Source organism: Nanorana parkeri, unplaced genomic scaffold (genome assembly GCF_000935625.1).
Source record: "Nanorana parkeri isolate BGI_ZX_2015 unplaced genomic scaffold, ASM93562v1 scaffold130, whole genome shotgun sequence".
Lineage (NCBI taxonomy): Eukaryota > Metazoa > Chordata > Amphibia > Anura > Dicroglossidae > Nanorana > Nanorana parkeri.
The window spans coordinates 763,985-820,554 of record NW_017306398.1 but is presented as its reverse complement, the minus strand read 5'-3'; the positions used below and the strand labels follow the sequence as shown (position 1 = coordinate 820,554).

At 42.1% G+C, this 56,570-nt stretch overlaps 3 protein-coding genes across 3 annotated transcripts; all 3 read left to right on the top strand.

Moving 5' to 3' along the window:
* The first annotated feature begins 16,801 nt into the window (after positions 1–16,801).
* On the top strand, positions 16,802–23,432 carry LOC108784879 (trypsin-like). Its single transcript, XM_018553814.1, has 5 exons — positions 16,802–16,841; positions 18,749–18,902; positions 20,102–20,355; positions 21,725–21,861; positions 23,283–23,432. The coding sequence occupies exons 1-5, from the start codon at positions 16,802–16,804 to the stop codon at positions 23,430–23,432; spliced, it is 735 nt and encodes a 244-aa protein (XP_018409316.1).
* Positions 23,433–34,387: 10,955 nt separating this feature from the next.
* Positions 34,388–39,932, top strand: LOC108784888 (trypsin-like). Its single transcript, XM_018553822.1, has 5 exons — positions 34,388–34,433; positions 35,964–36,117; positions 37,266–37,519; positions 38,664–38,800; positions 39,783–39,932. Exons 1-5 carry the CDS (start codon positions 34,394–34,396, stop codon positions 39,930–39,932), a joined length of 735 nt encoding a protein of 244 aa, XP_018409324.1. The 5' UTR covers positions 34,388–34,393.
* Positions 39,933–49,905: 9,973 nt separating this feature from the next.
* Positions 49,906–55,337, top strand: LOC108784887 (trypsin-like). Its single transcript, XM_018553821.1, has 5 exons — positions 49,906–49,951; positions 51,524–51,677; positions 52,868–53,121; positions 53,381–53,517; positions 55,188–55,337. The coding sequence occupies exons 1-5, from the start codon at positions 49,912–49,914 to the stop codon at positions 55,335–55,337; spliced, it is 735 nt and encodes a 244-aa protein (XP_018409323.1). The 5' UTR covers positions 49,906–49,911.
* Positions 55,338–56,570: the final 1,233 nt, after the last annotated feature.

The following is a 56,570-nucleotide window of genomic DNA, read 5'->3' as shown; positions in this document are numbered from 1 at the left end:
CCAAAATCGAGGACATATTTTTTTCTGGTGGCTTGATGCACATAAAAAAAATCATGGTTGCTGGTGCACACTATAAATTTTTGTTAGCAACTAAATGTATTTAGTTGCTAATACAATTCTATATTTACATCTGGCTGCCAGCCGGTGGCTAGATTCAGCTGTTGGCAGCAAACTCTAAACAATGGGGATAAAAAGCCAGCCTGCTTTTGGCTATTTCAAATTGCAATAGCCAATAGCAGACTGGCTACTGTTCCTGCCCACTAAACAGAGGGGCGGACCTGAGAGAGAACTTTCTCTCTTAGTGCTGCACCACTGCTTGGTGGGTGGGGGCTTTAATGGCCAGCCTGCTATTGGCTATTGCAATTTGAAATAGCCAAAAGCATGCTGGCTATTGCTCTAGGCTGCTTACATTCACCTACCAGCTCTGGAAGCTAGCTGGCAGGTGAATGGGGCTGGGGAGGCCTGGGTGCCCTGGGTGGGGGTGTTTGCTTGAGAGGGTGACCCAGGGTGCCCTGGGTGGGGGTGTTTGCTTGAGAGTTCCTATTAACTCTCAAGTAATCAGAAACGACAGTTATCCGGCACCTACCAATCCCTGTGGATGCCGGATAACTTGGAGTTTACTGTACTTAAATTATGCCAAGCTGGACCAATGGAAGTTTATATACATCTTTAAAGCTAGATTTGAGCTTTCAAGAAAATGATTTTTGTAGGATAGAAAATGTATTTTGCAATGTAAAACCTTGAGAGATAATGAAAAACAAAAACAAAAAAACACTTATGCAGAAAAATGGTTAAGGACGCAGCTCACTCCCCAAGTTGCACTTTAGAGCTGTCTGAACATTTTAATCATCAATGAAGAAGGCAAAAATAAAGTTCTAGCCCCCACATGGGTTATTTGAGGACAATATTCATTTACCAACCACCTGGAAATTAACTCCACAGTTCTGTCTGTTGCAGACCCAGCTGCTCCCTACTGGACTGGGTATCTTAGCCTGTGGCCCAGGTCCTAAGTCTTATCATTTGCAGAATATCTCTGTCTCTATAAAATCACACAGACAATGGTCTGATATAGCATCCTGTCCATTCTGCTACATACAGGCCATCTAATGGCTCTTCCTTCCTCTAATGTGGTTCGCTCCCAGACCCCAGGGAGACAGGAAACTATTTTATCAGCACGGCAAAGGACTTTAGGAGAGAGTGGGGAGCAGACTGGAGAACGTTTCTTCTCTGACATGCTCTGTGTGATCAATGAGACAGGGACGCTGCACTCACAGCGCTTCCTGTCTCAGCTTTCACAAGTCGGGCCGCACAGGTCATTAAGCACAATTCTGTGCTCCATTTCCTGAATTGGAGGGCAGGGGAGACATTCTATCATTTTCCTATAGAATATTTTTTTTCTTAGGGGGGTAACACCATGAGTTACCTCACCCGTTGACACCAACCCTAGTAAAGGCTCTGTTCCTCAACCTGTTGTTTCAGCAGTAATGGCGGTGAACATTGCCTTGTGGGACACTTGGCGGGCGAATAGCGCGAACGCCCTGACAGTTCATGAGTTGCCGAACACTGGAACGGCTGATGTTCAAGTCGAACTCATGCTCGACTCGAACATGGAGCCCATCTCTAGTGGTCAACCTCTCTCTCAAGTTCAAGCAAAATAGCGACCTCATTAATTTCTGACACCTTTTCAGAACTGGCTATATCTGCCCCTCCACTACAGTTCCCAAAACAAAAGAAAGTCAAAGCCCAGTATTATACTGTGTTGCAAATTTTTAACCACACCCATGACATGCTTTACAGTTCCATATGTGTCTACACTGAGATCACCGCAGTTGGGTAGTCTTTAGCATGACCATCTATACAAAGAACTCCCATTTGGTCTGAGCCAAGCTTAGCAGGGTCCATTGGACTTGCATGTACCAATATGATGAGACTTCCAGAGTCTAATGCTTTCACCAAATGTCCTACTATGATAAAAGAGCATATCTGTCTTCCATTTCAGCTTGTAGGTGTGGTGCATGAACAGAGTTGGCAAGTAGTGACATAGATCTTCCTGAGTGACATAGGCTCTTGTATTATGGGGCTAGTAAAAGCCACATGCCCCAGTCCTTGAAACTGCCAGCACCTAATATCTGTGTCTTTCTCAAAGAGGAGACTGTTCTTGGGCTAGGAGGCCATTGGTAGCTGACACTCACTGGTGTCTTACCCATCTCCTTAAAAACCTGTTTACCTCAAGATTAAAAAAGGAACAGCCTCACCGGAGGTAATGTTTCCTGTTTCCAGGTGTTACAAGCTTAGAAGGCCATAGAAATATAAAGTTGGAGATCCATTAGGATGCACTTGATGACCCGTCTATGTGAATACCAATGTATGGTGTATGTTATTTGCTTTGCAAAATAACATTTCAAGGAAGGTCACTGATATACTGTTTCCTCTACAACTCCAATTTTACACACACTTTATCTAAAGTATACAGTTTTATCCTACTTGGAGAGCATATGGCATGTGGACAGAGTGTGACCCACTGAGGATAGATGCCAGCAGCCTCTTCTGTAAAGTCCACCTTCAGACCAGTTCTCAGGATACCGGAAGCAGCTAACCAGTAAACAAGTGTAACCAAATATCTTGACTGCACCACAGACACTGGACCTAGAGTAAAGTGAAAAAAACAAGGTTTTATTGAGACAAAACAACCCAAAAAACACATGTGCAGTGCAAACCCCTAACTAATAAGCTAACTCTTTGTAATATATACAGTCAAAGAAGGCAGGTAATAGTGAAAACAGAACCAGGCAGCAAAAGGAAGAAATGCCAGGGAAGGCCAGATCAGGAAGGATACAGGAATCAGAGTCAGAAGCCAGATCAGAAGGGTCCCTAGAATCAAAATCGGGAGCCAGGTCAGAAGGGTCCCTAGAATCAGAATCAGGCCAGGCCAGGTCAGAAGGGTCCCTAGAATCAGAATCAGGAGCCAGGTCAGAAGGGTCCCCAGAATCAGAATCAGGAGCCAGGTCAGAAGGGTCACCGGAATCAGGATCAGGGTAGCAGTTTATTGGACAGCAGGCAAGGAAACAGGGTACACAGGAACAATGCAGAGACCAAGTAAGGTTAGCTATCAGGAAGGATACAGGAATCAGAGTCAGAAGCCAGATCAGAAGGGTCCCTAGAATCAAAATCGGGAGCCAGGTCAGAAGGGTCCCTAGAATCAGAATCAGGCCAGGCCAGGTCAGAAGGGTCCCCAGAATCAGAATCAGGAGCCAGGTCAGAAGGGTCACCGGAATCAGGATCAGGGTAGCAGTTTATTGGACAGCAGGCAAGGAAACAGGGTACACAGGAACAATGCAGAGACCAAGTAAGCTTAGTGAGGAGGGACTAAATACCCTCCCAGCAGCCAGCATCAGGTGGTGATTAGTTACTGAGGGCTGCTGGCTGCCGAGAGATACCTGCTGGAAGGCATTGGAATAACAGCTTCGGATTAAAGCGCCACAATGCTGCCAAGAGGTGCTCTGGTTCCTGACATCAGCATCCACCATGAAGCTTCTCCTGATCTGCGTGCTTCTTGGAGCTGCTGGACAGTATGGGGTTTCTACTATCTAATGCAGGGGCGCCCACTATTTTTCGTCTGGAGATATACTGCATTAGTTAGTGACAGCGGCTCTGTCCTCCGCCCTCCCCCGCCGCCGGTTCCTTCACTGTTTCTCGGATCCCCGCTGGGGAGAGCAGTGGGGATCCAGAGAAGCGGCGGGAGGAGAGGACATGGCGATCTACCAGTGATCGCTACGCGATCGACTGGTAGATCGCGATCGACCTTGTGGGCACCCCTGATCTAATGCTTGGGGACCTAGACAATTTTATTGGCAACGTGTGTAACATTATCACATTTCTTTTTCCTTTTTAAAAATGTGTTTGCTGCAATTTTGCATTTTGAAAAAAGTAGAATTAAACGCTTGTTTTTTTTTTGCATATATCTACTGCTAGCAAGCAGTCTAAACTGTATATGCAAAAACAATACATTTAAAAAAAAAAAAGTTACCAAACAGGTTATTACTTACCTGTGTCTCCGCCATTCGCTCCCGTCTGAAGATCTGAAGATTCAATGGGATGCACCAGTCCCATGTTGATGAGGACAAGGGCCTCTTTCTCACAACCCTGGCCCGGTGGTTGTGGGGATCTGCCGGCAGGGGGGCTCATCTGCATCTGATGCCCCCTTTCACAAAGGGGGCACCCAGATCCTGCCCCCTCCCCTTGTGAACGAGTAAGGGGTAGTTGTTACCCCTACTCATTTACCAAAAAGTAAATAAATAGCAAATAAACACACCACACCTTAAAAAAGTACTTTATTTAAACAAACGCACAAGACAGTTTTTGACAATTCCTTTATTAGTGACAAAATAAAAAACTGTCCATCGATGCAATCCACTGGTCAATTACCTCGTCCAGCAATGTCGATTCTCATCAATCTTGATAAACAACGCCCACCGACTCCCCAAAATAAAAAAAAATCCCGCTATCCACCGTCCCATCTGATGCCGCCCAACTCCTGCAGCAAAATGACGGCTCTGGTCCGAATATAAACAAATGGGCAGAGCGAAACCTGATGTCACTCCTCGCTCTGTCAATTTGTTTTCATTCCATGTCAGCTCTCTGGTCTCAAATGGCATGTAAACAATTGGGTGGAGTGAGTTGTGATGTCACGGGACTTACTCCGCCTATTTGTTTACATTCGTTTTGAAGACAGAGAGCTGGCATGGAATGAAAACAAATGAGCGGAGCAAGTCATGTGACATCACAACTCGCTCCTCCCATTTGTTTACATGCGGGCCAGATCTATCATTTTGCGGCTGGAGTTCAGTGGTATTGGATGGGTCAGCGGGTGACAGTAATCTTTTTCTTTTAGCGAGTTGGCAGCCATTTTACCTATTAAAAGAATTGTCAAAAACTGTCTTGTGTTTTTTTGTTAAAATAAAGCACTTTTTCACAGTGTTGTGTATCGATATATTATTTTCTTTCTTATATTGTGAATGAGTAGGGGTAACAACTACCCCTTACTCATTAACAGGAGGGGGAGTGCATCTGGTGCACCCTGCTCGCAGATCCCACAACCACCGGACCAGGGTTGTGGGGAATAGGCCCTTGTCCTCATCGACATAGGGAAGGTGCTTTTCCAGGGAGGGGTCCACATGCTCGTCCTTCCTTTCCTTTGCTGCCAGGCCCCTGCTCGCATTAAGGGTCTGGTATGGAATTTTAGAGGAGACCCCACTTTTGTTTTGGTGTTAGGGTCCCCTTTAAAATTCCTACCAGACCTAAAGGTCTGCTACGACTTTGCAGGGAAACCACAAGTTTTGGCATTGTGGGTCCCCCCTAACATTCCTACCACACCTAAAGGGTCCAATGAGCTGGCGGCTCTGTTTATTTGAAGATTTTCTGACCGACTCTTTCAATCACATGATTGTGGGATGCCGGCCAAAAGGATGCCGAAAGCAGCATCCACTGTGCAAATTTTGGCCAATTCCTGAAGAACCGGCCAAAATTTGAATAGTCTATGGCCAGCTTAAGAACCCCTGTACAAGAGTTATTCATAATTTTAGAGTGACACTCTAAGGGCTGTTATTTTAAGGTTACTGGACTCCTTAATAGTTAAACAGGGACACCTACAGGACTGCTCTTGTATTGCTTTCGTAGGTTGCAGCACTATTTTAGAAAGAACCTGATATGGTTGAGATCTTTTGAAGGGATCTAGAACTAAAGTTGAAAAGTTGAAGTGCGAGACTGAATGAATTGTCAGAATGCTGTCCAATCAGCATTTAGCACTTTTTTTTCCAGAAATCCTCCTACCTTGATCTAGAGGAGAAATGATCTACCACCTTATCAGCTGCCTTCTCATGGCCCTTGATGCCAGAGCTCTTAAAGCCCCATTTTGGGATCCCCCCTCCCATTCTCTAGTATTTCCTCCTTTCTCCTGCTGGGAAGACTGAATGCAGTTTATGCTTTATTTATGCTTTTCTCAGAGGTCTCCAAGCTGGTGACTTGATGATCAGGGTACCCTTTCTCTTTGGATATTCGTTAGTGGTGGGTGGTCCTTTATGATGCAGAAAGCTCTCTGGATCATTGTAATTCAGTGTAGAGCAGCACAGTGATGCCCTCCCAGGGGGCAGGTCCATTACATTCTGCACTTACAGTATGTTCTGAGTCTTCTGCTTTGAATGAAGCTGGGCATCATTCAAACTGGAAGACTTAGGACATCTAGTAGGGAGAAATGACTACATATGTAACCCTGCAAAAAAATTGTTTTATTTGGGATCGAGTCGGATTTTTATTTCTTTAATTTTTCGGATTTTGGATCCAAAATTTCGATTCTGTTTGTTATTCATACATTTTTATTTCAGAAAGAGATACAACAGGAGGTCACATGACTGTAATGCAAAGTGCAGGTGACAGGTTCTCTTTAAATAAACATCAGGGGTCTATTAGACTCTAGCGTCTCCTATGCACTCTGTTAAAACTGATCAAGCTCAGATCATGCTCTGTCAGCTTCTTCCCTGGCCAGAAAGGCCAGCGTTTGACAGCTCTGAACCCTGAAGTGGTCAGAACTGAGCACTTTTGGGTTCATCCTTTCCTTGAAAGTTTAGTGAACTTCTGTTTACTGATCTCTTGCCACTCTCTATCCTGCCCCCCACAATAGAGGTCCTGGGCACCCAGAAAGGACAGGTGCACCTGGGACACATGGTAGCGAGGGGGGGCGGAGGGTCAGGTGGGGAGGACTGCACTGTTATCAGCATGCAAAGGTGATGGGAAATATTTGCAGCCCTCTGAATCACTTCTACAAGAAAGCATAGCAGCTGGGAGTCTGTTTAGATGCCAGTGCTGCCACCAAAGTATAAGAGTTACGTCAGCAGCAGTGTAAAGGATCTTCTCAACTTATATACTGTACCCTCACACTATACAGTTGTTGGTTAGTTTTGTTATTCTGACAATTCAAATATGAATATATCTGAGGTCAGCATTAATGGTTTGTGGCCAAGTTAAAACACTTTAACAAGATTAATAAAGTTAAGTCCAATAGAGCATAAAGTGGGCCGCCAGGGATGAAGGGATGGGAAGCAGAAAGGCCAAATGCCATTAGATGGTGACCTTAAAATAGGAAGTTGCACCAAAATAACATAAAGATAGTTTGTTGTGGAAAAATGTAGTTGCCTAGAGTATCTACTAGTATGGAGTAAATCACCCCAGATGACAGCACTGGGCCATTCAGCGCTATCACATGGGGAGTCAATACTCTGTGTAAACCAGGATTCAGGTGATTGTTAACAGGGCTTACCTTTGCTGTGTGCAGCTGAACAGAGCAGCTGCACAGCAATATAAACCTGAGTAAAGGCTGCTAGGGAGAGAGGGATTCAATTGAACCTGATCCTTTGCCTTGAGTAGGCAAAACATGGGTTGACTTTAAGTGTATGGGGAGTCACCCACTGCTCCAAGGAGCATGCTGGAGCAGCTTTATTGTAGAGGCCGGTTTCACATAAGAATTGATCAAAGTAGAGAGGAAACTAACAAAAAAACAGATATGATATTTTATAGGCTTATATATGCTAAGCGAGGTTTTAAGGCACAAGGAGGGTTATCAGTGACCTTGTTTGCAATCTCTTTCCATAACACAAATGTACAGAGCTTTGTGAGAACTATACCATGAGGCAGCACAGCGTACATTAACATTGCAAAATAAGAAAGCACAAAAAAATAAATGTTTTGTGTACATTCTGGACAGTTGGCATCAATGAATATTTCCCTGTCAGCTCCATGTCAGCACACAACGGGTTAATCCCATCCCCCTCCTCTCTAACAGGATAGTAACTCATAAATTTGGGCTTCCCAGAATCCCCACTGTTCCTCTTTTTTCCTCTTTCTACAGGATGGAGCCGTTTGCCTACCTGCGGGAGTAAAACTCTTGCTGTCCATCCCATCTGTGCCCTGGGGTGTTGTTGCGCTGTGCCCATTCCAAAGGCTTAGGGCTGCGTAATCCCGCTGCTGGTATCCGGGACGACCGCGCCTGTGACAGGTACAGGGTCTGGGGTATGTTGCCGTTTTAGCCTTTAGACTGTTTCGTCTGCAAGGCAGGTCGACGGTGTATCACGGCGGTGTGTGTGGAACGCACAGGAGACGCTGTGCGCTCCACGGCTGGGCGGAAGTGCCGGCGTCTGGCCGGCGCATGCGCATTAGCGGCGGTTTGCCGCGGAGTGGGCGGAGCTTCCACTCTGGCGGGGATTTTAAAAAAGTCTATCCCCTGCAAGTCGGCTGCTGCTGCTGCTGCTGCTACTTGGAGCTTCCACTCTGTGTGCGCCTGCCTTGCCCAGCTGTCTCTTCATACTGCACTACAGGTATGTTCTGTCCCTGAAGTGGGATCCTTCTGGTTTTAAGCATTTGTGGTTCCTAAATGGTACTCGTATGTGTTTTCAGCATGCCGTTTGAAAAGTCAACCCCTCAAGAAGACCAGCATTCTAAAAGAAGGTAGGCGGCGGCTCCCAACTTTTAGTTTTTGAAAAAAAAAAAAATTCTTTTAAATTTTGGGCCTTTTTCTGAGTTTTTTCTTTTACTGTCTCAGTCCATCCAGATCTTCCCGTGAACTCTCCCGCTCATCGCGGCGTGCTCGGAGGTCTTCGTCTTCGTCAAGGCACAGATCCCCATCTGGAGAGGGATCACGTTCCAGGCATAGGGCCGAACCGGCTGACTCTGCCAGAGACCACCGACGTCCTTCCGGATCGTCTACCCGTCGGCATCACCCTCAACCGCCTCCAACTGGATGTTGGGCTTGTCCCAACACAGCGCTGCCAGGAAAGACGGCATGTGAATCTTGTTTCTTGGATGCAACCAGGGACAAGCAGACCGACAGCTTGCAAGTAATCTCTTTGATGAAAAAGATCTTTGATGATTCCCTGAAGGAGTTTGCCCTCAAGTCTCAGGCTCCACAAAGCTCACGGCCACAGGCTGACCCTACGCCTGGGCCCTCTGGGGTGCGTTCTATACGGCCGGAAGGGGCCTCCAGTGTAAGATCTCCCGTGGGGTCTGAGGGAGCCTCTTCGTCTGAGGATGAAGCGGACCACTTGGTCATTCCGGATTGGCCCAGGAGGCCGTGGTATCCCTTGCTTCGGCAACTGGCGCAGGGGCCGCCTCTCCCCCTGCCTGTGGTGGAAGACCTGCTCTCCCAGGGCCCGCTCCTTCATCCCGCTCCCGGCAGACTGTGTCTGATGGCATGGCAGTTGAGAGGAGCCGCCTACTGCGTCTAGGGTGCCTTGAGTCACACATGTCTTGGAGTTTCTACAAAGGGGCTTGGATATGGGCCTCAGCCTGAGCACCCTAAAGGGTCAGGTGTCGGCCATTTCAGCCTTTACTGGGGTCCAGTGGTCTTCAGCCCCGCTTCTTTCCCAATTCTTCAAGGCTGTTATACGGCTGAAACCCCCTAGGAAACTTCTCTTTCCCAAATGGGACCTACCGTTGGTTTTAGATTACCTTGCCTCGGACTCCGTTGCGGTTGATACCTCTCTCTGGTTACTCACCCTGAAGACTGCCTTCTTGGTTGCAGTGACTTCTGCTAAGCGGGTCTCGGAACTTGCCGCGCTAGGCTGTAAAGAACCCTTTACCACATTCATGACTGATCGTGTGGTTCTGGTACCCATGTTTGGGTTTGTCCCGAAAGTGGCATCCCAATTTCACTGTCAGCAGGAGATTGTGCTCCCGACGCTTTGCTCGGGCGATTGTGACCGTCTCGATCGGCTGGATGTGGGTGGTACGTTGCGGGCGTATATTGATGCTACGTCCCCTATCAGATCCACGGATCATCTCTTCATTGTGCCAGCAGGGGTGAAGAAGGGATCAAAAGCTTCAAGTCGCCTCATTGCTTCATGGATGGTGAAGACCATTGATCTGGCCTATAAAGCTAAGGGGTTGACTACGCCGAGTGCTGTTACGGCTCATTCTACAAGGAGTATATCTACGTCCTGGGCCGCAGCCAGTCGGGTCTCTTTGGAGACGATTTGCAAGGCGGCCACTTGGTCCTCGGTTCACACGTTTGTCTCACACTATTGTGTGGAGCCAGCTGCTTTGACTACAGTTGATTTTGGGCGGAGTGTTATTGCTTCCGCTGCTGTATGTGAATAAACTATTTTCTGCATTCCCACCCTGGTTGTGCGAGTTATTTCCCGTTGTGTGCTGACATGGAGCTGACAGGGAAACCGGAAAATTGGACTTTATACTTACCGCAATTTTCCTTTCCTGTCGGCTCCATGTCAGCACATGGATTCCCACCCATTTCGAAATCGTCTAGTTACGGAACAGTGGGGATTCTGGGAAGCCCAAATTTATGAGTTACTATCCTGTTAGAGAGGAGGGGGATGGGATTAACCCGTTGTGTGCTGACATGGAGCCGTCAGGAAAGGAAAGTATGAAGTCCAATTTTCCGGTATCACCCCATGAGCAATAACGGTCAATGGCTAGGCTACGTATCACACTAAGAAAACTAGATCTCACATAATGAAATAAAGGGTTGAAAATCAGTAGACATTTTGTTCCCTCTTCTTTAGTTATACCTACAACTGCTGAATTAAGAAGTAGGATTGTTGGCCTACACTTCTTTCAGTTTAGTTCTAGAAACTGAAGATACACATACTGTAGATGCTTGCAGTCGCCCAAATGCTCCGATACCTTCCCTGATACCGGATCTCCCGGTCAGAGGAAGATTTCCTCTGACTGGCAGTGCCATAAGGGAACATGGAGCCAACTTCCTGGGCAATCAGGAAGCCAGGTGGCGAGTAATGACCTACCTCCCGGCTTCCTGATTGGCCAGGAAGCTGGCTCCATGCTGATTGGCTGGGAAGCCGGTTTCCCGGCTAATCACAATCGAGTCAGCCAAACAACATGGAGCCGGCGGATAATGACATGCCGCTCGGCTTCCTGATTGCCCCGGAAGCCGGCTCCATGCAAGCAGAAGCGCCGGTATCGGTATTCGATATCGGTGAGTACTGAAAGCAAAATATCAATACTTGTATTCTATACCGAAAAACTGGTATCGGTGCATCCCTACTTTAAACCTTATACTGTTTATAGTTTTTATTGACTTACGATATTCAAAACAGAGTTTATTTCTTATGCTGAAAGAGATTACTCTCAACAAACAAATGCTTCCATAGCTCATCCAAGCATGAGGTAGCTAAGATATGAGCTGCTTAAGACCATCACAATGTACACTCTATGACTTGGAAGGCTCTAGCATGGACCTTTATGTAGAGAGGTCTCAGGAAAATGCATTTTTTGCTCTTTTATTACAGCCGTGTGCTCCTTGATATTGGTAGAATACAGTATATCTAACAGGCTAAAAATTGAGCTGAATCGCATTTAAGTCTATGTCTGTTAAATATGTTTCACCCAACTTTAGAAACATAAACTCATGTAGCAAATGTTTTTACAAAATGTATTTATTTTTCAGAGGCTGTACATAAGAAAAAAATGAAGGAAAAAATATTTGATGGAGACATTTGGAAGAATGTCCTGGTATATATCCATGTAGTTTAGGTGGCAGACACAGTGTTAGAGATCCAGGCGTTGTAGTTGCAGACCTTGGTGTAGACACCGGGGTAGTTTCTCAGGGCACAGCCATATCCCCATTTTACATCGGAGGTCACCTCTAACATTCCTACCAGACCTAAAGGGTCTGGTATTAATTGGGAGGGCGACTCCGCACCTCTGAGGTAGCGACGAGAATGACCAAGCCGAATGCTGCTTGGCTGGATTCGGCTATTCGCTTTCTGCTGTTCGGCCCCTTTCAGAGTAGGGGTGAAACACAGAGAAAGAACTGCCGAACGTTTGCCTCAGCCAATCCGGATGTTCCATTGGCTGAGGATAATGGATTCTTCCATTCGGTTCAGCAGAACATGCTGAGGCTGTTCAGCCAAACCGAAGGGAAGTAAAGCTGGCCGAAAGCAGCCGTTGCATGGCTAAAAAGAGGAAATACAGAGCTGCTGTGAAAAGCCAAAGTTATTATTCAAAAACACATCAAATGTAACTGCAATGCAAAAGCTGCAGCATTTTCATGAGCTCAGTGTGTTTTGGTAGATCAATAACTCCGTCAAGGCTCTACAATGCTTGCTGATACATTTTAAATAGGTTTAAAAACAAGTTATTAATAACATACAACAAATATCATCTGAAGCAGAAAAGAGAATGATGGGGCGCTGAAACTATAAATAAAAGGAGCAACCCGTTTGGAGCTACTGTCAATCCAAAATAAAATAGAATAAACCAGCACACCCAAACAATTTGCATTCATAGACAAAGGTATGGGGATATTGTAGCTACAAAGTTCTTAGTAAAAAAAAACGGATACCTACAAAGCCATAAATAACAAATGGTTAAAGTGTTCAATAAACAAAGTATACCAGAATTACAAGTAAGAAGGCATAGACAGAACCTTCAGTTCTAAAACCATACACTGCAATAGATTGGAAAATAGAGTTAGTGCCTCCCACTGTGGGTTGACCTGGAGGTCTTAGTGGGTACTTATGAATCTTAGGGAAGCAATAGAAGAGTGGATACTCATTAATAAGTCTTTTTTTTAGTTTTTGATCCATGATGACCCTGTCACGAGCCATATTGACAAGGGTATCTATCTCCTCCTAGATAAGAGGTAATTTTCTGGGACACCAACTTCGGATAATTTGCGGTATATCTCTCTTCACTAATCAGATTTATTCATGATTACGATAGCGCCCCCTTTGCCAGCTGGCTTAACCACAAAGTCATCATCCTCCTGGTTATCTCTTAAGGCTTCCCATTCCATTTGATCAAAATTCGGACAGTTGATCTCTCATGGTCAATTTGGACCAATTCATGTTATGAAAGTTCCCACAGTGTGAAATTGCTTTTCTTTCTACATTGAGCCAGATCGATGCCCAGAATATTGGTAGCTGAATGAGCGGAGGGCTGGAAATCTGCAGTGAAAAAATAGGTTCTGGTAACTAAACTCCTAAAAAAATCCAACTCCAACTAATTATTATATTAAATTATTATTGTGTATAAGAGGTAGAGTCATGCTGGAACATAAAAGAACCTCCCACAAGGTTGGAGGTGCACAATTGTCTAAAATATCTTTGTATGCTGTAGTGTTCTTCTCTGAAAACACCTGAACTCAATCATTTGGAGCAGTGCCAACATACTTGTGGCCAAATAACATAGATGTGATGGTCAGGGAATCCCAAACATTTTCCCATATACTGTACATATTATGTACCTGGCGGAGAGCAAGTTGATGAGAAGGCTTCCCTTACACCTCCTGTCCAATACCCCCTGGAGTTGGTGACAGGGCATAGCAGGGTTGGCATGGATGACTGCGGTGAGTCCAGATGCAGAGGATTATCTAAAGGCAGTCTGGATACTGTTGAGAAGTTTGGGACAGATCTGTGCAGAATGCTTGTTTGTAGACTGGGCACAGGAACATGCTGAAACAGAAAATCATATTCAGAACAAGCCGGAGCCAGCAATACCCATGTAACAGAAATACCAATTCCGAAAGCATAAGTGAATGCAGAGTCCAGGCCAAGATCAGATGGGCAGCAAACACCGGGCAACCAAGATACTAATTCAGGCAGCATAAGTGAAGTCAGATGGGCAGCAGAGGTACCAAACCAGCAAACTAAAGTCAAAGTCAGGACACAAGCCAAGGTCAGCAGTGGGAGATACAGGTATAACAGAACCAGGTACCAGGTCAAACACAAGGTAGTAAAAACACAGGTTGGGTCACAAGAGCTGATGACTACTCGGCAACTTTTCAATGTTGTGCTGGGATTTAAATGGGGCAACTGGCACTGTGTACGTGTCCATGAACCTAAGCATTGGCCCACGGGCTGCCATACACACACTGTATGTTCCGATCTTCGGGCACAGCCATGAGTCTGACCTTCCTGACAATACACTTTGACATACAAGATACTCATATATGCCAAGTATAATAAAAATGTTTTATGTATCTCTGCACAAGGTGACACGGTTGTTCCACGGTGATACATGAATATAACCCTTAAGTAATAAACCCTTACTTGACACTTGTTGAAGCTATTTCAGAGAGAGAGAGATAGGTATAATGAGCTAATTGTTAAACTTCTGGAACATCCCCCCCAAAAAAAGATAACATAGGCCATCCTTACGTCTTTCTATACCCTTATAGATTATTAATAGACATGTGCGATTCGGTTCGTTCCGAAATTCGTTTTGGACGAATTTTCGGAAATTCGGAGATTCGGATGCATCCGAATTCCGAATTACAGCTAAGACGAATGCAAACGAATCCGAAATTCCCGATTTCCCGAAAAAAAAAAGCGTGAGTTTACCCCCCAATTCATACCAGACCCTTTAGGTCTGGTAGGAATGTTAGGAGGCGAGCACTCCCATTGTTACTGGCTGGTCCTCATAATTTCAACTGCTACATATTGCAGTCATATATATCAAATGCTTCTATACTTAAAGTACAGAGGCTATAGAGTAGTGGATAGAGGTACAGGCTTGCAAGTGATTGCCATTGTGAAGTTTGCTGGTTCAAGTCCAGCCATTGGAGAGTAAAGTTTTTTTGTTTTTTTTTCATAAACAAATTTCGTCCGAAACTAATTTAATTTCGGACCCGAAAAACGAAACGAAACTAAACAAATTTTTTTTTTTTTTTCAAAACGAAACTAAACTAAACAAATTTTTTGCTGGTGCACATGTCTAATTATTATGACTGGCATCTTTTGCAGAACATGTATAAGAAGGTATGTGACCTAAATCAGACTACAAGTAAGGAAGAACTGAAATCATTCAAAGCAAGAGGCTTTCAGTCTTTAAAGGGTGTGTAAAGCCAAAGTGTTTTTTATTTTCTATTTTTAGTTTTGAATGAGATATCATCAAAACAAGAACAGGGGGGGGGGGATCTTTCAAGTTTTCTGGTGACAGCTATCTAAGTAGGCATTCCCCTACTCTAATAATCATCATCATCATCATAATAGTAATAATAATACAAGTTTTGGCTTTAGATATTCTTTAATGGTTGGAGCCGTTAGAAGTTTTTCAGTCTTTTCTTTAGCCCCAAGAGGACAGCTCTCTCCAAAAGGAGACAAATTGTTTCGTATTTGTTTTTTTTATCTTTCTTCCTCACCCTCCTCCTTTCTCCCATTATATCTGTATTTTCTTCCACATGACAAATGCAGAATAAAATCATCACAGACAGATTTTAAATGCCTATATACACTAGGCTAGAGTTATTACCCACAGCAGGGACTCGGTACAATATACAATATTGTTTATAACTGATGAAGATAAAACGTATAAGTGTTGATTTACTAAAGGCAAGTAGGATGTTTACTTTGCAAGGGAACTTGCACTTTCAAGGTGAAATTTCCCCTTAGTCTAGTGAATGAAGTTCTGCTGACTTCCATCTAGTGAATGAAGTTCTGCTGACTTCTATCTAGTAAATGTAGTTCTGCTGACTTCCATCTAGTAAATTAAATTCTGTTGACTTCCATCACCCAATCATGTGCAAGCAAAATCCTGTTTTTTTTTTTACATTTTCCTTGCACATGATGCAAGGAAAATGTCTTTGCAAAGTGAATTTCACCGCAATAACCAAGCTAAGGGGAAACTTCCCCGGCAAAGTGCAAATTCCTGTGCAAAGTAAACGGCCTATTTGCCTTTTACAAATCAACCCCACACAGTACATGAAATAGGTTTAAAAAATGGTTTCAGTCCAACTCCAGCCAAATCTTATTTTTTTCGTTTTGGAACTGGAGTTGGGAAGAGACAAACATTCTGTTTTTAGTTTTAATTGTGGTGTGGAAGTGATGGAAAGCCACTCTGTTGAAGAGATGAACTGCAAAAATTAAATGCAGCAAAGAGCTTTTATCAGTAAAATGAAAAAGGATTAGAAGCTTTGTTCAGATATTAGGTGTTGACAGGTCTTTATTTGTTCGCAATGGCTTTCAAGTTTATTGGAACACAAAAGCAGCTTTAAAAATGTTAAATACAGGCCAAATGGAGGTTACCTTCAGGTATCAATGAATTCTACATGATCTCAGAAGCATCTCAATCAGATGTAAAAAAACAAATTGTATTTGTCCATTGAATCCCATTGACGCTATGACTATATTTGCCTTCCTGTCTCAGTTACACCCAGCCATCCTTACAGCTCGTCCTGCTATCTTAGGGATACAAAGTGAGTAAAATCCACCCAATGGGGTCATAAAATCTGAAAAAAGAAGGAAGTGTGTATTTAGTTTCAAATCAAAAACATAAAATATATTTCAGATAGCACATCAGTAAAATATGTAAAAGAGAAAAGAACATAAAGTAAGTAAATTTAATGTTATAGAAATTTGAGTGCTAACTATGAGCTAAATGATTTTGTTCCAAGATAATAATGAATCAATAATTAATTAAAGATATTTAAAAATGGTATGTACAGTGTATAATGGTAAAAAAAAAAGTGGTATGTATATAGTGCTCAAAGTGGTACATTGCATACAAATATAATTTATAATTTCCTGAGCTTTCATATATTTTGCTGGATTAGAGCTTCACATGCAAGGTTTCAATTATTTGTAAAATAGTTTGAAATAGGTTTAAAAAAAAAAAAGAGTCCTTGAGTAAACAGCCTTCATGTGTTGAATGTTCCACCTGGTTAGTCATTTGTGTATTGATTACTTATCACATATGGGGCAAAGGTTAGGTGAAAATATTTCATTTTTAGGTATAAATACCCAGAGCTACCACAGCCTACTCATTCCTGACCATCATCGCCATGAAGTTCCTTGTACTCTGTATGCTCCTCGGAGCTGTTGGTGAGTCATCCTTGGTTCCTGACATCCTTTCTTACTACAGCCTATCCTTCCTTGACAGGAGCATATCAAAAAATATATCAACAGAAATGTAATAAGGCTGAAAATACACAAATATCTGAAAGATTCTTAAAGGAAAACCGCACATTGAAAAGCAAATAAGACAAACCCTCAATGAAGCAGATGTCCATATACTTACATAGTAGAGGAGAAGGACACCTTCTTCACCTCACAAATGACAGTCACTTTCCTGAATATGGCAGGCTTCTAGAGAGCCTTCAATTGTCCTGCCGCCTTTACAAATAGAAATTATTTTGTCACCAGTTTTTTTTTTTTTGCATGTTAGTTTTTATTGTAGATCACCAGTTTTAAAATGTCTTGTAGATATTCTTTTAAAATATCTACTTCGAAAGGCAAAACCTATTAATATGTGCTACTAGGGAAAAATGCATCTAGTTAGAGCCATAAAGATTACATTTTGAAGAAAAAATTACTATAAAGTGAATGAATAGCCAAAACTTTAGGTTATTTTTATGCTTGGATAGAGTAGGGAAGGTTTGAAAAAAGCTTTTCTTTCTCCTCAAAGTGAAGGGAGACACAATGGGGACACCAGAACAGGTGACCCCATTGGAAGATTTACACTTACCGCTTGCTCTGGTGAGAACTTAAAAATTTAGAAATTCCCATCACTTTCTGTTTTGGTAACAGTGGCTGTCATGGCAAATACAGAGGGCAATAAATAACTGATAGGGAGTCTTACCCTTCCCTACTCTATGCAAGTCTAAAAAAGGAAGTTTTGCCTTTACTAGACATGTGCATTCTGATTCAGAAAAACCAGCAAAACAACTAAATTCAGTTGATTCGGCGGTTCATCTGAATCCGAAATAACACATTTATTATATGCACGAATATACGAAAACTATATTGTGGCATACGTAAATTCGTTTGCAGAACGAACGGAGGCCATATTGGCCGCCAGCGCATCCTCCGCAGGCGCACCTCCATCTTTGAGTATCTTGTGTGGTATTGTGTGGCAATCTCACGGTAGAACTGGGGGTTGTAGTGACCCAGGACTCTCAGCCAGAGGGGCTGAGCGGTTCCAGGATCCCATGCCAAATCCAGAAATCCTGGGCAGAGCCACAAAGTCAGCTCTTTCCCAGTACAAGAACTTGCCTCCTGGAACCGCTCAGCCCCTCTGGCTGAGAGTCTTGGGTGACTACAACCCCCTGTTCTACCATGGGATTGCCACACAATACCACACTTGGTATGCACCAAGATGGCGGTGCCACACCATACAGGTGCCCCTATCTTGGTGAATACCAAGATACACTCAAAGATGAAAGCGCGCAAGCGTAGAAAGTGGCGGTGGCTGACATGGATGCCACTAGTTCTACATTTTCAGTGTGCGGCTTCGGATTCAGAGGCTCGTTGCCTTAGAAACCAACAACAGGAAAAAGGTGTTTTCTTTGATGAAACACATGGAAACGTTTTTGGTTTTCATTTGTTTTGCAAGAATACATTTTTTTTGCCCTGCACATGTCTAGCCTTTACGTACAATTTAATTTGAGCTCCATGACATCTCCTCACATGTGAATACACAGTGCTATACAACTGCTAAGAGACACCAAGACATCAGGAACACTATGCCCTTCAACTTAGACAATAAGTGTTCCCAAAGCAATGACTTGCAATTTAAAGCAGTGGTATGAATTGGTGGTCTACTTATATGCCTGGATGAAAATTAGGAATCCTGAGATTCCTGAGTGGCTTTCAAGAGATCATTTTAAACTGGGAAGGAACCTTTTAGATAATGTATTTATTTATTTTGAATTATTATTGTTTTGAAGTTATTGCATAATATATGAACTCTCAGAACTCATTTGATAAACCTTGACTTCTTTCCTCATCAGCTGCTTTTGAGGAGGATGATAAGATTGTTGGAGGCTACACCTGTGCCGCTTACTCTCAGCCCTGGCAGGTATCTCTGAACTCCGGCTACCACTTCTGCGGTGGCTCCCTGCTCAACAGCTTGTGGGTGATCTCTGCTGCTCACTGCTACAAGGCGTAAGTTTCTCAAACTTGCAAAACAAATTCAACACAGTGTTTTTTCTTAGTTATAAATGGTTGGTTATAAATTAATATCTAGTACCAACACAGTGCATCTGTAGCTGTATGCCATTAGGTGTAGTTGTTTGTGGTTAATTAACCAGTGAATTGTCTATGCTAATATTTTCAATTTTATGCATCTCAAAGAAGTCCCTGTGAGTAAGCCCAGTGCAGCCACTGACAAGCTTCTTATTCATAACAACATCACATTCACAGACAATGCAGGGGCTGGGACATGTTTTCCTGAAACCCTCTTCTAGTCTGGGGCCTGTATTGCCACTCTGTGGCCTGACAGCTTCTACATAGGGAATTTCTGAAAAGTAATTAACAATGATAACAGATAGAGAACACAGGGATGAATATAAACCCTACCCTATACAGATGCAAACTGGCTACAGCTCACAATACAACAATCTCACCTACAGCACAGTATACAGAACAGAAATATATTTTGTTCACTATAAATTACATGCTACTGAAAAGCAATGAAAACGTTACTACTATGTAGCAGTCTTAATAGGTCTCACATCAAGTTTCTATGTGATACACAAGCCTCATAAATTAAAAAGAAACTTCTTTTACCACCTATGAGTCAGCCAAATGCTCCTTCTTTTTCATCTCACACGCTCCCCCTTCTAGCCACTGCTGCTCACAGTGGGAGGGTTTCAGCAGCGCAGTCACATCTCCCAATCCAGAAAGCAGTGGGCAGGACTAGGTGTGGCCGGGATCTGATTGACAAGTTACGGGCTACTAAATCAGCAGTGACAACACTGATAGCCATGCCCCCTGCACCATCTCCTCCCACTGTAGTGTAAGCAGGCACAGCCTACCTGAGGCAGTTCTGCTCTCAATTCAGGAGCAGTGCAGCATGATTGCCACCTCATCACAGGAAGCTGGATTAGGTGGACCTCACTGGCACGATCAACAAGTATTTGTGAGACATTTCAGGGTTACAAGTGCATCTACACTTACAATTAAGTAATGCGGTACATTTTTCAAAGGAGGCCATAGTTCTACATTGAGTAAACTCTTAGAAATAGGAATTCTGACTTATATTGATTGACCCTAACCAATCTGTATGGGAACATTCTACAATATTTTGAGTGGGACAGATGTGTATGCAAATATGTCAACTTCCTCCATTTGTAATTATCCAGGAGCATGCAGGTCAGACTGGGAGAGCACAACATCTTCACCTCTGAGGGCACCGAGCAGTTCATCAACTCCGCCAGAGTCATCAGACACGCCAGCTACAACTCCAGAACTCTGGACAACGACATCATGTTGGTCAAGCTGGCCTCTGCCGCCACCCTCAACTCCTACGTCAGAGCCGTATCTATGCCCTCTGGCTGCCCTGCCGCCGGAACCAACTGCGTGATCTCCGGATGGGGCAACACTCTCAGCAGTGGAAGTAAGTAGAAGGGAAATGAACAGGCAGATTTGTAGTGTAAGTTTACAAAGGGCACTTCAATACGAGCAATGCTTCCAGCTCATCGGCAAGTGTTAGCTGGAAAAGTTTTTGAACATGTCCCAGTTGTGAAAACAATTATGAAGTTGAACTTTATTGTATTTCCAGGTACCGTTCACTGTAGGACACAGACATAGCATTAAGGCTGGACACCTGTAAGGTCATAATAGTTCTCACATATAACACTACTTAAGACACTAAAATACTTTTTAGCGTATTTATAAAAAATTTGCAGAACCGTTCTCTCTTTTCAGGTCAAATGTAATAATTCACAAGATTAGAGTGAATCAGGAATATACATCATTATGACTGTTAGATGGAGCTGTGGATCATAGGAAATAAATACTGATTTTTATACTTATAATTCTATGATTCCCAGCTCCATCTAGTGACCATAATGCAGTATTTTCCTGGTTCATGCTAATCTGAAGAATTCATTAAATTCAACCAGGAAAGAAAATACACTAATTTATTGGTCTGCCTAATTTATTTTTGCCTCATTCACACAGAACTAATCTACATGCAGTTTTACAGGATGAATAACTGTGATTTGTTTTATAAAGTTGCACCTTACATCTAAGGCTGAAGTTTGTTTTGGGCTAGAATTGGGGACTATTAAAACTTTGTCCCATTAGGGATATTTTGTTTAACTTCCTGTCCTGAAGACATAACAGGAAATACTTCAACAGGGGAAATCCCCTTTAGACTGTCACTGGTGGGAACAGGTGTCCCCATTGATATTTTGCTGAGAACTGTAAAAGTTTGGAATGCCCCTCCAGTTCTGTCCCATTTACAAACAGAAGTCAAAGACAGTTATACAGACTTGACACAAGGTTCTTACTCTTCTCTATGCTATCAAAAACTAAAAAAATATAATTTTACACTGTGATTAAACATAGCATAAAACTCAAATATTTTATTATTTTTTAATTTGGTATAATTTCAGTAACTGACAAAAATAAATATGAATTGATCAGTAACTGTAGCCATTTCTCTGTAATAATACTGAATGTGCAGTAATACGATTATCTAATCATGAACCTGCTATAGCTTTGTATAGTCCCAAACAATGAAACGAAAACAAGCACTAAAAACAAATATATCATTTATAATTATTTTAGTTTTTTAAATGACTGGAATGTGAATTATTTTATCGATATTTTTATTGTTTTATATTTTTTATTTATTTGTTTTTACTGTCTAAAGTTCAGTTTTATACATTATTACCAGTATGAATAACCAGACTTGTAGATGCCTCTTCTTTGTAACAACATTACAGAATATTAACAGACATTTGGTTTTTATCTTGTAGCCAACATGCCTAGCCTCCTTCAGTGCGTGAATGCCCCCGTCCTGACCGCTGCCCAGTGTAGCAACGCCTACCCCGGTGAGATCACCAACAACATGGTCTGCGTCGGTTTCCTGGAGGGTGGCAAGGACTCCTGCCAGGTAATACTTTACTATTTTACACTTTTATGCAATATGTCTTACTATCTAACTTTCTTTAAGACAATGCAACACACACGGCTAGAATCCACAGCTGAATTGCCTTATGTATAGAAACTCTCATTGCTGCCAAAAAATTATAAAGGAATGCACAAAAACAGTCTCATTGAGATCCATCAACCTCTGCTGTGCTATTTGGCCACATAACTATAAATAGTGTGACATAAGCTTCAGTGGCCGCAGCTCCACCTGCCAATCTTTGGACTGACAGTGAAAATCAATGCACAGATAAAGCTAACCTGAAGCAATCCACTTTCTGTTAGCACATGTAAGTAACTCACAAACTCAGAATCATAGAGCGGGCAATCACTGCAATCCAAATTTCTGCTGACATCTAGAGTGTTCTTGCAAACTTTTAGCTAATTACACTGGCTGAGTTATATACAGTTTTCTTCCTCTTAACGAAGAACACAGGTGAAGGATTCTTTATATATTTTCCACCCTAAAGGAAGATTCTGATTTTGGTTGTGACTATTGTTTGCGGTTCTATTCACAAAGTTAGAATACCGGGATAAGGGGTGACAGTTATTTTCAGTACAATCAGATTGGTAAATTATAGTCACATGGCTAAAATAAAAATCTGTCTCTCTGTGTAAAGGTTTGGGAGCCCAAAGAACATTTTCTGTTTTCGGAGGAGGGATACCCTGGTAACAGAGTTTCCTTTTAAGTAGCAAACTCTTTGTAACACTGTTGTAACAATGATGTGACACTTTTCTTTAGAGCAAGTCAAGCAAAACTTTTCTCGTCTTCCTGACTTTTTGTAACATTCAACATTAGGAATGGCTGTCTTTTTTTAAGATGGCCATTTGTAGTCATGTATGAGGTTTAAGAGGTCCAGGTTACCAATGGTCTTTAGTCATAATACTAGTGCAGTCTTGCTTTTCAGGGATACTTGTTTTTGTTATTTTTATTTACTTGATTAAGGATTACATGAAGGAAAACTAAAGTATTGGTTAATTGACAGTTTTATCATCCTCCATTAGCCCATACAGAGTTTAAATGATCAGAAATGTGATAAGGCAAAAGACAGGTCAGCCTCTATGGGGGCTTTGGAGCCAGACACCGAGCTCACATTTAAGCTGTGGCAGGGAGAGATTGCAAGAGAAAAGCCGCACACACAGCTATTCAGGTTCTTATAAATGTCATTCATGATTGGCTTCCTTTATAAGTCTTCCTTTTCGCCTACTGTATCTCTGCGAGTGGAGCTAAATTGATGCAATTGATTTCCTTGCCTCGTAGATATAGAAGTCATCTAAAGAGGATCTGAAACCAACATTTAGACATTTCACATAAAAGCGCACTCTTTATCTGTAAATTCAAGAAAAAAAACCCATGGACTTTAATTATCTCTTTTACCATTTCAGGGTGACTCCGGTGGACCCGTGGTCTGCAATGGACAGCTCCAGGGTATTGTCTCCTGGGGATACGGTTGTGCTCTGAGAAACTACCCCGGTGTCTACACCAAGGTCTGCAACTACAACGCCTGGGTCTCCAGCACCGTGGCTGCCAACTAAATACCGGTCTTTTCCTGTCATCTAGTACACAGCTGTATAGTTGGTGAATAAACTATTAAAAACAACTAAAATGCACGTGTGTTATATTAAAAATCATCTGCTGCATATATTTATATGGAACTCATGATGGGTGAAGGATCACATAGGTATTATGGGATATGGATAGGTTGATGTACCTCCGGAGAGTCTTTATTCAGGCCTGTAGATATTAGGATAAAAGCCAAGAAATCAAAAGGAAAAAATGTGAACTGCGCTATCTGTCCAATGACTTAATTAAGAACGTGTATACGTATATTAAAAGAGAACTATGGGGTAAGTGTTTTTCCCCATAGTTCTCTTAAGGGTCACGGAGGGCATATACTAGCGTCCTCCCGTGACGCAAAGCTCATTAGATCGCAAGCTACTGAGACCGCCACAATGCTGTTGAGATCCACCCAGCTGTGTGAATGACAGCTGGCTCTGCCTATCTAGAGGTAGAGCCAGCTGTACCTGCCCCCTCCCCCATCCGTTCCTCCAGCCAGTGCTGGAGGATCGGAGAGGGGAGGAGGGGGAATCCCTGCAGAGAGCCGTGACTGATAGTCACGGCTCGCTGCAGGGAGATGATCAAAAAGTGAGCAAGCGATGGTATGTGTTCACTCACTTCCCAATCTATTGAGCCTACCTGTGACAGTTTCATTGTCACACGTTGGCTCGAACTATGAGGATGAGTGTAAATCACTCACCTCATAGTTCTCCTTTAATGAACAGTGTAAGCGATATCTCCATATATAGATCTGCAACACTTGCAGATATAATGATGAGCAACAACAAACCGTGGTAGTAATCAGAAAACCGATACTTTGTGTTAAATAATATGTGACAGTGCACAAACTCTATGACAATAACCAAAAGTGTCTCAATTATCTTGCTACTCAATTGTAGCTACCCATTTATCCAATATCCACAAGGAAAGTTCATAGTCCATTAGGCTGTGTAACTATTGACTTGATTGATCCGCTTCACTTTATATTAGGGATGCACCGATACCAAGTACCGTACTCGGCACAAGTACAAGTATAGATACTTTTCGAGGTCCAAGCCTAGACTAGAGAAAAACTCAAAAGTTAGGAGGCCGCTGTCATTTGTAAGGAGCACACGGAGCTCCTGGGATTTGTACATCTCTGTTTTAATGTATGATTTTGTTTTTATAAACATATATAAGGGATGCACCGATACCATTTTTGCAAGTACAAGTACTGATACATTTTTGTTTATTGTCATGTGACAGTTTTTCTAAAACAATATTGACTAATGATGTCACACAGCGCTGCAATCACGAAGGTCATTTGATGCCCTCCAATAGACAATTCAATATTCTCACAGGGAGCTCTCTCCATGCTCGTAGCGTCAGCGTGTATGCTCCTCCCCATCAGCAGTGTAACTTTGTGAGGAGAACAGAGTCTCCTGAGTGTCTCCTTGATCTCTCCATCTGTTCAGCTCATTCACAGCAGCTATTCAATTAAAGACTGTCAGTCCATTTTGATGCTTTTTTTTTTTTTCACGTTTAAATTTTTTTTATTTGAAAATTGCAAGTGTACAACAAGGCTTCACTGATCGCAAACTACAGTGTAGCAATCTTCAACAATACAGTTTTCGGGAGTACAAAGAACATGTGCAACAATGAACATAGTGCAAGACAGAAAAAGAGGGAGGACCTCCCAAGGCCGGTCTGGATTAATTAGTTAGAAAGAACATAGCAGCACTATATAATACTTTGGCAGAAGATATAGCCCTTCCAGGCAATAGGTACAGTGCATGACATGTAAACCATGGTTGAATATGGGAGCCATCTCGGGCTTGTCATTTTGATGCTTTTACATAATGCCTTGTGAGTATATTTTTGTTTACTCTTTTTAGTAATTAGATTATGTTTAAGAGGGGAAGGTCCTAGAGCAACACACGTAAGGCAATATGTAGACAAAATAGACACTTCTGAAGCCGAAAGGCTAAGGGCTGGAAGTCATGGAGAGCTTTTTAGGCAATTATAGGACACTTACAATTCTGTAAAAATATCATATTTTATTAAAGACATTAAAAATACAAAACATATATGCATATTGGTGTTCAGCCTAAACTTGGTAAGCATAAACCTTGTATACTCATAGACAGAGATGATGACAAGTTATGATCATTAAGTCCTTAGTTGGACTCAATGGACAGTTACTGTTGTAGGAAATCCTCTACGCGTTTTTCTACCACCGTGGCTTCATTAAGAGGAACATATGACTAGAAGGTAACATAAAGTGCCATTAGGAAATCATACATCTATTACAATAACATGGTGATTTGGTGTATAAAAGTACAATATCCTACCGTGGATTATTGTAACCTATAACAAGGACTCTCCACTGTAGTCAGGAAATGCAAGTAAAACGCAGTTTATTAAGGGCAAACACAAAAAGTCTCTTTCCATCAACAGGGTAGACCTCCCCTGTTGGGTTACACAAGACAGCTTCCAGCAGCAAAATAAATGATAGTCCTTTGCTCATACAATGGCCAACATTTCATGCCTTTCTCATTATAATCAGCTTTCTTCAGCATATACAGTCCTTAGTATTGCTCAGTAGCTTTCCTCAGCACCAAGCCTCTCAGCACACCTCTGTGTGAAACTCACACTGCTCTCCCAGCAGTGCGTCCAACAGGTCCCTTGGGTCACGACCTTCCTGACCTCTCCCCTTGTGGCAACTCATTCTGCTCTCCCAGCAGTGCGTCCAAAAGGTATCTTGGGTCACAAACCTTCCTGACCTCTCCCAGCCTCCCCCAGCTGTCCCACGTGTGTCCAGCACGCACCTGAGTCTGCCTGTGTCCATGTGCCTCCTGCACACACACACACAACTCCAACACAATACTGAGCACTGGGCTGGATTCCTAATGAGGCTGCTCTCAGCCACTTGATCAGCACATGCTGGTCATTGGCAACACCTGTCCCCAGGACTGGAGATCTCATCCCACCCGGAGCTCTAAGAGATCTCCAGAGCTCCAGATCCCAGTTACAATTCTGAAAACCTGGAAGAATCTGAAAGGCCAGGTTCTTCCTTATAAAATGGTTTACTCTCTGGAGCCTCTCAGCTTCTCTGGCTGAGAGTCCTGGGTGCCATAGTTGCCAAACTACACTGTGGCATTGGCTTACACTGCCGCAAACCATATATGAATATAACAGCAGCTATTCTCCCATGGGAGTGAGCAAAGTAGGACTGCAGAGGCTTTAATAGTCACAACCTTGGTTCCCCCTAGGGGGCCACAGGAGAAAATCAGGCATCAAGGAGAGGGCTGCAATGGAGATGATGCCTAAACACAATAGCAGAATATTCAAACATACTATATATATTTTAAAAAAAGGAGGGCAAAAAAAGGCCACTAGTTTAGAGACATAGGAGGATAAAAACAGTAACTAGATTCAAAATAATCCAAGCAATCAAGAAGCAAAAAACAATGAACAACAAAAAAAAACCTCTTCTATTGAATAAAAAGGTTTTACCTGCACTAGTAAAGGCACCCGGTTGTTTTTTGTTTTTCTAATTAGAGAGTTTAACCTATAGAGATGTTTAACCTAAAAGTCTTATCCTACAATGTACATGGCCTCAGATCCCCATGCAAACGTAGTAAATTACGATTAGAACGTAAGCGTCATGGGGCTCAGGTCATTTTCATACAAGAAACTCATTTTGCTTGTGATTCCATAACTAAACGTCCCCGTTATTTATATTCACAATGATATTTTAGTACTTCTCCGTCATCCAAATCGAAGGGTGTTGTGGTATCTTTTAGTAAAGATTAGTGATGAGCCAAACATTTCGAACAATTCGAACTTTCGAACATGGGAAAAGTTCGAATTCGAACTTGAACTCAATGCAAGTCTATGGGGGTAGAACTTTGAAAATGAATTTTACCCATTTTGAAGACTTATATGCAATGTATTGGCCATAAAAAGTGTATGGGGATACAGGGATACGGGTACAAGAATCAATGAACATTTTTTTTATTTTAAAAATATCGTTTTTAAAGGAGGCAGTGATTTTAACATCACGTAAAGGGTAACAATAAAAATGAAAAATTCCTCTAAATATCGTGCTGAGGGGGGATCCCCTTAAACTGTCTGTAAAGTGGTACATCTGTATGATGTATAGAACCTGCTGCAGCAAAACTGAAATTTCTAAAGAAATAAAATGACATTTTTTTTTTTTAAGTGTGAGGTTCTTCCTCCCAAACAATACCAGACCCTTTAGGACTGGTAGGAATGTGAGGAGAGTCCCTATTTAAAAAATAAAATGTGTGGGGTTCCCCCAAAAAGTCATACTAGACCCTTAAGGTCTGATAGGAATTTTAGGAGGGACCCAATGTAAAAAAAACAATTAAAAAAGTGTGTGGGGTTCCCCCTTTAAGTCATACCAGGCCCTTAAGGTCTGGTAGGCGTAGGGTCCCCCCTACAATTCCCAAACAGACCCTTGATCCGAGCACAGGCTTGGCAGGGAAGGAAAGGGGGGGGAGTGAGTCCCTGTAAAAGCCCCTTGTCCCCTTGCCGATGGGGACCAGGTGCTTTTTGCTGATCTGGAAGATCACACTAGTAGAGATCAGGGAAGTTCCTGAAAATATATCTTTGGCACAGCTGCCTCACTTTCTTACTCAGCTTATCCCAGAGCTCATCCCAGATGCTAAAGACCAAGAACTGGTAACGGATAGTGCACATAGAATCGCTAATCCTTCCTCGGTCAATGCGGACACAACAAGGGACGTCCTTGCAAGGCTGCATTTTTATAGTATTAAAGATAGGGCTATGAAGCAACGATATGCAAACCCACACTCTCAGAAAACTTCCAAGGAATTTCCATGTATGCTGTTGCTTGTGTCACAAGCAATCATTCAAAACCTGAGGAAATGAGCTCCTATCTCCAAAATATTGTCTCAGCACCGCATATGCTATAAATGGGGCTTTCCCACAAAATTGCTCATCTCCTACCAAGTAAAACCTCATGCTGCAACCTCCATTGAAGTGGGTTTACGTTTCCTCAAGGAATGGCAAATTCCCCACAACCCATCATCTCCGTTAGACACATCTACACCGCAGAAACTTAGTTCTGAGTGGACATGCACTTCACATATAGCTGCCCTATAGACTTTCGTTCTAGTCATCGCTTTAGGCTTTTTTAAAAAGGAATCTTCACTCTTCAATTATTTACATTCTTTAAATCCGCTGTTAATTGTTCAGGTACTTCCATCAGCCTTTGTTCCCCTTTGCTCAAAATTTTGTATTACTACTTTTCAAGTTGTAACCATATGTTCTTTCTTCTTTGGTACATCATCTAAGATTGTATCCTAAGGACCCATTACCAATATTTTGGAGCTATTCCAAGATCTGTTGCTGTGCAGCCTATCCAGGCTCTGCCATGCACCTTGGGACTGGTCTTCCTATCTCCCTCTTGACTCCGGATTTATTCAAACTGTTACCTATTATTCCTCTGTGAAGATGCCTATCACCATTAATGCCAAGGGTTTAAATAGCCCTTATAAACGGTCTGTTCTTCTTCAGGGAAGCAACATTCCTAAATGCCGAGGTTCTACTGGTTCAGGAGATATACATTGCAAAAGCCAAGCTGCCTACGCTCAATTTTAAGGACTTCCCACATATTTTCACAGCTAACGCCGACAAGAAGAAGGCGGGAGTCCTCATTGCCATCGGGTCTACCATATCCTCTCAGTTAGTGGACTGTATCCGTGATCCATATGGTAGATAAAGTATATTATCCTAATTTATTAAATTGACCTGTTGTTATGCACTTTAGTTCATGTAAACACACCAAATGTAAAGCAAGTCAGATTTCTCCACAAATTACTTGAATTGGTCAAAAACCATAAACAAGATCTATTCTTCCTGGGAGGGAGGGGGGGGGGGGACCTTTAATGCAATCTATCACTCTACCTTAGACACCACTGCCTGTAAAAAGCATACTTTGAATGTAAAGGGTATCCTCATGCACAAACATGACCTGCTTGACATTCGGAGATGCCATCATGGAAGTGAACGTAATTACACCTTTTTCTCTCATGTTCACCATACATATATGAGGATTGGCATGTTCTTTACTGGCCATTTGCTTTGTTCCGAATCAAAATTTGGATGAATTTTCCAAAATTAGGACTTTCCGACACATCTGAATTTCCTAATTCCAATGTATCCGAATGTGTCTGAATCCGAATTCCTGTTTCTGAATTTCGGATCATGTCCGAATTTCGTTCAAAATCGATCATGTGACTTTTCTGGCCAATCAGATGTGTTTTTTTGGTTTAATGCATCCGAATGGGTCTGAACACGAATTTTTATTAAGGCAACATGGGAGCCATATACTATATGGCTCCCATGTTGCCGTAACGAAAATTTGTGTTCAGTATATATATATATATATGATACTATAGCTGAGGCTGCTAGTCCCAAATGGCATTCGAGATCCGAATTTCCGAATTTCATTTGTGAGCTCCTGAATGCCATTCGGGTCTGGCAGCCATATACATATATTACTAAAGCTGAGGCTCCCAGACCCGAATGGCATTCAGGATACGAATTTCCGAATTGCATTAGGGAGCTCCCGAATGACATTTGGGTCTGGGAGCCTCAGCTTTAGTAATATATGTATATGGCTCCCAGACCCGAATGACATTCAGAATCCGAATTTCCAAATTGCATTCTGCAGCTCCTGAATGCCATTCATGTCTGGGAGCCATATACATATATTACTAAAGCTGAGGCTCCCAGACCCAAATGTCATTCGGAGATTCGGATCCCAAAAGCCATTCGGGTCTAGGAGATTCAGCTTTAGTATTAATATCTGTATAAGGTTTTAAGTGGTAAACGAATATTTGTAAACTCATCCGAAACTAACGAAAATTCGTATTTCGTCCGAATCCGAAACCTGAATTGAATTGAATTTCGAATCCGAATCCCGAAATAATGAAATATCCGAACCAAACCGAATTTTTCCGCAGCTTACATGTCTAGTGGCCATTAGTCGATACAACTGCTAGAATTCTCTTCTATAGGGACTATTTCTTTGTCTGCCCATGTCCATAAAACATGTCAGGGTCACTGATCATCAAAATTCCGGGCCGCACTACATGTGGAGATCAAATGCCTTTCTCCTTGATCACCCCAAATACTCCACTCAAATTTCTGATGCTTTAATTAACAATTTCAAAACTAATGATGTCAGTGGCACTGATTCATATACTTTATGGAATGGAAAAAAAATAGAGCAATCAGCGGCAAAGCAAGTGCCAAACATATACACTTATTCAAGCACATTTACAGATGTGCATATAGACCTAAAAATAAGGTAACTGGCTGCCACATGCGCATGCTCAAACTCAAAGCATAACATAAACATTTTTTCTTGCTTTCTATACTATTTTGGCTGCAATCTTTTGCAGTACGGGCATGAGCAGGCATGTGACCTAAATCAGAAGGCAAGTATGAAAGAACTGAGACCATTCAAAGCAAGAAGCTTTCAGTTATGCTTGAACCTAATGCATTCCCTCTCAAGACCCCATGAATTTGATGAATAGCAGACAATCTTATCAAGTTTAAACTTTTAACCCTTTCCTTCCCTGCGAAATAAAAAAAAAAGTTGTTGATGTGCCGATCCCAGCACATCTAAGTCTCCTTTCTTCTGCTCACCTCTAAACTCTTAGAATGCCTAATCTACAACTGCCTAGGCTGCCACTCACTGATAGCAACCTTCTTGAAACCTTACGGTCTGGCTTTTGCCCCCTACACTGAAACTGCCCCCCTAAAACTCACTAATAACTTAGTGACTGCTATCAACAATGGTCGCTACCCCTTATTCTTGTTATTAGTCCTTTCTGCTGCTTTTGACACAGTTGACCACACGATTCTCCTCAAACAACTGCCCCCCACATGGCCTCTAAGACTCTGCTCTCTCATGGTTCTCCTCCTAACTATCTAAGCACTCCTCTAGCATCATCTACAAATTAACTTCTCCTCTCCTCTTTCTGTAGGGGTCCCCCAATGGTTTATCGTTGGACCCCTCCTTTTCTCTACCTACACCTCCTCTCATCATTAGTTGATTACCTCTTACGGCTTCAAATACCATCGCTGTGTTAATGACACTGTGCCGCCCCAATGGGGCATAGAAGTTTATTTAGATAGAAGTTTTATATAGATTGTTTTCTCTATACCATTTTCTATGGACGTTTTATATGTTAGTTCCTATGCTGCCATCTAGTGGCCTTTCGTGATATTGCACCTGACCTGATATCCCTGAGATCGATGACAGTTCCTCTGTATGTAAGCCCCACCCTTCTTGTTGGTCAGTATTTGCTGTGTCATGGCCACAGCTAACAGCCACATGCAATCAGGACACATGTACTCTGCATAGTACCGTAGGAAAGGCATCATCTTTTGACCACATAATACTGTAACCATTCATCGCTGTTATCCTGTTATCTTCACGTTCAGAATAAAGCAACCTTTGTGGATGAACACGGTATTGGTGAGTTCAGCTATCTGACAAGGATTGTCCTCAGTGATTGAATCTACTTATACAGGCCAGGCATAGAGGTCTCACAAGGGATACATCGCTATCACAACAATCGGAGTCAGAATAGACACACACATTTATCTCTCCACTGCACAGCTAACCCTTTTGGTGTCCTTGCAAGTCAATAATTTACTAACCAACATTTCTGTCTGGATGTCACAACACTTAGATTGCTACCACAGCTATCCCTCCCTCCCCCCATGCCAAGGTGCTAGGCCTGATCGTGGAATCTGATCTCACCTTTTACCCCCACATCCAATCACTATCCAAATCCTGCTTCATTCACCAAAACATGCCCTTCTTAGCCAATAAAACCACAAAGCTACTAATCCACTAACTTGTTATCTCTCTTCTCAACTATTACAACTCCCTCCTCATTGGCCGACCTCTACACAGGTTATCCTCCTTTCAGTCTATCATGAATGCTTCTGCCAGACTCATCCACGTCACCAACCACTCAGTGACTTCAACCCCTCTATGCCAATCCTTCCATTGGCTTTCAATCACCCAAATAATAAAATTCAGAATATTAACAACCAGTTATAAAGCACTCCAGTCCACATCTCTGTCTCCAGCTATATCTCTAACATCGTCTAAAAGTAATACTCTAACCGTCCTATCGGTTCTTCCCAAGACCTCCTGCTCTCGAGCTCCCATGCTCACCTCCAAGACTTCTCTAGTTTCTCTCCTATTCTTTGGAATTTCCTACCCCAACTTGTCCAGTTAGCTCCTATGCTGTCTGCCTGTAGTCAATCCTTGAAAATTCCTCTCTTCAGGGAAGCCTATCCCACCTCTACCTAACCGCTGAACTATTACTTTCTCAAAAAACTCATTCCCACACAGCTACCACCTTTTGTATCAATTGTCCGTCCCTTTTAGATTGTAAGCTCTCATGGACAGACTACCCCTCACCATTTTGTCTTGAATTGTATTGTAACTGTAATGTCTTCCATCTATTGTAAAGTGCTGAGCAAGCTGTTGGCACTATATAAATCCTGTATAATAATAATAATAACAATAATAAAAATAATAATATCACACTGTACTACGGGCACAGCATGGTGCTGGGCAGTTGTAACTCTCGCTGCACTAAAAGAAAGTACTACATGCAGTACTTTTTCTCAGTGCACACCACCACACACCTCACACAATGGTATGAGCTGCGGCCATCTGTGACAATGCAAATTGCTTTGTCTTGCGATGTGGATACGCAGGAAAACAACTGCTAGCGCAGCTCCAATGTATATTGGTGAGAATGGGCCCTAAATGGCTGGAACCACTAGAAACTTTTCATTCTTCTAGCCTGAAGAAGCAGCTCTACCCAGGAGCAGACATATTGCTTCTTATTTCTCTTTTTATCTTTCTTCCTTCCATTTTGCCAATATTATCTCCAACTCACATGATTGACATGCCAAATGCAGGAAAAAACATCACAAACAGATTTCAAATGGCCAGATCTATAGAGTGATTCCCAACACCAGAGACTTTGTACAATATAGAATATGGTTTATAACTGATGAAGATAAAAGATAGAGGGATTGACTTACTAAAAGCAAATAGGCTGTTCACTTTGAATTGATGCACATGCCAATGAATTCTGAAAGTGCTCAGAAGCATTTCAATCTGATGTAAAAAGAAAACTACATTCGTCCATAAAGGTCCATTGACACTATTACTGTCTTTACCTACCTACCTTTTTTTTTACCATCAGCCACCCTTATTGCTTCTCCTACGCTCTCAGCACAAGAAGTGAGTTGAAATCTACCCAATGGATTTCACTAAAAGCTTGAAAGTAGTATTTAGTCTCTACAGGTTTACACAAATCTAAAAAAAAAAGGCTAGTACTAGATCTTTAAAAGGTGTGTTTTTGGGTTCAACTCAAAGACATAAAATATGTTTTTGTCAGCACATCAGTAAAATGGGTAAAATAAAAAAAGAGCATGAAGTTAATTCTGAGGATAGCGTGCAAATTATAAGCTCATTGATTTGTTCCAATTTATTTCTTTAAAGATAATTAAAAAAGAAATGGTACACATATAATGCTAAAAAAACTGGTAGCTATTTTAGTGCTCATAGTGGTACATTGCATACAAATACTGTATAATTTACAATGTATTGAAATGTACTGTATTTTTGCTTGGTTAAAGTTTCACAGTCAAGGTTCCAAATATCTGTAAAATAGTTTTAAATAGGTTTCTAAATCTTGAGTCCTTGACAAGCCACATTTCACGTGTTCAGTGTCCCACCTGGTTATTCATTTGTGCATTGATTACTTATCAAATACTAGGAAAAGGTCAGGTCAAAATATCTAATTTTTAGGTATAAATACCCGGAGCTAACACAGCTTACTCACTCCGGACCATCATCACCATCATGAAGTTCCTTCTGCTCTGTATGCTCCTCGGAGCTGTTGGTGAGTCCACCTACTGATATACTTTATTTCTTGGTATCCTGCCTTATTATATCCTATCCTTTCATATCAAAATTTATATTGAAAGAAACGTTGAAACGTATTGAAAGTAGGGATGCACAGATACCAAATACCGTACTTGGTACAAGTACAAGTACTGATACTTTTCCAGCTCCAAGATTAGACTAGAGAAAAACTCAAAAGTTAGGAGGCAGCTGTCATTTTTAAGGAGCATTGGCTACGGAACTCCTGGGATTTTTGCATACCTGTTTTAATATATGATTTGTTATATATTTATATATTAGGGATGTACCAATACCATTTTTTCCAGACCGGGTACAAGTACCGATACTTGTCCAGGTACTCACAGATACCAATTACTGATACCCTTTTCTTTAGTGTCATGTGACAGTTTTTCTTAAACAATACATGCTAATGATATCAGGACTGGTGGAGCGCCAGGGCCTGGTCGCAGCAGCAACCCTGGTAGTTGTCCTGAAAATGCCAAGTATAGGCACAGATACAAATACTGGTAAACTGAACATCCCTAATTGAAAGAAATGTAATAAGGTTGAAAAGACACAAACATCTGTAAGATTCTTGTTAAAAAAGCACACATTTAAGTACACGTTAGACAAACACTTGATGAGGCAGATGCCAATATACCTTCATAGTGGAGGAAAGGGATACCTTCTTCACCTTGCAAATGGCAGTCACTTTCCTGAACGCTAGAGATTCTGAAATTGGTTTGCCAATTTCATAATTAGAGATTATTTTGTCACCGATTTGAAAAAAGCTGCCTTGAAGACATTGTTTTAAAGAGCTACTTCAATAGATAAAACCAAGCAATGTGTACTGCTATTGCGACAGGTAAAGAGAAAAATGATCATTTACTACAAGGTGTATGTATAGCCCAAACTTTTTATTTTGGATAGAGAAGGCAAAGTTTTAAAACCTCTATGAAACCCCCCCCCCCCTCTCCCCAAAGTAAGGGACACTTCCCTCTTAGACAGGTGTCACCAGAACAGGTGGAAGATGTAACACTTGTTCTGGTGCCAACTATACAAATGTCTCCCTTTGCTTTCTGTTTTGGTGATGATGGTCATGAGGACAAATACAGAGGACAATAAATATATGTCAGAGAGTCTTTATCTTCTCTGCTCTATACAAAACTGAAACAAATAGTTATGCCTTTATGTACATACCTGAGTTGTATGTCATCTTCTCACATGTGAATATTTGGTGCTATACAACTGTTGAGAGACACCAAGATTAGTAATATCTGCCCTGCATATTACTCCAACTTAGAAACTGGTGCTCTCAAATCACTGACTTTCTAAAAATCAAACCTATTTCAATGCCCGGATGAAAAATAGAAACCCAAAGATCATTGATGCAAGCTACCAAGGAACCTTTTAGATAGTTTTGTTCTTTTTTTATACCTGGCAAACTCTTAACTTTATTGCACAATTTATGGACTCTATGGTATATTTTAGAACTCATTTGATATACTTTGACTTCTTTCCTCCTCAGCTGCTTTTGAGGAAGATGATAAGATTGTTGGAGGCTACACCTGTGCCGCTTACTCTCAGCCCTGGCAGGTATCTCTGAACTCCGGCTACCACTTCTGCGGTGGCTCCCTGCTCAACAGCTTGTGGGTGATCTCTGCTGCTCACTGCTACAAGGCGTAAGTTTCTCAAACTTGCAAAACAAATTCAACACAATGCTTTTTCTTAGTTATAAATGGTTGGTTATGAATTAGTTATTATCTAGTACCCACACAGTGCATCTGTAGCTGCATGCCATTAGGTGTCGTTGTTTGTGCTTAATTAGCCAGTTAATTCTTTATGCTATATTTTTCAATTTTATGCATCTCAAAGAAGTCCCTGTGAGTAAGCCCAGTGCAGCCACTGGCATGCTTCTCATTCATAACAACATCACATTCACAGACAATGTGGGGGGTGGGACATGTTTTCCTGAAATCCTCTTCTAGTCTGGGGCCTGTATTACCACTCTGTGGCCTTACAGCTTCTACAGAGGGAATTTCTGAAAAGTAATTGACACTGATAACAGACAAAGAACACAGGGATGAAAAAGAAACCCTACCTTATACAGATACTGACTGGCTGCAGCTCAGCTCACAATACAACAATATCACCTACAGCACAGTATACAGTACAGAAAGATTCTTTATTTGTTTTACTATGTAGCAGTCACAAGCCACAAATATAATTTAAAAAAATCTTTTACCTCCTGAGTCAGCTTAATGGTCCCTAATTTACATCTCACACGCTCCCCCTTCCAGTCACTGCTGCTCACAGTTGGAGGGTTTCAGCAGCACAGTCAGATCTGCCAATCCAGAAAGCAGTGGGCAGGACTAGGTGTGGCCAGGTGGTGATTGACAAGCCACAGGCTAGTGAATCAGCAGTGACAATGCTGATAGCCAAGCCCCCTGCAACATCTCCTCCCACTGTAGTGTAAGCAGGCTCATCCTACCTATGGCAGTTCTGCTCTGCATTCAGGGGCAGTGCAGCATGATTGCCACCCCATCACAGGAAGCTGCATTAGGTGGACCTCACTGGCAGGATCAACAGGTATTTGTGAGACTTTTCGGGGTTACCAAGGTGAAAAAGATAAGTGCATCTACACTTACAATTAAGTACTGCAGCACATTTTTCAAAAGAGGCCATAGTTCTACTTTAAGTAAACCCTTAGAAATCGCAATTCTGACTTATATAGACTGACCCTAACCAATCTGTTTGCGAACATTCTACAATATATTGGGGAACAGATATGTATGCAAATATGTCAACGTCCTCATTTGTAATTATCCAGGAGCATGCAGGTCAGACTGGGAGAGCACAACATCTTCACCTCTGAGGGCACCGAGCAGTTCATCAACTCCGCCAGAGTCATCAGACACGCCAGCTACAACTCCAGAACTCTGGACAACGACATCATGTTGGTCAAGCTGGCCTCTGCCGCCACCCTCAACTCCTACGTCAGAGCCGTATCTATGCCCTCTGGCTGCCCTGCCGCCGGAACCAACTGCGTGATCTCTGGATGGGGCAACACTCTCAGCAGTGGAAGTAAGTAGAAGGAAAATGAACAGGCAGATTTGTAGTCTAAGTTTACAAAGGGGGACTTTATTCCCAGCAATGCTCCGAGCTCATTGGCAAGTGTCAGTAGGTAGAGTTTTAGAAAATGTTCCAGTTGTAAAAACAATTATAAAATTGAACTTTATTGTGTTTCCAGGTATAGTTTAATGTAAGGCACATTAACACATTAGCATTCGCACATTAACACATTAGCAATAAGGACATAACATTAGGGCTGGACACCTGTAAGGTCATAATAGTTCTCACATATAACACTACTTAAGATCCTAAAATATTCTATAGCGTGTATTTATAAAAAAATTGCAGAGCCGTTCTTCTCTCTTTTCAGGTCAAATGTAATAATTCACAAGATTAGAGTGAATCAGGAATATACATCATTATGACTGTTAGATGGAGCTGCGGATCATAGGATATAAATACTTATGTATCATTTATTTTTATACTTATAATTCTATGATCCCCAGCTCCATCTAGGATTTTTTTATCAATGTTTTTATTTTTTGTGTTTTTTTATTTATTTGTTTTCAACTGTCTAAAGTTCAGTTTTAATTATATATCGTTTTATTGTTCATACAAAATATTCATACATTAAAAAAGTATATAACAAAGCATCAACATACACATATCTCATTTACATATAAGTTTGACTTCTCATCGTCACCACAACTTACAAAGTCCCACACTATATATTTAATTCTTACATACATATGTTAATATAACCCCCCAAATTTCCTCACTTTGCCATTTCCATTTGCTTAATTCCCCCATACTGTCTATTGGAGGGAAATGGAGGCTACAGAATTTTTCATTTCCCATTTACCTTAACTCACTCATCTCATACCAAAAAAAACAAAAACAAAAAAAAAACCCAATGTCTGATTGTATAATTTTTCACTTTTTTTCCTCCCTTCTCCTCATATATTATTCTTCCTTTCCAACATATTTCTACTCCTTCCACCTAATCTCATAGGAATTGCTGCAGTGTTCTAGTTGTTAAAAAATCTAAAGTTTAGTTTTATACATTACTACCTGTATGAACAACCAGACTTGTAGATGCCTCTTCTTTGTAACAACATTACAGAATATTAAGGGACATTTGTTTTTTATCTTGTAGCCAACATGCCTAGCCTCCTGCAGTGCGTGAACGCCCCCGTCCTGACCGCTGCCCAGTGTAGCAACGCCTACCCCGGTGAGATCACCAACAACATGGTCTGCGTCGGTTTCCTGGAGGGTGGCAAAGACTCCTGCCAGGTAATACTTTACTATTTTACACTTTTATGTAAAATGTCTTACTATCTAAATTGCTTTAAGACAATGCCTCACACACGGCTAGAATCCACAGCTGAATTGCCTTATGTATAGAAACTCTCATTGCTGCCATACAATTATAAAGGAATGCACAAAAACATTCTCCTTGAGATCCATCAACCCCGGCTGTGCTATTTGGCCACATAGTTAACGTGTAACACTTTTTTTTAAAGTCCGGTAATACAAAACTGTTCTTGTTCCTGAGTTTTTGTAACATTTAACAATAAGAATGGTTGTTTTTTTTTAAATATATCCATTTGTAGGCATGTATGAGGTTACCAATGGTCTTTAGTTGTTATACTAGTGCTGCCTTGCTGTTCAGGGAGACTTGTTTTTTTTTTAGTAGTATTATTTGCTTGCATTCCCTTCCTGTCAAAGTTGGGGTGTCATGATGAGCCTCATCTCCTGCCTGGGGTTGGTGCTAGTAACAGCTGATCAGAAAACTGTCATGCAACATGAGTGTTGTAAGGATTACATGAATGAAAACTAAAGTATTGGTTAATTGACAGTTTTATCATCCTCCAGTGGCCCATACAGAGTGTCAATGATCAGAAATGTGATATAGGAAAAGACGGGTCAGCCTCTATGGAGGCCTTAGAGCCAGACACCAAGCTCACATTTAAACTGTGGCAGGGAGAGATTATATGAGAATAACAGCACACACAGCTATTCAGGTTCTAACAAATGTCATTCTTGATTGGATATCTTGCTTAGCCTCCTTGATCATTTAGGTCTATCTTTTCGCCTTCTGTATCTCTGCAGGTTGAGATAAATTGATGCAATTGATTTCCTTGCCTCGTAGACATAGAATCCATCTAAATAGCATTTGAAAACAAAATGTTATCGTTTCATATAAAAGCGCACTCTTTATATGTAAATTGAGGAAACAAAACATGTTTTTTAATCATCTCTTTTACAATTTCAGGGAGACTCCGGTGGACCCGTGGTCTGCAATGGACAGCTCCAGGGTATTGTCTCCTGGGGATATGGTTGTGCCCTGAGAAACTACCCCGGTGTCTACACCAAGGTCTGCAACTACAACGCCTGGGTCTCCAGCACCGTGGCTGCCAACTAAATACCGGTCTGTTCATGTCATCTAGTACACAGCTGTATAGTTGGTGAATAAACTATTACAAACAACTGAAATGTTTTGTGTGTTATATTACAAATCATCTGCTGCAATATTCCATCTAAAACACTGTTAAAATTTTGACATACAATCTGATAGGCATAAAATTCATCACTGAACAATATTTGATACAAAAGTGATTCAAATACTTATTGATCATTCTAACAATACATACATGAAAGCTGTTTTATCTGCCAAAGAATTTGTATTTATGTCCATCAATTCTTAAGATCTACACCACTCTGCCACACAGCACAGCATTTTCAGACAGGGCAGGAGAACTCTGCTGCAGTAAAATAACACTTACATGTCTTGTCCCTCAACCAGCCTGAGACTGAACAGTGAGAGGACAAGCGGCAGACTGGTGACATCGCCTCTCTGTTACTCTAGTCTGAGCTTTGTTGTACATCACATGGCACTGGTGTTACATTACCACGGCTCCAAGTTTCATTCTCAGTATTTTTCAGATGTTGGGGGTTATACTGCACCACCCCTGTGTTTTTTTTTAAAAGTAGTATCAAACTCTTAGGGGGATATTCACTTAACTGCCAAAGGTAGCCGAGTGAATAACAGAGCCGAAGCGAACAGAGTCAAACAACATTCGGCTATTCACTCCGGCTGAGTACGGCTCTGCATGTTCGAGTTGAAGGGCAGAAGGAGTTCGACTCAGCCGATCCAACATCTGGATCGGCTGAGCCTAAGCTTCGGCAGCTCACTAGCTGACGTTCGCCCCTATTCTCAGTGAATAGCGGTACCTCCGAGGTAGCGAGCAGAATAGAATAAAACATAAATGAATATAAAAAAAAAAGTTTACAAATTATTTTTAAAAATGTAAAAAAAATAAATAGGAAAATGAAAAAAAGTTAAGAAAATAAGAAAGAAAATATTAATAAACATGTTTAAAGAAAAGAAAAAAAAAAAGATGCATGCCAACCCAAACGCACGAGACATACTCCCGCCGCATAGTGAAGCATCTGACAGATGCCGGCAAAATAAAAACATTTAGGTGGAGCTAACGGTGACAGCTATCTCCACCCAACCGTTTCCTATTGGCCGGCACCATCCAGAGTCTTCTAGCAGGTCCCGGACAATAACTAACAACGCGGCGGAGCCGGCCATGATGTCACTCAGAGCTCAGGCAGCCGAAGTGAGCCGAAGGATCAGCCAAAGCTACGGCTGGATCCTTCGGCTCCATACTGAATAACCCTCTTAAACTGTTTTCAGTAATGAATCCAGATCAAACAAATATACATTGCCCTGCAAAGTATTTCTTTAAATTTTTGCCCAAACTCTTACGGTCATCATGTTTCCAAACAGCTCCAACTCTTTTAGCTCCACTTGCTTCAACTTCCTGTCAAGGACAGGATCACAAAGAACAACCCAGTCTCCAGCAGCTGTCCATCTATTAACTTGGAGAAGGGAGGAGGAAGTAGGAGAGTTGCTTGCTCTGCTGTGTCTGTATGTTTGTGAATACTTTACCTTACCTTGCTGCAGTCCTTACCGAACATCCCTTGTAATGGGGAGGAGCTTGCAGTGACTGAGGATGGCGCCGCAAATATCAGCAAAAGGTAGAAAAGTCACCACCACACCAGAATCTTTTTAGGATAGCAGTATGTTCATTTATGTGAACTTCCTTGTCATATAAACAAACACTTTCGGGGGCAGGGTCCCTTTATGAGGTCAATGCTAAGCCTGATGAAGGGACCCTGTGAGGCCCTGAAAGCGCTTGTTTATACAGTATGACAAGGAACGTAAAATAAATGAACATTCTGGTATCCTAAAAGTATTCTGGTGTGCTGGTTACTTTTCTACCTTTTGCTGTATGTTTGTGGAGATACACGCAGCTTACAAGCACACACAAGGGTGTCTCCATAAGACCTAACAAATGAAAGGAGCCCCCATAAACAGAATAGCAGGACCAGTGCTCACGGGGCCAGCTGATTCTGCAGTAAAGTAAACCTTTTTAAACATCCACCATTGTAACAGATTTATTCAGCATTTAAAATATGGATGGAGCTCCATCACAGTACAGTAGCCTACACCGGATCCCAGGCTGAGGTTCTCGGATATAGGGAGACTGGGTGGATCTTAAAAAAAGTACAAAAAGAAAAAAATGTTGGGAGTGTGTATGTGTGTGCATGAGATTGTGTCTGTGGTTGTGTGTGTCTGTCAATGTTTTTGAGGGCCCATTCACACTAGTGCATTGCTTTAATCGCACTGTAGAACGCAACCTCACCTACCACGCGTTCTGGTGTGAGAAGTGCATTGCATTACCATTAATTTGAATGGCACCCCAAACGTACCCCCCACCCACAGTTCTATTGCCCGCATCGGAACATGCAGTACTGCAATGCCGTGTGTTCCATTGCAGTGCAACTTGGGTCATGATGTAATGACCAAGGAAAAAAGTGGGTCCTCAGGTTACACAGGTTGAGAACCAATGATCTAGATGGTACCAATGTCCATCAAAACTACACAAATTCCTACCTGAGATACCGAACACATGCTGGCGCTGTCTCTCTGAAGTGGGTACCATGCTACATATATGGTGGGACTGCCCTAAACTGCGCTCCTACTGGGACTCAGGCTTCGATATATACCAAAAAGTCACAACCTCATCGCCCCCCCCCCGAACCCCCATGTAGCTCTTCTATCAATACTTCCTGGATCTTTCTCCTCTATTAAGAAGGACATATTAAGATTCTTCCTCGCTGCAGCCAGGACGATCATTCCTAGACATTGGAAATCTGAATCGGTTCCCTCCACACAGGAATGGATTTCAGAACTCAATACCTTGATGCATATGGAGGAGCTGACGGCTCATCTTTGCAACCGTTATCCTCAGTTCTCAGCCATATGGACCCCCTGGATGCTATATGAAGACGACGCCTAATGTCAAGTAACGTTTTTCGTCATATAGATGCAACCTTCCTTACCCCATGGATGGGTGATGGCATAGGCATCCTTTCCCCCCGAGTGTCCCTGACTCATGACCTTCATCCGCAACTTTTCAGACCCCCCCTCTCTTCTCTTCCTTTCTTTTTCTCACTGCTTCTCTTTTTCATCTCACCTTCTGTTTTCTCTTCTTGTAATGTGTTACTTATTTTTCACCAAGTAGATACCTCTGTTTACAGATTATGGGGTTTTGTGCTATGATAAAGCATTGATCACTAGTTACTGCCCCTTTGACAGCCTCATATGCCCTAACGGTGATCGACTTGCCCATCCTATACTTACTAATTCCCCACTGTTTCAAACCCACTTTGATATGTCTTACTGTAATTTTGTCCTCTTATGCGCAATGTAACACACCAAATGTACTTGTTTGTACACTGTTTGTACACTGAATGTGTATGATAAAACTTAATAAAACTCTTAATCTTTAAAAAACCTTTTGACTTTAATATTACTTGAGGCTTAGCAATACTTTAAAGTTGGCGGAAACCCAATCGCTAAATTTTAACATAATTTGAAAAAGTTGTTTTCATTATATTTCTTTCTGCTATGTGTTCATCTATCAGCGCAAGATTCCGCAGCCGGATGTAAATAGAACTTCGACACCTGATATCAGTTACCAGCCTGAAAGGTGGCCCATAATCGGTATCAATTCTGAAAAAAATATATCGGTCGACCCCTAGTACAATCAAACTGGAACAGGAAAGGGCCTTCCCCAAACTGCTACCTGTTACAGTTCAGCTACAGCTGCTTGAAGTTCCACAAGCATGTGTGGTCCTCTTACCCTCTTACCCCCTCGGTTCCACAGACATGCAGGGCTATTTTGTTGCTTGTAGCCCTAAAGGCATGTGCTCTGCTCCTTCCTTATTGCTGTACTGGTCTAGCTGCTTTAGGTGTCACTGCATCTCACCTGCCGTTTAATAAAGCTTACTTTATGACCTGTTCCTGCTTAGCCTCCCAAATTTGATTCCTACTTAAGCTGTGCTAAGACTAGCACTCTTAGCCTGAGCAATGGTGTACTCCAAGCCCTAGGTCCCTGTTCCCCTGTTTAGAATTCCTAGTATATCATTGTGTTTCAAAAGTATTTCCTAGTTTTGCTGAGTCTCTTTATTCCAGAGTGTTCCTTGTTTCATTTCCTGTGATCCCACTGTACTCCACGGACCCGTGCTCTCCTGTGATCCCATGAGCACCTGTGTGTTCCCCGTGCTCTCCAGTCAACTTCCAGCGACCCTGCAACTGTATGTTCACTGTGTTTTCCAGTCACCTTCCAGTGATCTTGCACCTGTGTATTCACTGTGTTCTCCCGTCATCTTCCAGTGACCCTGCACCTGTGTGTTCCCTGTGCTTCCCTGTCAGCTCCCAGTCACTCTGCACCTGTGTGTTCCCCGTGTTCAATAGTCTGCTTCCAGTGCCCCTGCTCCTGTGTGTTCACTGTGTTCTCCAGTTCGCTTCCAGTGACCCTGCTCCTGTGTGTTCCTTGTGCACTACATGCAGTTAATTATTTTTTTTATGATTTTTTCTCTGCTGTTTCCATGTAGTGTAGTGTTCCACTATTGATGATTTTGAAGACTGCAATAAGGTCTCCTCGTAATCGCCTCTTTTCTAAGGTGAATACGTTTAATTGTTGAAGGTGGTCTTCATAACTTAGGCCTTTTATTCATTTAATTAATTTTGTAGCCCTTCGCTAAACTCTCTCCAGCTCGAGGATGTCTTTCCTGAGTGTTGGTGACCAAAACTGCACCGCATACTCAAGATGAGGCCGAACCAATGATTTATAAAGTGGAAGTATTACTTTTTTATCCCCTGCTGTAATCCCTCTTTTAATGCACGTCAGTATCCAGTTTGCTCTGCTGGCTGCTTCTTTGCATTGCATACTATTGCCAAATCTGTATTCTATGAGCACCCCCAGGTCTTTTTCCATGTCAGACTTTCCTAATGTAGCCCCCCACCCCCGATAGTAGTTTGCATAACCTTACATTTTTCAACATTAAATCGCATTTGCCATCTTGTAGCCCAGGCCTCAATTTTATCAAGGTCCTGTTGAAGTGCAGTTATCTCCGGTTCGGAATTTACTGCCCTACATAGTTTTATATTGTGCGCAAAAAACGAAATCAAACTTTCTAGTTCATTCTCTATGTCGTGGATGAATAAGATGAACAGGATCGGTCCAAGGACTGAACCCTGGGGCACCCAGCTCACAGCCTTTGCCCAATTCGAAAATTACTAATTTATTATTTCCCTGTGATTCCATTCTTGTAGCCAATTTTACACCCACGTACATACAGTTTCATCCAACCCGATAGACCTTGGTTTATGAAGTAAATCTACAACTGCCTAAGCCGCCACCTAGCTGATAGCAACCTTCTTGACCCCTTACAGTCTGGCTTGGCCCCATAACACTCCACTGAAACTGTCTTCCTAAAACTAATAACTTAGTGACTCCTAAAAATGATGGCCACTACTCCTCACTCTTGCTATAAGATTTTTCTGCTGCTTTTGACACAGTTGACCACCCGACCCTCCTCAAAAAACTCCACTCACTTGTCCTCCAAGACTCTGCTCTCTCATGGTTTTCCTCCAACTAAGCGCTCCTTTAATGTCACCTACAAATCTACCTCTTCCTCTTTCTGTAGGGGTCCCCCAAGGCGTTGTCCTCAGACCCCTTCTTTTCTCTATCTACACCTCCTCCCTTGGTCAGTTGATATCCTTGCATGGCTTCCAATACCATCTGTATGCTTATGACACACAAATGTATCTTTCTACTCCACAACTAACACCATCCTTGCACATTTACTAACTGACATATCAGTCTGCATGTCACACCACTTCTTAAAACTCAAACTTTAAAAAATTGAGCTCATGATTCCCACTGTGCACCTTTCCCCAACGTTTCCATTGAGATTGATAGCACAACTATCCCTCCCTCCCCCACGCCAAGGTGCTAGGTATAATCCTCCGCTCATCTTTCAGCCCCACATCCACTCACTATCCAAATCCTGCCTCCTTAACCTCTGTAACAACTCCAAAATATGCCCCTTACTAACTGATAAAACCACAAAGCTATTCATCCACTCACTTATTATCTTTCATCTTGACTATTGCAGCTCACTGGCCTACCTAAACACAGGCTATTCCCCTTCAATCTATCATCAATACTGCTGCCAGACTCATGCACCTAACCAACCGCTCAGTGTCTGCAACCCTTCCCTGCCAAGCCCTCCACTGGGTTTCATCCCTCCTACCTCCTCTGCCATTCCCTCCTCTGTCTTCATATCACCCAAAGAACACATTTGAAAATATTAACAACCACTTACAAAGCAATCCACAACTCTGCCCCCGGCTATATCTCCAACCTTGTCTCAAAATGTTACCCTAACCGTTCTCTCCGCTCTTCTGAGGACCTCCTGCTCTCTAGTTCCTTCATCAACTCCTCCTTTTCTCACCTCCAAGACTTCTCTAGACTTGAATTGCCTACCCCAGCCTGTCTGGCTATATCCTATTCTGTCTGCCTGAAGGAGATCTCTAAAGACTCATCTCTTCAGGGAAGCCTATGTGTCGGGTCCCGGTCCGAGTGGCTCCAGGTCGGGTGCCGGTCCGAGGGACGTACAATGTCCCAGTACGAGCCAGTGTGAGCGGACGCACACGGAGGGGACATCCCGGCAGTATCACTGGGCCGCGCAGGCGCAGACGCCCTGTGACCCGGCGGGATCCGCCCCGCACGGCGTGACGTCATTACACTGGCGTGCGCGGGTGACGTCATCACGGCAGCGCACGCGCAGTACACGCCTTCAGCCTATTTAAAGCCCCACAGGGCTTTAGATCATTGCTGTGTGATTTTCAGCCAGCACCAGTCGTCTGTTGATCTTGCTCCTGTTTGATACCTGTGACCTGGCTTCCTCCCTGACTATTCTCCTGGATTACCCTTCTGTACCTTGTTGCCTGCCTCCTACTGACCCGGCTTGCCTCTTGACTCTCCATTGGATTCCGCCTTGTACTTCGCTGCCCGCCTGTTACCAACCCGGCTTGTCTGACCTCTCTATTTGCCTTCTAGGATCCTGCACGGCTGCCTATCCTGCCTGCACACTACCTGTTGCTGACACCTGGTATCCTGATCCGGCACCCGTGCACCCCCTGCCTGACACACACTGTCTCCAACCCAGTGCTCATCAGACAGGGTTGCAAGGGAGGTCCTCCTCATCATCTCGGGCCCACACCGCGGACCGAACACTATGCGACCTCTACCTAGCTGCTGAACATTTACTTTCTCAACAACTCTTTTGTAACTGTAACTGTAACATCTTCTTTATATTGTAATGCACTGAGCAAAATGTTGATGCTGTATAAATCCTGCAGAGTAATAATAATAATAATTATTATTATTATCATCATAATAATAATAATAATAACATTGCACTGTTTACTTTTTTCACAAGTGACATTTCATCACATTCAATGGTCACAGCATGGTGTGAGGCAGTTGTACTGCTTAGCATTCCATTGCACTGAAAAAAGTACTGCTTGCAATATTTTTTCTCAGTGCCCACCACCGCGACATGATGAGGGGAACTGTGCCCATTCATGACAAGGAAAATTGCCTTGTCTTGTGTTGGGGCTGCGCTGTGCAGCTCTTCTGGTGGCAATGGTCCCTTGTGGTTGAAACCATTAGAAACGTTTCAGTCTTTTCTCTAGGCCAGAGAAGCAGCTCTATCCAGGAGGAGACTAATTGCTTCGATTTCTCTTTTTTTCTTTCTTCTTCACCCTCCTTCTTCCTTCCATTATGCCAAAATTATCTCCAGCACACATGATTGGTATGGCAAATGCAGGATAAAAGCATCAGAAACAGATTTCAAATGACCAGGTCTATAGAGTGATTCCCAACACCAGGGACTTTTTGCAACACACAATATGGTTTTTAACTGATAAAGATGAAAGATAGAGGGATTGATTTACTAAAGGCAAATAGGCTGTTCAATTTGCATGGGAATTTGCACTTTGCAGGGAAGGTTCCACTTTGTTTAATTCATTAAGTAAAGGTCTGCTGACTTCCCTAACCCAACTATGTGCAAGAAAAAATACTGTTCTTTTTTATTTTCCTCTTGCACATGATTGGGTATTCTTTGCAAAGTCAACTTTCACTACTTTCATCAAGTTAATGGAAATGTCCCCCCCCGTAAAGTGCAAATTCCCTTGCAAAGGGAACAGCCTATTTGTCTTTAGAAAATCAACCACACGGAGTACACTAAAATTGGTTTAAAATTGTTTCAGTCCACTTACAGTCAAAGCTTATTTTGTTAGTTCTGGAATTGGACAGTTGGGACGAGATAAAAGTTCTGCCAGGTTTTTATTTGTGTTCTGGAAGTGATGCACAATCTCTCTGTTGGGGACATGAACTGTAACAAACAACTTTTTTCAGTACTATGGGGGAACATTAGAAGCTTTGTCAATAATTATGTATAACTGTTGGTGGGCTTTTTTTGTGCCTCATATCGGCCTATCTCCCGATATAAGTGTATGTTATTGCAAACGCTGCATGAAGCAGGTCAAACGCACCTGTTAATGAATCCCGAAAAAGTATTTATTTCAGGTATTTATATAGCACTGACAATTTACGCAGCACTTTACATCAGTCCCTACCCTCAAGGAGCTTACAGTCTAAGGTTCCTATCTCACATGCATACATAGTGGACCAACTTAGAGAGGAGCCAATGAACCTACCAGCATCTCTTTGGAGTGTGGAGGGAAACCAGAGTATCTGGAGGAAACTCACACAAGCACAGGGAGAACATGTATACTCCAGGATTTGAACCAGGGACTCTTAGTGCTGCAAGGCAGAAGTGCTAACCATTACGCCACTGTGCTTCCCCAGCAGAAAATGCTCAGAAGCATCTCAATCTGATGTAAATAGCAGAATACATTTAACCACTAAGGCCCATTGACACTATTACTGTCTTTGCCTCTCTGTCTCAGTTACCGTCAGCCACCCTTATTGCTTCTTCTGCAGACTCAGTCTACCCAATGGATTTCACTAAAAGCTTGAAAGTAGTATTTCTTCTATACAGGTTTATACAAATCTAAAAATAGGCTAGTACTAGATCTTTAAAAGGTGTGTTTGGGGTTTCAGCTCAACGACATAAAATATGTTTTTGTTAGCACATCAGTAAAATGATGGTTAAAATAAAAACAAAGAACTTAATGGTCTATTCACAAAGCTGCCGAGGGCAGCCGAGTGAATGACCGATCAGAAGTGAAGTGAGCCGAACACTGTTCGGCTATTCACTTCAGGCTGGTACGGCTGATTTCAGCCGTATATCGGCTGAAATCAGCCGTACATCGGCTTGCTTCGTGTGGCTTCGAAACAGCCGAACATGCTCAGCATGTTCGGCTGATTTCGACTGAGCCGCTCGGCCGTGATCGGGAGCTGTACGGGCTATTGTGAATAGCCCGTACAGCACCCCCTCGGTTCTCCTGAACCGAAGGGGTCCTGGTGCCGAAGCTAGCCGAAGGATCGGCCAAAGCTACGGCCAGATCCTTCGGCAGCTTTGTGAATAGACCCCATAAAGTCATTTCTGAGGTTAGAGTAAAAATTATAAGCTATGTGATTTTGATACTTTTTAAAGATAGTTTTAAAAAAAATGGTTTGCATAACATGGTAAAAAAACTGAATGTATACAGGTGCTCATAGTGGTAAATTGCATAAAATATTATTTACAACGCCTTGAACATAAATGTATTTTTGCTGGGTTAAAGTTTGACAGTCAAGGTTCCAAGTATCTGTAAAATAGTTTTAAATAGGTTTCTAAACCTTGAGTCGTTGACAAGCCACCTTTCACGTGTTCAGTGTCCCACCTGGTTATTCATTTGTACATTGATTACTTATCAAACACAAGGCAAAGGTTAGGTTAAAATATCAAATTTTTAGGTATAAATACCAGGAGCTAACACAGCTTACTCACTCTGGATCATCATCACCATGAAGTTCCTTCTGCTCTGTATGCTCCTCGGAGCTGTTGGTGAGTCCACCTACTGATATACTTTATTTCTTGATATCCTGCCTTATTATATCCTTCTCTTTCATATAAAAATGTATATTGCAAGAAATGTAATAAGGTTGAAAAGACACAAAAATCTGTAAGATTCTTGTTGGAAAAGCACAAATTTAGACGCAAGTAAGACAAACCCTTGATGAAGCAGATGTCAATATACCTTCATAGTGGAGGAAATGGATACCTTCTTCAAATTGCAGATGGCAATCACTTTCCTGAACAGTCAGATTGTTGTTGAATTTTGCTAGAGATCTCCAAATTGGTTTGCCAGTTTTACAATTAGAGATTATTTTGTCACCGATTTTAAAACTCTGTCTTGAATGCATTGTTTTAGGGCACTGCATTCCGTTGTCTGGTCATACTTTTTTCAACAGATGGTAATGGAAGGGCACCAAAGAATGAATGGGTGTGAATGGGGCTAGTTCACACCGGTCTGGTTTGTTGGGTTATGTTGCACCGATAAAAAAAGCAGACCATGCACTACTTTTTTTAAGAACAATGTAACGCAATGGACCTCTTGTGAACTAGCCCCATTCAAACCCAATCATTTTTTGGTGCACTTGGGTTAGCATCCGTTGAAAAACGGATCGCAGCGCAACAGATCGGAAGGAAATTGGAACATAAAATTGCAAGTCAACTGACCCTCTGATTTTAGTGTGAATGCACCCTTAAAGAGCTACTTCAAGAGATAAAACCAAGCATTATGTACTGCTATTGCGACAGGTAAAGAGGAAAATGCCACTAGGTTAAAAAACCTAAGGATTAATGTCTAAAGATTAAATAACTATATTTGGTGCTATACAACTGTTGAGAGACACCAATATTAGGAATATTTGCCCTATTTGCCCTACTTAAAAACTGGTGTTCCCAAAACATTGGTTCTCTAAAAATCAAGGCTATTTATTTGCCTGGATGAATAATAGAAACCCTAAGATCCTTGTGTTTGAAAACCTCTGTGAGAACCCTCTCTCCCCAAAGTAAATGGAATTTCCCTCTTAGACATGTGTCACTAGAACGGGTGGTAGATCTACACTTGTTCTGGTGACAACAATAAAATGTTTCCCTTCACTTTTTGTTCTTTTGACAATGGTCATCAGCACAAATACAGAGGACAATAAATATATGTCAGAGAGTCTTACCCTTCTCTGCTCTATACAAAACTGAAACAAATAGTTATGCCTTTATGTACATACCTGAGTTGTATGTCATCTTCTCACATGTGAATATTTGGTGCTATACAGCTGTTGAGAGACACCACGATTAGGAATATTTGCCCTGCATATTCCTCCAACTTAGAAACCGGTGTTCCCAAAACATTGGTTCTCTAAAAATCAAGGCTATTTCTATGCCTGGATGAATAATAGAAACCCAAAGATCCTTGTGTGCCTTTCAAGAAATGATTGCAAAGTGCCAAGGAACCTTTTAGATAGTTTTGTTCTTTTGTATACCTGGCAAACTCTTGAATTTATTGTACAACTTATGGACTCAAAGGGATATTTTAGAACTAATTTGATATACTTTGACTTCTTCCCTCCTCAGCTGCTTTTGAGGAAGATGATAAGATTGTTGGAGGCTACACCTGTGCCGCTTACTCTCAGCCCTGGCAGGTATCTCTGAACTCCGGCTACCACTTCTGCGGTGGCTCCCTGCTCAACAGCTTGTGGGTGATCTCTGCTGCTCACTGCTACAAGGCGTAAGTTTCTCAAACGTGCAAAATAAATTTGACACCATTTTTGAATGAATGGTTGCTTTTAGATGTGTTATTATTTAGTTTCCACAGAGTGAAACTTTTATAGCCATTAAATGTAGTTTTTTGGTTGTAATTTCACCAGTGAATTTTCAATGCTATAAGTTTAAATTTAGAATACAAAATGGTATTTTATCTCATAGAAGCCCTTGTAAGTTAGCCCAGTGCAGCCACCAATGTGACCACCATATTTCATTCACATCAACATCACATTTACAGACAATGTAGCAGAATTAATAGGTGGGTAGGGCATGTTTTCCTGAAACCCTTCCCTAGAACAGTACCTGTTTTACCACTCTGTGGCCTGACAGCTTGGACTGAGGAAATGTTAACACTGATGACAGGCAAAAAAAAACCCACAGGGATGACATCTTTATAGAAAAAAACAACCTTATCCTATACAGCAATTTTCTAAATTAGCTACAGTTCCTTTTACAGAAAACATGACCTACAGCACAACATACAGTACACATAGATTATTTTCCATAAAAAATTACATACTACTGAAAAGCAATTAAAACTTTACTGTGTGATGCAAAATCCTCATAAATTAAAAATAAACTTCCTTTACCTCCCATGAGTAGGCCAAATGCTCCTTCATTTGCATCTCACATGCTCCCCCCTTCCAGTCACTGCTGCTCACAGTTGGAGGGTTTCAGTAGCACAATCAGATTTCCCAATCCAGAAAGCAGTGGGCAGGACTAGGTGTGGCTAGGTGCTGTCTGACAAGGTACAGGATTGTGAATCAGTAGGGACAATGCTGATAGCACACACCCTGTAACAACTTAGTACAAGCACACATCGCCTACATGAGAATGGCAGCTCTGCTTGGGAACAGTGCATAATGATTGCCACACAGTCTCAGGAAACTGCATTAGGTGAAACTCACTGGCAGGATCAATAATTATTTGTGAGACTTTTCAGGAGGACCAAGGGAAAAAATGGAAGTGCATCTACACTTACAATTAAGCCAAGCAGTACTTTTTCTTAGTTCTACTTATAGTAAGCCCTTAGAAATAGGAATTCTGACTTATATAGATTGACCCTAACCAATCTGTATGGGAACATTCTACAACATATTGAGTGGGGCATATATGTATGCAAATATGTCAATTTCCTCATTTGTAATTCTCCAGGAGCATGCAGGTCAGACTGGGAGAGCACAACATCTTCACCTCTGAGGGCACCGAGCAGTTCATCAACTCCGCCAGAGTCATCAGACACGCCAGCTACAACTCCAGAACTCTGGACAACGACATCATGTTGGTCAAGCTGGCCTCTGCCGCCACCCTCAACTCCTACGTCAGAGCCGTATCTATGCCCTCTGGCTGCCCTGCCGCCGGAACCAACTGCGTGATCTCCGGATGGGGCAACACTCTCAGCAGTGGAAGTAAGTAGAAGGGATCAAATTATTAAAAAAAAAAACAGCAAGCAATAAAAAAAACAAATGTGTCCTCAATGAATGAGAATGTCATTAATTTTATTTTATATATATATTTTTTAAATGTTATGTTTTAATTTGTTATTTTTTAACTGTCTAAAATTCAGTTTGATACATTACTACCTGTATGAGCAATGAGACTTGTAGATGCCTCTTGTTTGTACCAACATTACAAAATATTAACGGGCATTTGGTTTTTATCTTGTAGCCAACATGCCTAGCCTCCTGCAGTGCGTGAATGCCCCCGTCCTCACCGCTGCCCAGTGTAGCAACGCCTACCCCGGTGAGATCACCAACAACATGGTCTGCGTCGGTTTCCTGGAGGGTGGCAAGGACTCCTGCCAGGTAATACTTTACACTTTTTTTTTTTTGCAACAGGTCTTATTATCTACATTTTTACAAGACAATGCCTCATAGGCAGATAAAATGAACAGCTGATTTGCACATGTGTAGAAACTCACATTGCTCCAAAAAAAGAACTGAAAAGGAGTGCACATGCATTTGTTCTTGAGATCCATTGGCCCCTGTTGCGAAGACATATAAAAGGTTCTTTTCACAAAGTCAGCACACCAGGATGAGGATCCGTATTTCTAAACAAAAACAAATCCCCCAAAAAAGTGACATTTATTTTCCGCCCAATCAAATTGGAAACTACAGTCACATGGATAAAATAATGAACTATATCCTTATGTAAAGCTTGGTGAGCCTAAGGAACATTTTCTATTTTAGGCAGAGCAGCCCATAAAGAGTATCAATGATCAGAAATAGGATCAGGCAGAAAATAGGTCAGCATCCATGGAGGCCTTAGAGCATCCATGGGGGCGTTAGTGCCGGACACTCAGCAGGAATATAGTACAAAAGAATAACAGCACACTGAGTGTGCTCACAAATTCTCATTCTTGGTTGAATCTCTTGTTCATCCTCTTTGACTATTTAATTCTTAATTCTTCCTTCTTATTTGCTGTACATCTGCAGGTTGATTAATTTCTTTGCTTCTTAGAGGTAAAAATCACTCTAAAGAACATTTGAAACCAGCAAAGTTGATCAGGTGCAATCCCCATATTTATTGTTTAGGTACTGGTATTTATAGAGAACCAACAATTTACTCAGTGCTTTACATACTGCACATTCACTGCCTTCAAGGAGCTTACACTCTAAGGTCCCTATGTCCCATCCATACAAGGCCAATTTAGACAGGCGCCAACTAACAGCATATCTTTCAGATGTGGGAGGAAACCAGAGTACCTGGAGTAAACCCACACAAGCACAGGGTGAACATGCAAATTCATGCAGATAGTGTCCTGATCAGGATTCAAACCAGGGACCCCCCATTGTTGCAAGGCAGAAGTGCTGATCACTAAGGCACTGTGTTGCCTTATAATATGATTGTCCTGCAGCCCATACAGTGTATGGGTGTTACTGATCAGCTCTGAGATCAGGCAGAAGACAATTCATCCAGGACCTTAGAACCAGAGAATTAGATCACATTTTTGCTGAAGCAGGGAGAGAATACAATTGAATAACATCACACAGAAGTATTCAGATTCTTATAGTGTCCTGAACAGGATTCAAACCAGGGATCCCCAGGGTTGCAAGGCAGATGCGCTAACCACTAGGGCACTCTGTAGCCCTAATAAGGTTATAGTCCAGCAGCCCATACAGAGTGTCAATGATCATCACTGAGATCAAGCAGTAGACAAGTCAGTCTCCATGGGGCCTTAGAACCAGACACTGAGCTCACACTTCTGCTGTGACAGGGAGAGAATACCATTGACTAACATCACACAGAGCTATTCAGATTTTTGCTATTGCTCATTCTTGATTGAATATCTTGTTAAATCTTAATTACTGCATCTCTGCAGGTTATATTAAAATAATGCATATGCTTTGATTGCCTCATAGATGTAGATTCACTTTAAAGAGCATTGGAAACCAACATTCTAATGTTTTATATAAAAAAAAGTTCTTTCTTTCTGTGTAAGTTTGGTTTTAAATGATCTCTTTCATAATTTCAGGGTGACTCCGGTGGACCCGTGGTCTGCAATGGACAGCTCCAGGGTATTGTCTCCTGGGGATATGGTTGTGCCCTGAGAAACTACCCCGGTGTCTACACCAAGGTCTGCAACTACAACGCCTGGGTCTCCAGCACCGTGGCTGCCAACTAAATACCGGTCTTTTCCTGTCATCTAGTACACAGCTGTATAGTTGGTGAATAAAATTGTTACAAACAACTGCAATGTCACGAGTGTTATATTAAAAATCACATTGATCTACAATCTTGTAAGCATATCATTAACCACTGAAACATTTTTGGGAAAGAGACATCTATAGAAAGATGATTAAAACCCCTAAAGATCTTTCTTACTTACGATATAGAGCCAATAGTTTGTGGACACCTAACCAATGTTGGAAATGCAACAGCAAATTACTGATATTCTGATCTGTATTCTGATATAATGTTCTGATAAGCAAGTACATCTTAATTCAGCATTCCCCAAGATCTCAGTGCTTCATCTAAACACATAACCAACAACCATCACACCAATATGAGCTTGTTGGACATCTCATTCCAAAACCATGGTATCACCAGCTTTTGCTCCATTCTGGTCTCTTTGGCTGCACACCTACTCCAGGTTGGTGCTACAGAAGATGGTTAACTTAGAGACAGTCAAGTTGCTAGCAGGTCGGTAACAGCAGCCTACATACTTCTCTAATTACAGAATTCCTTTAAAGCTGAACTCCAGGCAAATGGCTAAATGCAAAATGAAATGCCGACAATAAAGCTGTTTTTACCTGCCATAGGATTTGAGGATTTGCATACTGTCTGGGCCGGTGCTAGGTAGCCGCCTAGGGCGCAGCCTTGACCACTAACCCCCCAGCGCACTACGAATCCCCCCCCCCCGGCTATTTCAAATTGCAAACGCCAATAGCAGGCTGGCCATTGCCCCCGCCCACTGAGCAGAGGAGTGGAACTGAGAGACAACGTTCTCTCTCAGGTCCGCTCTTCTGCTCAGTGGGTGGGGTTTCAATAGCAAGTCTGCTATTGGGTATTTCAAATTATAATAGCCAAAAGCAGTCCGGCTATTGCTCCCAACAGCTTACATCCACCTGTCGCCAGCAGAAACTAGCCGGCAGGAGAATGGGGCCACGCGAGTGGGGATTGTGGGTTGCGCTGCAGTAGGGGGCCTGGGGAGTGCAAGTAGCTGCTCTTGCCTAGGGTGCAAAATAGTCTAGCACCGGCCCGGCATAATGTCCATTCATTTGTAAGACTTACACCTCTCTGCACAGCATTGTCTATCAGGGTACGACACCTGAATTTTCTCTGTTGCCGTTAAATAACACTTATAGGTCTTGTCCCCCCCCCCCCCCACACCCTGTCCGGGAACGGTAAAAGGGGG

Coding starts and splice junctions, on each gene's coding strand:
- LOC108784879 (XM_018553814.1), top strand. CDS start 16,802: ATGAAGTTCCTTGTACTCTGTATGCTCCTCGGAGCTGTTG. Junction 20,356..21,724: donor CAACACTCTCAGCAGTGGAA/GTAAGTAGAAGG, acceptor TTTATCTTGTAG/CCAACATGCCTAGCCTCCTT. Junction 21,862..23,282: donor GTGGCAAGGACTCCTGCCAG/GTAATACTTTAC, acceptor TTACCATTTCAG/GGTGACTCCGGTGGACCCGT.
- LOC108784888 (XM_018553822.1), top strand. CDS start 34,394: ATGAAGTTCCTTCTGCTCTGTATGCTCCTCGGAGCTGTTG. Junction 36,118..37,265: donor GCTGCTCACTGCTACAAGGC/GTAAGTTTCTCA, acceptor GTAATTATCCAG/GAGCATGCAGGTCAGACTGG. Junction 38,801..39,782: donor GTGGCAAAGACTCCTGCCAG/GTAATACTTTAC, acceptor TTACAATTTCAG/GGAGACTCCGGTGGACCCGT.
- LOC108784887 (XM_018553821.1), top strand. CDS start 49,912: ATGAAGTTCCTTCTGCTCTGTATGCTCCTCGGAGCTGTTG. Junction 49,952..51,523: donor TATGCTCCTCGGAGCTGTTG/GTGAGTCCACCT, acceptor TTCCCTCCTCAG/CTGCTTTTGAGGAAGATGAT. Junction 53,518..55,187: donor GTGGCAAGGACTCCTGCCAG/GTAATACTTTAC, acceptor TCATAATTTCAG/GGTGACTCCGGTGGACCCGT.